The sequence below is a fragment of the Cervus elaphus genome, chromosome 5, assembly GCF_910594005.1.
Source record: "Cervus elaphus chromosome 5, mCerEla1.1, whole genome shotgun sequence".
Classification (NCBI taxonomy): Eukaryota; Metazoa; Chordata; class Mammalia; order Artiodactyla; family Cervidae; genus Cervus; species Cervus elaphus.
Genome location: NC_057819.1, coordinates 116319702 through 116380649, shown reverse-complemented (window position 1 = coordinate 116380649; position 60948 = coordinate 116319702). Strand labels below are relative to the sequence as shown.

Below are 60948 nucleotides of genomic sequence, written 5' to 3'. Positions count from 1 at the left end.
TTAGGAAAAGATTAAGCTGTGAACCTTGAATAGCAGCCAAACCCTCTCTTCCCACCGCCATTGTAATTGGATGGCCCCAGACAATTTATCTTGATCCAGCAAAGCATTTGGCATTTATCCTTATAAACAAGACAGAAATGTGACCTGGATGATAGAGATGCGGATTTAAAATTGAACAATTTTGATAAAGCAGAGGCAATCTCTGTGGGGGCGTCCTAAAGCTCCATCCTTGGGCTACCTGGTATTGTCATGAGTCCTGTGAATGCAGGCAGCAAAGCTGCTTTCACCCTGCAGATGGCTGCTAGCTGAGAGGCAGCTCCAATACAATGGGTGATGAAGCAGATTCAAGGCAGCCTTGACAGATTGTAAAGTTGGGTTGAAACCAACAAGATGAAATTCACCAGGAATGAGTGCTAAATCCTGTGTTGAGGTTGTGGGGGGAAAAAAATGGTTACATAAGAATTAGACGGGGGATATATGAATAGATGGAAATTTGTGAGAAAGAAAGAAAAAGGGATAGAGGGAGGAAGGAAGGGAGAATGAGAGAGAGAGGAAGGGAAGGAGGGAGGGAAAGAGAGAAAGAATCAATCAGGTGGTTTTGTTCACAAGCTTGTCAGGAGACCCAACAGAGGCACCTAACCAGGAAAAAAGCTTGACTTCCGAGGGATGGGAGTTCCTTGCCCAAAGTGTCCAGGCCCCTTCAGGGCACCATATTGTGAGAAAGAGAAGGTGACAAGCAAGAGAAAACCAGAAGAGGGATACAGATTAGATGAGGATTTGACCAAGTCGAATGATAAGGATGACCAGAAACTGGAAAGAAGGAGAGATTGGTGGGTGCCAGGGCAAGCTTCCAGTGTGGAATTCAAACGTGGGGTTCTAAGCATTCGGTTTGCCCAGGGATGAATATACTACTGGGCAGCGGTGAGCCTCACCCTGAGGGTGAACCTCACCCTGAGCCATCAGCAACATCTGTTGCACTCCAGTAAAGCACCCTTTACATCATTATCTCTTTTAATCCTTACAATAATCCCACAAGGCAGAGATTACCACAACGCTCATCTTAAAGGAAGGCCGTGGAGCAGAAGGCTAAGGAACTTGCTTAGAACTCAAGAGGACGAAGAAGCTAGACAAGAACCCGGACCCGGGTTGTTCTCAACGGGACTGCGCCCTACCTTCCCAACACCGCGCAGGTTGTTTGTGCGGAGAGGACTGCGCAGTTCTTGACAGTTTTTGGAGACACTTGTGTTGTAAGCAACAGCAGTTCTCCCTGCCCAAATTTTGCACCCAATTTTGAGGGCTCTGGAACTCCGAGAACCCCAGTAGTCGGACCCTATTCGCTACACTCCCTTGCAGCCGGGGGTCTGAGCGCGCAGCAGGGGCTGCGGAGTGGGCTGCGGGCATCGAGGGGGCGGCGCCCGGAGGCCCGCAGGGTGGGGCGCCGCCTGCAGGGGGCGCTGGCGGCGGCTCCGGGCGGAGACAATCGCGCTGAGCGGCCACCGCAGCCAGAGCGGGAGCCCGAGCCGCGCGGCGCGGCGCTGAGCTGGGGCTGAGCGGGGCCGGCCGAGCGGGGCCGGGCGGGAGCCATGGGCCGCTAGGGCCGGGCCGAGCCCCGCGATGCCGCCGCCGAGTGGCCCCAGCTTCCTCGCGCGGCTGCTGCCGCTGCTGGGGCTGCTGCTCGGTGGCGCCTCCCGAGCTCCCGGCAAGTCGCCGCCGGAGCCCCCCAGCCCGCAGGGTGAGTCTTGGCCGGGAGGGGCACTGATCCTGGGCCTGCATACCCCCCCTACCCCAGATCGGGACCCGCCCGCCAGCCCCTTCTTCGCGGCGCTTGTGAATTGAGGGGTATTCTATTCCCTGGATTTGGGTGGGGGGAGCTAGGCGACCTGGGGTCGTCGCTTACGGGGGAGAGGGGGGAGGGAGAGGGAGACCGCCGGACGGGGGTCTCGGGGAGGCACAATGGGGAGGGCCGGGGTCCTCAGGCTCCGCGCCACCGCCCCCTCCAGCCTTGTTTTTCTCCCTCCTGGTCCGCGAGGCGCTGCTGCCTGAGCCATTGTCTATCGGAGACACCCGCCCAGGGGCGGGCTGGGGCGGGCGCCCGCTCCGCAGCCCCCAGCGGGTTCCTCGCTCCCGACCCCCGCTGGGTTGGGGGCGCAGGCAGCGGCTGCCACCCTGGGCCCAAACAGGGGCTGGGCGCCTGGAGCTGGGTTTGAAGGGGGGAGGGGAGAAGGGGGAGTGGGTGAGGCGGTGGGCGGATTGGCTGCTCGAATGGGGTTCTTCGCCCTGGAGCCTGACAGCCCCCCGCCGGCCCCCCAGGTTCAGAATTTGGGGTGCACCAAAGAAACGCCGATTGGCCCGTGATGGAGGAGGGGCTGCAGTTGGGGGGCTGTCTGGGAAAAGGGGTACGTTGATTCCCAGCTCGAGGCGCATGGCAGGGCTGTGGTTGGTGGAGGAGCCATGCTGAGCTGGCTAACTGGCTGTGGGCAGTGTCGGCTGGAAGGGCAGGTGCCTGGGTCCCCGTCCGGCAAGCCTCCAGCCACTCCTGTCCCAGCCCGCCCCCAGCTTACCCCCTCCTCCTCTTACCTCTCCAACGCAGTGAAGGAGACCCTCCCAGCGCCTCACGGGCCCAGGTGGGTGTGTGAGGTGGGGGCGGGGTTGGCTTCTGCCGCGGGAGAGCTAGACCATGACTCCCTACCGATGCCACGGTTCTCAGGGGCGTCCACCCCACCCTAGCCCTGCGTCTGCCTCCCAGCCCCTGACCCCACCACCCCAGCCACTGTCCCCCTGACTCCTGCCTCTGAGTCCCATCCCTGCCTGACATGGTGCTCTCTACTCTTCGCCTTTCCACCAAGGAGCTGGCAGGAAAAGCAGGGGGGGGTGGGTGGTGTCTGGATGAGGGAAGTAAGGTCCGGATGAAGGGAGGGGGTCGGATTTCCTCCTGGAATGAGGCAGGGCTGAAGCCTGGACAGGCGGATCCTGGGTGGAATGTCAAGCTTTGAGGAATGGGGAAGGATCTCCCCGGCCTCAGTCTCCCCTGCTCTCTGCAGGGGTGGAGGCTTTGATGGGTAGGAAGGGGCCCTGTTTTTTCAGGAAGCCTCTTCCTCAAGAGCTGCAGGCCTCGGGAGGGAGCCCAGGGAATTGTCTGGAAATGAGCCAGAAGAGGGGGTTCTCCCAGGTTGCTGGCTAGGGGCCCAGGTTGAGGAGAAAGGGGGACTCTGCTCGGCACCTGCCCACCCCCTCCCCAGCTTGGCACTGATGCCTCCTCAGGCCTTACCTGCCCACCCCTGTCTTATTCCCTAGGATCCCTCCCCTTTTCTGAGGCTCTGGCCCTTGAACCCAAGGCATTCCTTCAAATGACCATATTCCAGACTCCCAGGTCCCTTCTTCCCAGCTGTTCCATCCAGCTGTTCCTAGCCCGGGGTAGGGGTGGGGAGCCCGCAGGCCCCTCTAGCTTCTCAGAATTCCTGCAGGGTGGTGATGGGGAGAGGGGGAGTGTGGACAGGCTGTCAGTACCCTGGAGAACCAGAAAGCAGGAAAGGGTCGAGTGCATGCACACCCACCCTCTGAGTTGGGCTCTGGTCTGGGAGGCGAGAGGGAGGTGGGCTCAGGCGAACAGCTGGACGGGATGCCAAGGGCAGGCGTGGCGCTGGCCCTGGGGTTGGCTGAAAGCCTGAGACGAGACACCTGTCGCTGCTGAGTGTCAGGCTCCACCCGTGAGGCCCCATGACCTCCTCGTGCCCTGCTGCCCTCAGTTCCGGCCTCGTCCTTCTGTACCTGGACTCTCCGAGGTTTGTGTCCAGCACCCCGCCCACTCCCCCGGGGCCCCCACACTGAGGCCGCTGTACCTTTTCAGGCAGGACACCTACTCCCATTCTTAGCAACAAGAGAGGGGTGAGGATGTTCTTGAGGAAGAACTGCGCTGAGTAGGAAGGGGTAGTTAGCGCTGTGAGTCAGAGAAGAAGCTGTAGAATCTATGAGAACTCTGGCCTGGTCCCTCCTCTGTCAGCCCCTCTGAGCTCAGGACACCTGCATCCTGGACAGATCATCCTGGGGCCAGGGGCCCAGGTGGCTGGAAAGAAAGACTTCGACTTCGCTTCCCAGCCCCCTCCACACTGGTTACCCTTGGGCCTGTGTCGGCCCCCCCAGATCTCCTTCCCCTTGCCAGGGCCCCAGCTCACTGCCCATCTCCTGGGAGGAATGAGGGCGTTGCCATGGTGACTGACTGTAGCTGACCAGCTGGGAGGGGGCTGGCAGTCCATGTGAAGGGGAGGGGTCAGGGGGTACTTGTTGGAGCTCAGGGGTTGTGTGAGTCCCTAAATCTGAAGGGAGACAGGCTCATGCTCACGATTCTGGGAAGAGGGTGAATGATGGGAATGGCCAGCCTGCTGGTGTCCCTTTATCAGCTTTTTTCTTGAGGACCCAAACTCTGCCCGAAGCCCTGTTCCTCCCTTCCAAATGACTGACTCTTGACCACTCTCCTCTCCGCTCCACTTGCAGATCCCTGGTTCGCCGGTTACTCATCCTTTCTCAGCTCTCCTTCCCTCTCCTCTCCCTGACACCACCCCCATAGAGTCCAGTGGTTAGGGATCTGGGTCTAGAGACAGACTCCCAGGTTTGGATCCCAGATCTCCCACTTAACTGTAGGGCAAGAATCTAAACCCTTAGCGCCTCAGTTTCCTTACCTATAAAATGGGCTACAAGCATATTTTATTGGGTCTAATACATCACTGACTGTAAAATACACCATTATTTATTTCATGTGCCAGCGAAAAAGAAAAAAAAGCTGCCGATTATAATTATGACATCATGAATCCTAGGCACAGCCTGAGTTCAGAATGTTAAAATGTCAAAATGTGCATGTGTTAGACTTGATGATGAAATATGCTAATAGTACCGCCTACCTCACAGACTAATGTGAGGTTTACATGAGGGCTCTATAAATGCTGGCTCATAATACCTTGTCTAGCCTGGGTCCCAAAGCCACTCCCAACCACAGCCCCCTCTTCTGATTTTGAGCCTTCCCCCGGGCCTCTCATCCCCTCCTCCCTCCTCCTTACTCCCCTCACCCTGTCTTGCCCACAGAGATCCTGATCAAGGTGCAGGTGTATGTGAGCGGGGAGCTGGTGCCCTTGGCTCGGGCCTCAGTGGATGTGTTTGGAAACCGGATGCTGCTGGCGGCTGGCACCACGGACTCAGAGGGCGTGGCCACACTGCCCCTCAGCTACCGCCTGGGCACCTGGGTGCTGGTTACTGCTGCCCGCCCTGGCTTCCTCACCAACTCTGTGCCCTGGCGTGTTGACAAGCTGCCCTGTGAGTGCAGGGGCAGCTGGAGGGGTGGGGAGCAGCTGACCCCATCAGCCCCTTCCCAAAATAGCTCTTGGGGGCGGAGGGGCAGGCTTTCTAGCAGTTGCTGCCTGGGCTGGGGTACGCAGAAGGGGCTGAGGAAGGATGAAGTCACTGGGATTCAGATGGTGGGAGTGCCCAGCCTGGGGGAGGGGGGCTTTCTCTGAAGCTGACAGGACACCCCTTCTGCAGTGTATGCGTCAGTCAGCCTCTACCTGCTCCCTGAGCGGCCGGCCACCCTCATCCTCTATGAGGACCTGGTTCACATCCTCTTGGGCTCTCCTGGTAAGACTCTCCCTTCTCCAGTTCCCTCCTCTCCACCCATTCCAGCCTCCCTTCCCTCTCCCTGACCTGGGTACAGAGTGCTCCCCTCTTCCACAGTTTGGCTGGGTGCCCTTGGGCAAGTCACTTAACCTCTCTGAGCCTCAGTTAGTTCCTCAGTAAGATGTGAATATTGATAGTATCCATGTTGTCAAATTGAGGTAAGGATTAAATGGCATCAGGCAGGCGAACAACAGCACAGAAGGTGGTCAATAAATGCTTGCTGTTTTGGGGGCTTCTTATGGTTTCTGTTCTCCCTCTTCTCCTACCATTAGAAATTCCACTTCCTGCCACCTTGTCTTCAGTGGATCTACAAGCATTTCTTGTGCACCTCCTGGGTGCCTATGTTCGATACTAGGGTCACTCCACAGACATAGAACACCTATCAAGTGCGAGGCCTGGAGCAATCCCGCAGTGGACCTTGTCCACCCTTAGACTTTCGGTCTCACCCAGCTGATACTTCCTGCAACCCTGTGCCGTGCCAGCTACTGTGTCTGGTGCTGGGGGATAACGGTGAGGAAGAGCAGACTGGCTCCGCGCCTTGTGGAGTTCACTGACAAACAGACAGAACACTGCCAACCCAGAAATAACTACAGAGTAGGCAGGGCAGTGGAGTGGAGGGCAGGTGCATTCAATACTGAGAGGACCCTCACGTGGGACAGCAGCAGGGTGAGAGGATGGGCAAGGGAGCTGTGGGACAAGTGGGCTCATGAGGGGGCAGCAAAGGCACCTTCACTGAAGAGGAATCAAGATTCAGGGGCAGGGACTTCCCTGGTGGTCCAGTGGTTGAGAATCTACCGTCAGTGCAGGGGATGTGGGTTCGATCCCTGGTCTGGGAACTAAGATTCCACATGCCATGGGGCAACTAAGCCCACGCGCTCTAGAGCCTGCATCCTGAAACTAGAGAAAGTCCACACGCTGAAATGAAGAACCCATGAGCCACAACAAGACCCAGGACAGCGCCCCCCCCACCCCTCCAAAAAATAGGTGCAGGGGCAGAAAGGGACTGTAAGTGTGTTCTGGTCTGGCTGTACAGGAGAGGTGCCTGGTGTAGACTGGTTGACGCAGCCAGGCAGAGGGTAGCTTCCATCTGGCTAGCACTGGGGAGCCAACGTGGGTTCTGGATGGGGTGCCTCTCCTCCCCAATTTATATTCTTAGCTTGAATCCTTGTCCCCACATTACTCTTCTTGTTTGCTCATCTCTTTCTCTCTGATCCTGAACCAGAGGCTTCTAAAATGTCTTTGGAGGTTTCTAAAATGCCAGAGGAGCCCTATATTGCCCCCTAGCTGAAAGCCCTCCCACGGCTCCCAATGCTTTCAGTAGAAAGCCTAGACTGGTTCACAAAGCTGGCAGCACCCTCCCAGAGCCTGTGCGCCGCCAGCTGCCTTGCTTGCCTCCCTATCCAGTTATCTGTCTTCCCCCAACCAGCCAGCCGCCTCATGCCCCAGGCCTTCCTCCTGTCAATCCTCTGAGAAGTCCCTTCCCACTTTCTTTCCTGCCGGAGTCTTACTCACCCTGCAGGGCTCCACAGAATATTCCCAAGATGGGCAGGGCAAGCTCCCCTTGCACCCTGCTATTTCTAGAGGGAGGCAGGATGTAATGGTGAGTGAGGGGAGGGGCCCTGGTACCTGACTGCCAGGGCTTCCATCAGGCTCCAGTGACCTTGGGGAAGTTACTGAACCTTTCCTGCCTCTAATCCTGCATCTTTAAACTGGGGCTGATAATAAAGGCACCTACCTCAGGGGCTGTTGTGCTAATTACAGGGGTTAATGTAAGTAACCTGCTTAGAGCAGTGGCCAGCATATCTTAAAGCTTAGTAAATGTTAGCTATTACCATATTATATTGGAATATTATTTATACATTCCCTCTGCTTCAAGACAGACAGACAGACACACATCCAAAACCTAAGTTGTCAAATGCAGGAGCCACATGTAGCTATTTAAATTTGAATAAATTAAAAATTCATTAAACTTTTTAGAGGTAAAAATAAATGCAGTTCCCTAGTCCCACTAGCTACATGTCGAGTGTTTAACAGCCCTGTGTGTCTAGTAGTTACTGGAGCAGATTTCAGGTCCCTGCCCCTTCAAAGTTACCATTCTAAGGCTGCCCAGTTCTCTCCCCAAGTTACCACTCTCCCTGGCCTTCCCACGTGTTCTGACCCATTGGTTCCCCTTCTCCTTAGATCAGTGATTTGCAACCTTTCTGGCACCAGGGACTGGGTTTGTGGAAGACAGCTTTTCCACAGACGGGGCTTGGGGGTGATTTCAGGATAATTCAAGCACATTACGTTTATTGTGCACTTTCTTCCTAATCTAACCCTACTGCTGATCTGATAGGAGGTACTGTCCGTGGCCCAGAGGTTGGGGACCCCTGCCTCAGATACTGGTGTCTGGGCAGCTTGTCCCTGGCCAGGCCACTGCAGCCCTTCTCTCCATCCAGGTGCCCGCTCCCAGCCCTGGGTACAGTTCCAGCGCCGGGCTGCCCGCCTGCCGGTCAGTTCTACCTATAGCCAACTCTGGGCCTCGCTCACACCTGCCAGCACCCAGCAGGAAATGCGGGCTTTCCCTGCCTTCCTGGGCACGGAGGCCTCCAGCTCAGGTATGCTGGGTGCCAGGCACGGAAGGGATTCCCACCCCCTGCGCCCCGCCGCCACCAGGACTTAGCCCTCAGCCCTTGTTTCCCCTTCCTGCAGGCAACGGCTCCTGGCTGGAGCTGATGCCCGTGGCCGCTGTGAGCGTGCACCTGCTGGCAGGTAACGGGACAGAGGTGCCGCTCTCGGGCCCCATTCACCTGTCCCTGCCAGTGCCCTCGGAACCTCGTGCCCTCGCCGTGGGCACCAGCATTCCAGCCTGGAGGTTCGACCCCAAGAGTGGTGAGTGCCTGGTGGGGGGGGTGCAGGTGCTGGAGTTTGGGGAAAGAAAGTGGGACTTAAGCTGGGGACACTGAGTTTACTGAAAGCCCTGCCTCTCCCAGGGCTGTGGGTACGCAACGGCACGGGTGTGATCCGCAAGGAAGGCCGGCAGCTCTACTGGACCTTCATCTCCCCTCAGCTGGGGTACTGGGCAGCCGCCATGGCCTCCCCCACAGCTGGTGAGAGTTGGGGGGGGCAGCAGGGAACAGGGGCGGTGGTAGAAGGGGAGGCGGGGAGAGTGGACTCCTTCTGAATGGCAGGAGGGACAGCCACCCCTGGGAACACTAAGCCCTCTTCTGGCACAGGGCTGGTCACCATCACATCGGGCATCCAGGACATCGGCACCTACCACACCATCTTCCTGCTCACCATCCTGGCAGCCCTGGCCCTGCTCGTGCTCATTCTGTTGTGTCTGCTCGTCTACTACTGTCGGTGAGTGCCCCCCACCCGCTTCCACTGCCTCCCGATGCCCAAGCCTCCTTATTCCAGCCATGGCCTGAGGCCTGCTCCATGCCTGGTCTTGAGCCAGGTGCTGGGGCCCCAGAGATGCATAAAACACCATTGGGATTCTTAAAAGCACTGCCAGGAAAGCACTCATATGCATAGGCATAGATAAAGCCGGAAACACTGGTGGCTTCAGAGAAGTTGGGGGAGAGGAGGCAGGAGCTGCAGGCCAGGCCCCGGCAGAGACCATCTGCAGCTGCTTCTACCACCCCGGCCCCCACTTCCAGGGAACCTGAGGCCACACAGGCCCCTGGTTGGCCTAGGTTCCTTCCTGGCTCTCACTGCACCTGCCATGAACCACGGAGTGCGGTTTACCCCGAGGGGGGACCCAGATGGATACTGCTGCCTGCTGGACCTCCCATAGACACTCCAACTCTGTCCACAAACCTCTCCCAGGACCCACCTGAGCTCCCCAACCTCTCTCCTGAGTCCCAAGCATTGTTAGGACCCCTCCAACTATACCCAACCCCATCTTCCAACTTCGGGGTCAGGGACCCCCACCCTTTCCTGACACCCCGATCTGCCCCCGTGTCTCCAGGAGGCGCTGCCTGAAGCCGAGGCAACAGCACCGCAAGCTGCAGCTCTCCGGCCCCTCTGACGGTAACAAACGAGACCAGGCCACCTCGATGTCCCAGCTCCACCTCATCTGTGGGGGACCCCTGGAGCCCGCGCCGTCGGGGGATCCCGAGGCTCCACCTCCAGGGCCCCTCCACTCCGCCTTCTCCAGCTCCCGGGACTTGACTGCCTCCCGGGACGACTTCTTCCGTGCCAAGCCGCGCTCCACCAGCCGCCCGGCCGCCGAGCCTGCGGGTGCCCGCGGGGGCGAGGCCGCCGGGCTCAAGGGTGCCCGCTCCGTCGAGGGTCCCGCCGGGCTGGAGCCAGGCCTGGAGGAGTATCGGCGGGGGCCCCCGGGGACCCCGGCCTTTCTGCAGGAGCCTCCCTCGCCGCCGCCGCCCTTCGAGCACTACCTGGGCCACAAGGGGGCGGCCGAGAGCAAGACCCCCGACTTCCTGCTGTCGCAGTCTGTGGACCAGCTGGCACGGCCGCCGTCGCTCAGCCAGGCCGGGCAGCTCATCTTCTGCGGCTCCATCGACCACCTTAAGGACAGCGTCTACCGCAACGTCATGCCCACCCTGGTGATCCCCGCGCACTATGTGCGCCTAGGCGGCGAGGCGGGCGCAACGGGGTCAGGCGAGGAGTCGGCCCCACCCGAGGGCGCGGCCCCCGGCCCCGCACGCCCTTTTCCCCAGCCCGACCCCCAGCGCCCTCTGATGCCGGGCCACTCGGGCGCGGGGGGCGAGGGCGGCGGGGGTGGCGGTGGCGAGGGCTGGGGGAGTGGGCGCTCGGCGCCGGTCAGCGGCTCGGTCACCATCCCGGTGCTGTTCAACGAGTCGACGATGGCACAGCTCAACGGGGAGCTGCAGGCCCTGACCGAGAAGAAGCTGCTCGAACTGGGCGTGAAGCCTCACCCGCGCGCCTGGTTCGTATCCCTCGACGGGCGCTCCAACTCGCAAGTGCGCCACTCCTACATCGACCTGCAGGCGGGCGGCGGCGGCCGCAGCACGGACGCCAGCCTGGACTCGGGCGTCGACGTGCACGAGGCGCGGCCGGCGCGCCGGCGGCCCCTGCGGGAGGAGCGGGAGCGCACCCCGGCGGCAGCCCCGCCGCCCCCGCCGCCGCCCCCCGCCGGCGCCCCCGCGCCTGGCGCTCAGCGAGGACACGGAGCCAAGCAGCAGCGAGAGCCGCACGGGCCTCTGCTCTCCGGAGGACAACTCGCTGACGCCGCTGCTGGACGAGGTGGCGGCGCCCGAGGGCCGGGCGGCCACGGTACCCCGGGGGCGGGGCCGCAGCCGCGGGGACAGTTCTCGCAGCAGCGCCAGCGAATTGCGGCGCGATTCGCTCACCAGCCCGGAGGACGAGCTGGGGGCGGAGGTGGGCGACGAGGCGGGCGACAAGAAGAGCCCGTGGCAGCGGCGGGAGGAGCGGCCGCTCATGGTGTTCAACGTCAAGTAGCGCCCGGCTTGGCGCCGCCTCCAGGCCGGCCCCCGCCCCCTCCGCCCGGGCCCGCCCCCAGGGTACGCGCTCCGGGGGACCGCGGGGGCCCTCGCCCTTAGCTCCCAGCCCCGGCCTGGAAAGGGGCCCGGGGCCCTGCGGAGCTGTCCGGTGGTTTGTGCTGGGTAATGTCTTGGGAGGGACCCGTGTCTGCCTCTGAGAGGGAGGTGAGGGAGGGGGGACCAGACCCCCGATGGGAGGTGCTGGGGAGGAGGGCTGGGTGGGGGGAAGCAGTGCCTGTATAAACGTGGCTGTACATAGAAAGCTCTATCGTGGGAAAGCAGGAGGGGCAACGAGGCCTCAGCGGCTAGCCTGAGGGCCGGGAAGGGAGGGGGCGTCCTAGCGGACCCCTGGGAGGGGAGGGGGTGCTGCTTGCTGACTAGCCCACTTCTGGGCTGCGATGTCACAGGGCTGGAGGCTGGGGCGGCTCCGGGGACTAGGGAGTAATGTGATGGGATCGCTGTGGGCAACAGCAAATATAAAACTGGTGAGATGAACTGCTGTGTGTCTTTCTGTGGGGGTGGGGGAATGTGGACACTGGGTGAGGACCCTGGCTCAGAGGCCCCCTGGGGGAGGGCAGGCAGAGTGGCCAAATCAGACACTGTTAAGAAAGTGTACAAACTTTATTGCAGCACGCACACGCACGCACACATACACACGCACCCACACCCGTGGATAGGAAGAGCACCTGGCCACAGGGTTGACAGAAATTGGGGGAGGGTATGGCAGCTTGAAACGTGGCTTTTGCCACAGCCCCGCCTCCACCTTGGCATAGGGGAGGCCTTAGATTGAGGCCCCACCTCCCAGGGCGATGGGGGACTCAGAAGAGGGTCTGGGAGAATGTGGTGGGGGAGAGGTGCTGGAGAGGCCTGAGCAGTGGGGACCCTCTGAGCAGGGTCCTGAGGGCTGCCAAGTCAATCCTCAGGCCCCCTCACAGCAGCTGTCTTGGCCTCGGGTCCCTCCAAGGAGCGTCCCAGCGCAGGGCCTCCTGACGTAAACACTTGGTCCCCCTGGCTCCGCAGCGGAATCCACTGGGGCAGCAGTGACGTCTGTCCGCACAACAGGTGCCCTTGATGGTCAGAGTAGGGGGCGAGAGTTGGACGTGGCAGGACCCGGCCCGGGCCCTTACCCAGCCCCAGGGTGGGGGGTATCACTGACCTGGCGGTAGGGGCAGCAGGCCCAGCCCCCTCGGCTGTCCACGCAGCAGGTCTGGTTATCGCGGCAGAAGTGCCCCGCCCCACACGCCACGTTCCCCATGCCCACGAGAGGGCCGCCGGCCAGGTGGAGGGCAGGGTGTGCAGAGCCCACCTCCTTCTCACAGGATCGAGCCTTCACGTTGCAGGTGTAGCCAGCCGGGCAGCAGTGCTGGCGGTCCTCACAGCACACGGCCTGCGGGGGACAAAGGGGCCTCGAACTCTCACCCCCGCTAACGTCCCCTCCCACCTGAGACCGGGCCCCCCTGTCCTGACCAGGAGTGGGCAGGTGGGCACTCACGTGCGGCAGCTGGCAACAGGCCCAGGCCCCCCTCAGGCTTGGGCAGCAGGTCTGCCCTACGGGGCAGCTGGTGTGCTGGTCACAGCCCGTGTCTCTGGGGTGGGACGGGGAAGCCTGGCGGGCAGGCACCTTGTCCAGTCCGGTCACCACCTGGTTCCCCCTCTTACAGTGCCCTCCGGCCACACACGTGTAGTCCTTGGGGCAGCAATGCTGGTGGTCCGAGCAGCAGACAGCCTGGGGAGGTGGCAGGAAAGGGTGGTCTAGGCCAGAGCGCTGAGCCTCTGCAGCCCCCACCCTGCCTCTCCTGCTGGGCTCCTCCAGCTGGGCATGACTGTGACTGAGCTGGTGTCCCCCATGGGCTGGGTAGAAGGCAACAGGAGCCTGGCCATGTGCCCAGGCCAAGACTCTGCCCCTCTCCCCAAAACTATCCCCCCGCTTCAGGCACCTCTGGGGCAGGACAGCAGCCCCACTCCCCAGACGTGAGTCGACAGCAGGTGGTGGAGGAAGGACAGCTGGTGACGTTATCACAGGGGACGTCACTCTCCACAGCTCCGTGGTCCGGCAGGCTGAGGTGGGCTGGGACTTTCTCCATCCACGGCACCCGGCGGGTCCCCTCTTCACACACACCCTTCTCTGTGTCACACCGAAACCCAGACGGGCAGCAGTGCACGTGGTCCTCACAGCACACAGCCTAGGGCGGAGGGAGAGGGGACGGTGGGCCTTGGGGGGGACTGGCTGGCGGCCGCCCTCTGCTCATCCCGGGCCACTCCCCACTCCTCGGTACCTGCACAAAAGGGCAGCAGCCCCAGGCCCCGGACTGTAGGCGGCAGCAGGTGTAGTCGTCTGGGCAGCTCACCTCCATGTCGCACTTGACATCCTGCACTGTGAGACAGGTGAGGCAGCGGGTCAGCAGGGGCACTGGGGACCCTTGGGGGTGCCCTCCCTCTGCCAGCTCCACAGTGAGAACCAGATGCGGAGGAGGGAGGGTACGGCTCAGGCCACCCCAGCAGTGACCCTAGGCGAGGCCCAGTGGGGACGGAAGGGGACTATCCCTGCTTTCAGCCCCTCCGTGCATGCGGCCGTCAGTCTCCACCCCCGTATCTGTTCACTCCCCGTGGTGTAGGTAGAATGGGGTCTGCAGTCTCCCCCGGTACCTGTGTGTGCGGGCAGCTTGGTGAGGAGGTCCGTAGCATTCTCCTTGGAGAGGCACTTACTGTGGGTCAGGTCACACACAGTGTTCTGCGGGCAACAGTGCAGGTGGTCGGAGCAGCAGATGGCCTGGGTGAGGGCAGGGTGGGTCTTTGGGATTTCCAGTCTCCCTGGTTCAGGGAGCAGCCAGGCCGACAGCAGGCACTACCCCAAGTCTACCACTAGGGGGTGGCATGAGTCCTGAGCAGTCAGGTTCCCAGCTGCCAGCCAGCCAGCCCCACCCCCTGGAGGCACTGCCAGGTAGGTAGGTGGGTACCCAGGCCAGGTGAATGCGGGCACACAGTCCAGCTGACTATAGCCCCTCACTTACATTGGGCATCGGGCAGCAGCCATACTTTCCAGTGGGCAGCTCGCAGCAGGTAGAACCATCGGGGCACTGGGACCGTCCATCTGGGCATAAGATCACTGGAAGGGGAGAGAAAGGTGAGGGGCAGCCAGGGTGGAGGGGACAGTCTCTCCAGCTCTCTCCAGCAGGAGTTAGAAAAGGCCTCTCTTCACCCCAGACTCATACCTCCTTACCTGAACTTTTAGTCTTGTGTGCAGGCATCTTCTTAGCCAGGGGGTGGGTGCCTATGGCCGAGAGACAGCGGCCATGAGCCAGGTCACAGGACGTGCCATGGGGGCAGCAGTGTATCTTGTCTTCACAGCAAGAGGCCTGAGAAGAGATGGCCCTGTCTCTGTCTTTGCTCCCTCCATCCCTTCCTCTGCCCACACTGCCTTCCCTCGCCACCCTCCGTCTTCCCGTAGTTGTACCTGGGGCATGGGGCAGCATCCCCAGGAGCCATCAGGCATGGTGCAGCATGTGGAGGAGTTGGGGCACTGGAACTGTTTGTCGGGGCACTGGACGGCATCCAGGGGCTTGGTATCTGTAGACGGGATGACCCAGGACTCCGCCCAGTCAGGGACGGTCATTCCCCCCATCACTCAAGGAGCTGCTGGCACCAGCGCCTTCCAGCCCAGCTACAGAAGGATTCAGGGGCTGGCACTAGGGCTCAGGGCTCCCCCGGCTCTCTTAATCCACTCTCCCCCAGGCCAGTCCTTGTACCAGCAATATGCCACAGGGCAAGGGCATCCACTGACTGGGTAGGCATTAAACCAGTGCAGCTTTTGGGACTTCCTTGGCATCCAGTGATTAGGACTTCACCTTGCAATGCAAGGGGTTTGGGTTGATCCCTGGTCAGGGGGCTAAGATCCCACTTGCCTCAAGCCAAGCAAAAACAACAATATAAATCAGAAGCAATATTGTAGCAAATTCAATAAAGACTTTTAAAATGGTCCACATCAAAAAAATCTTTAAAAAAAAAAACAAAAAACATTTCAGCTTGTCCTGTCCTCACCCCCACAGTGCTTGGTCCAGGGCCTGGGGTCTTGCATTCTCTTCTGACCCCTCCTCACCCCTCTGTCCAAAGCAGGGTGTGTGTGTGGGGGGGTGTTGCTTAGTACAGATGTCAAACAAATGAGGGCACAAAGGCAGGAATCAAGGTCACTCTGCTGGCTGGGCTCCTGGATGCTCCAAATTCTTCTGCTCCCACCTCCCTGCCCTCCGCCTCCACCTCTGCCGCACCTGATCTTTGGAAGCAGGACCGCCCATCAGCGCTGCAGTGGAAGCCCCGGGGGCAACAGTGGCGGCCATCCCCGCATGACACAGCCTATGGGACACAGAAGCACCTTGGTTACTGAGGCCCATTTCCCTGGGGGGGTGGGAGAGTGCAGGAAAAGTGTAAATGCAGACCCAAGCTTCTCTGTAGACCTAATGACACTCTCACCTCTGGGAACGGGCAGCAGCTGGAGGTCCCCGAGACAGTGAGGATGCAGGAGTAGCCAGGAGCGCAGTGGCCGTTGGCCTGGCAGGGTCGGCCCAGACGCTGGCTCAGCACGGACGGCTGCTGGTCCTGGGAAGCGAGATGAGGAGATAAATCGAAGGACCCGAGCGAGCCTGGCCCACTCCTCTGGCCAATCCAAGAGGCCCGATCCCAGGCTTCCAGCTCTTTGCCTGGGCCGTAGGGCACTCACCGGAACGGGATTGCAGCAGCTGTAGGTGGCTCCATTCGAGTCCAGGCAGCAGGCCACAGGGCAGAGCTGACCGTCTGGGCATTGCGTTCCAGCCACCAGCCCTGTCACTAAGGCCACCCAGCTCACCAAGGTCCACATGGTCCACCTGCAAAGTCCCAAGAGGCATTTGGCAACTGGCTTAAGCTGAGGCCACCCTTGATTCTGGGACCAGTCACTCCCACCTGCCGAGGGTCAGGACCACCTGAGCCTCCACAACAACAGCCTGTCCGGGCAGGAAGAAAGATGCAGGGCTTGAGGCTCAGCTTCCTACGTGTGTCCTGTGTGGGGGTCACACATGCACCAGCGAGTGTACACCTATACGCATGAATGCTCACATGAGTGTGTGAATCTGTGTCCCCAATATGTGGCCTAACTGTTGAATCTCTGTGGCTGAGTGTGTGCAGATGTGGGTATGTGAGAGTCCGGAAGATTTGTGGGTTTTGTGGGCCTGAACTGTGGGGATGTGAGCCACCTCCATGGGGGTGGGAAAGACATCAGTTGCCCAGAAGACAGAACTGAAGTCTCCCCCTTGAAGAAAAGCCAGGGTTTCACTTCCCGAGCCAGCTCCTCCAGTTGCCTCCTCACCCAATGCTATGTTCATACCTGCCCTCTGCTAAGGCCTGTTGGCAGGGGAGGGGAGGTCACATGACGACATGAGCAACCACGGGGTTGAGAAAGTTGTGAAAAAGGAAGTATGATGTTGACGGAGTCTGGGCTGCCTTCCCCAAAGGTCAGCCACCACCTGCCTGCTGACTGTCCCCTCCCCATCCAAAGGAGGCACACAGGCTTGGTCAACCTTTGGGACACCTGTGTTCCATGGGCCCCCAATACCACCAGGCCCTTTCTTTGTTTAATTTTTTTTTTTTAATTAAAAAAACTGGGAGGCATGCCCATGCAACATGTTGGTTCTTAGTTCCCTGATCAAGGATTGAACCCATGCCCCCTACATTGGGAGCTCTAAGTCTTAACCACCAGACTGCCAGGGAAGTCCTACACCAGGCCCTTTCAGGATCCTCAAACATACCCACCACACTTCCCCTCTTCCTCTCCCTATCCTGGAGCAGAAACCCAGCTGCATGTAGAGAGCCCATGTGTGCCCACCAGGCTGCCATTTGCATCAGCAGAAGGAAGCAAGTTTCGTTCTCTGAAGGGGAGTGGCCTCTCACTTCCTGAACAACTCTTCCCCCAAGCTCAGCCAGCCCTGCTAGTTCAATGGGGCAGGCCCAGGAGATCTTACCCTGTCTAGAAGGGCCAAACAGTCATGTGTGCTGAACCTTTTAGGAGCCAGTGACAACATTCTATGTTATTCTTTTTTTTCCTGTAACAACCATCCAAAATAGGAATTATTACCTTTAATTTTCTAAGGAGGAAACTGAGGCTCAGAGATAGGAAGTAACCTGCCCATGTCATATATCAAGACATAGAGATGACAGTCTCTGATGGCTCCAGAGTATATTGGACCTGGGTTCACAAGTGGTACCATGGACAGTGCCTGGGAATGGACCCCCCCAAACCCAAGGAGGATAGAGCCCTGGTGTCCAAGCAGAGAAGAGGGATAGAAATGTTTCTCTGAGCAGGTGGACAGGACCAAGACAGAAATGTGGGGTACAGGGGCTGCCTGGATACTGCACATGAGTGCTAGAATGAAGGCCTCAAAAGTTGCTTCCTGTCTCTGGGCCTCAGTTCTCAGTGAGTCTATGTGTGGACACTGCACACTTTGTGTGTTAGGGAATAGCACACACAGGGTCACTCACATCCTCTCTCCCTCACCTGGCTTTCCTCACTGCCCTGTCCCCAACTCAAAGACCATCCCCAGGAGGCTATCTCCTGTACAGGTGAGGCTGAAGAAGACTGGTCCTGGACCTCAGCCCCTTTCACTCTCTTCCCCAATGCCCACAGCTCCCTGGAAAGGGAGCTGGCCGCCCTGCTTTCTAGGAGTCCAACCATAACCCTCCTCAGGCTCGCTGGGCTGCCCTGGCCAGAAGGAATGCCTGTCCGCACACATCTCTGACTACTCAGCACCCTAGGGATTCATTTAGGTACATCCTTCTTCCTGGGTATCCTGAGGTTCGAAAGTAGTGTACGCGTCTACTGAATACACATGCACGCGCGCGCACACACACTCAGGACCAGAATGGGGAAGAGGGAACCCAATTCATCTCAGTAGGGTTCCAAGAGGTGACCTCTCACCCCCACGGACACTGCCACTACACAGAGGGAGGACAGGACCCTCTTCAAGCCCCCAGCTCCGTCATCTTCCACTAGGTGGCAGCCCCCCACTTCGAGTGCCAGAGAGAGATTTCCCAAAAGGTGAGCCAACCCAGCAGCGGAGAGAGCAGGAAAAAGTGGCCGGGGGAGACGGAAGTTAGCTCGTCCCACCCCTCCACGAGAGGAAGTTAGAGTGAGACACAACCCAGGGGTTCAGTCACCACTCCCAAGTCCCTACTGTCTTTGAGGAGGCCAGGGTCTCAAGCCCCACTCCCAGCTCTCTGAGATCGGGAGCCAGGGGCGGGCGCCTAGCTTGCTCCCAGCCGCCGCGGGGACTGCCCACCAGCACCACTACCAGCACCTGCCGATGGGGGCGGAGTCGACACAAGAACAGAGTGATCTCTGCTTTGGGAGAAGGGGCTGCAGCTTCCAGGGGTGCTGGAGAGAGAGAGCCCCTTCTAATGGGGGTCACTGCAATTACTGTTTACTCCCACCACCCATAAAACTCCCTCCAGTGCCTCGGAGTTTCTATAAGGGAATCTTTTTTTGTATCCCCGCTGAAACTCCAGAGGAGCCCCATCTCCCACGTCCCCCAGGCTGGGCCCCTGGGAAGGAGCAAGCGAGGTCCCCCCTCCTTACCTGCGTCGGGGTCCGCGATCGCTGGTTAGCAGCAGTCAGGCAGCTCATCCACTTGGGCCACTCGGCTCGATGGCCCACCCACCTCAATTTCCATTGGTCAGGTGTCCGGGATGTCGCACTCCCATTGGCTACTTGTCGATGTAAAGGCGGGGCCAACCTGGAATCCTGTGTGTCTTTTCCTATTCAATTCACTCCCCTCCCTCCTTCCTCTCTCTCCCCAACCCCCCATTTCTAGGAATCATGTGATTGGGGAATCATGTGACGCCCTGGGACGGCTCAGCTTGTTTGCGGGTGCCCGCCGCCTTCTGTTGACCCATGCCGAGGGTCAGTTCCTTTCCGGGGACATTGAGAGCCAAGAGATCTGCCCCTTAGTGGGTGCGTTCAAGAGCGTTTAAGGGGTGTCTCCTGGATTTAGAACATTTGTCTGTATTCTATCCATCCCATGCAGATTTAACGCTCGGCAGCCGGGCCCCAAAGGGGACTGAAGGAGAGTTGTGAGGGCAAAGATAAACAGACCTCAGGCCCTTTCCTCAAGGTGCTCACAGCAGGGGGTGGGGTGGGGGTTGGAGAATCGTGTTCCAGGTGCTCCGGGTGTGTGTAGAGAAGAGGTATTAGTTAGATCTGAGCATGAAAAAAAGATTTAATTCCACTTTGGGGGCACTTTTTGGAGCTGAGTCTGGGAGGATCTTAAGTGGCAAGTGGGGAGGGGTTGGAGAAGTGGCTAGGCGGGGTGTGTAGGGAAAAACATTAGAAAACCAGATGGGAAGGGCAGCCTTGGGCAGGGATCGAATGCCAGGTTCAGTGGAGTGCACGTGTGGAGTAGCTGGGTGTGTGGCACCAGGCTGGGCTGACTGGGTGTGGGTGCATACCGGAAGTAGCTCCTTAGTTTCAGTCAAGCCCTGCCTTTCAGGAATTGACTTGATGTGCGCAAGCGTTGTGTATTCAGTCATATCCGACTCTGCAACCCCATGAAGTCTCCTCTGTCCATGAAATTTTCCCGGCAAGAATTTTGGAGTGGATTGCCATTCCCTTATCCAGGGATCAAACCGCAGTCTCCTGCATTGCAAGCAGATTCTTTACCACTGAGCCACCAAGGAAGCCCAAAAGTGAAAGTGTTTGTCGCTCAGTTGTGTCCGACTTTTTGCGACTCCATGGACTGTAGCTTTCTAGGCTCTTCTGTCCATGTAATTCTCCAGGAAAAAATACTGGAGTGGGTAGCTATTCCCTTCTCTAGGGGATCTTCCCAACCCAGGGATCAAACTGGTGTCTTGCACATTGCAGGCAGATTCTTTACCATCTGAGCCACCAGGGAAGCCAGTGAGGGAGAGAAAATATACCACACAGAACAGATTCACCAGTAGCAGGAGCTAGACTGCTCGGTGCCCTTTACAGGGCCTGGCCCAGGCAGAGATGGGTGATGGGAGATGTACCAGGAGATACTGGAGGAAGCCTGATGCCGGATCTTGGAGGAAGGGCAGTGTTTGGTTGCCAAGTGGATGGGAAGCACTGTAGGTTAAGCAGAGAGCTTGGGATGGGGGTGAGGCTGGGATTGGGGACAAATAGGCAAACTCAGGGGTGGTGGGAGTCTGTGTAGGGAGGAAGTGGCAGAGTTGAGGAACTGTGTGACAGCGGTCCTCAGCCTGGGCCTGCAGAGGGTCCAAAAGGTGGATTAGGCCCCTGCTGAGAATCAGGACTGTTCTGTATACTGGTTACTCTATGCTTATTCCCTGTCTCATATATCCTTATGCTTCTATGGACACAGCAAGCACAGATACACAGATACCATGCAATGTTTGGCAAATCAATAAATGAACCTATAATCATGACTACACGGAACCCGAAAAAAATTACACAAAGAGGAAAAAAAAAAAAACCAACCTAGAATGACTGAAACAAATATCACAAAATCCATAATAGAGTGATTTGCCCACTAGGGACATTAGGCAGTGTTTGCAGACATTCTAAATTGTCACAGTTGTGGGGCGATGCTACTGGCATCTAGGGGCAGGAGACAGGGATGTTGCTGAACAGCCTACAAGCACAGGATGGCCCCCACAACAAAGACTGAAAGTGTTAGTCGCTCAGTTGTGTCCGACTCTTTGTGACCCCATGGACTGTAGCCCCTCAGGCTCCTCTGTCCAAGGGATTTTTCAGGCAAGAATACTGGAGTGGGTTGCCATGCCCTTCTCCAGCGGATCTTCCCGACCCAGGGATTGAACCCAGGTCTCCTGCATTGCAGACAGATTCTTTACCATCTAAGCCACCAGGGGAGAACAACAAAGATTATTCTGCCCAAAATTTCAGGTGTGCTGAGGCTAAGAAACCCTCTCTGAAGGATCATATATGTTCTCCATGAAAGCACTAGGTGACCCTCATGCAGTGCCTCTTTTATTTTATATATTTTTAATAAATGCTGTCACCTGACTTCCCAGCATCGGTAGATACCGAAAAATCAGGGGATTTATGCGTTGAAGTTTTTTAGAAGCAATCACTTCAGTTTAGCAAGGATTAAAAGCATTCAATAGGAAAATTTACAAAAAGCAGACTGAAGAACTTAGAAGCCAAATGTCCTGGGGACATTGAGTTTAGGGACAAACTGTCCTGGACAACTCAATGGATCTTAACTGCTGCTCTTAAAGAACAGTAATTAATAGTTAAGGTACGAGCCTGAGCTCGTACGAGTTAAGAAGATTTTAATCATGTGCAGTTACTTTGATTACTGTGGCAAAGGAATGTAAGATATTTACTAAAAGTCTTGTCAAAATGGATGCAACGAACCTCCACTTCCCCCAAAGACTGAAAAAAATCTCTCCCACATTCCTCAACAAACATGCATGTCCTTAAACCTCCCAAGTCAGGAATCTCTCTCCTTCTGCTTTTTGCTTTTAAGAAGGAAGCATCATTTTGTGAACAGGGTAGACTGAGAAGAAGCAATCCAGAGTCACAGAAAGATTTGATATCAAAAGGTCCATCCCTTTTTGCCTTATTCCCTGACTCTTCCCAGGCTCCTTTGGTCAGGCCTTTTGATTTTTTATTTTGATAGAATCAGCTGGCTGTAAATATGAGGAATGGACTCTAGACAATCAGTTCTATTGTATTGATGTATATGTCCATCCTTAAGGTCAGTATTACACTGTCTTAATTACTATAGCTTTGTAGCTAATTTTAAAATGAGGAGAAGTAGGAGTCCTCTAACTTATTTTTCAAGATTGTCTTGGCTATTCTAAGTTCCCTGAATTTCTATGTGGATTTTAGAATCTGTTTCTGCAAAGACAACTGAGATTTTGACAGAGAATGCACTGTGTTTGGGGTTTATTACCATCTTAACAATTTAAGTTATTAAGTCTTCCTGCCCATGAACATGGAATGTCTTTTGACTTTTTTATCAGTTTCCTTCTGACAATTGCCAAGTATTCCACACTATAGGTGTTAGATGTTTATTTAACTAGTCTCTTTTTTTTTAATTTTTTTGGCCATGCCATGTGGCTTGTGGGAACATAGTTTCCCAATCAGGGATCAAACCCATGCTCCCTGCAGTGGAAACACAGAGTCCTAACCACTGGACTACCAAGGAATTCCTTTAACCAGTGTCATTGTAGCCTTTTATGTGTTTCCAATTTTTGCTGTTACAAATAATTATACAATGAATATTTATGAACTTGTGTCTGAGTACGTATATGGGGGTTAAATTCCTGAAACTAACATTTTTAGGAATGTTAACTTGTTAACGTTGCTGGTTACCTGAGTATGCACATTTGAAATGTTTATGCCCAACTGCCTTAACATTTTTCCAGTTTACACTCCCAGGCTCAGTATTTGGGGGAACTTTTTCCCCATTTACTCACTAACATTGGACGTGCGTGTGTGCATGCTAAGTCACTTCTGTCATGTCCTTCTCTTTGAGACCTCAAGGACTGTAGCCCGAAAGGCTCCTCTGTCCATGGGATTCTCCAGGCAAGAATACTGGAGTGGGTTGCCATCCCCTCCTTCAGGGGATCTTCCCGACCCAGGAAATCTAAAAATTTTTGCCAATCTAATGATGGAAGATATTTCATGATTGTTTTATCTACGTGTCCTTGATCTCTAGGGAAATTGAGCATTTTTATGTATGTTTATTCTGCATGTGTATTTCTTCTGTGAAATACTTGTTCTTATCCATGTTAGTCAGGGTTCTCCAAAGAAACAGAACCAGTTGATGCGTGTATAGAAAAAGATTTATTAAAAGGAACTGGCTTACATGGTTCAGGAAACTAGTGACTCCAGAATCCGCAATGTAAACCAGCAGACTGCAGATTCAGAAGAGCCGATGGAGCAGAGGAAGTCTGAAGACAGTTGCTGGAGAAATTCCGCTTGCCAGGAGGGGCCAGTCTTTTTGTTCAATTCAGGCCTTTACCTGATTGGATGAGACCCACCCACATTATGGAGGGCAATTTGCTAAAGCCAAAATTCAGTGATTTAGATGTTGAAGTGAAAGTGAAAGTCGCTCAGTCATGTCCAACTTTTTATGACCCCTTGTACTATACAGTCCCTGAAATTGTCCAGGCCAGAATATGGGAGTGGGTAGCCTTTCCCTTCTCCAGGGGATCTGCCCAACCCAGGGATTGAACCCAGGTCTCCCACATTGCAGGCAGATTCTTTACCAACTGAGCCACATGGGAAGCTCAGTTTAGATGTTAATCTCATCCAAAACACCTGCCATGTTGACACATAAAACTAATCGTCATACAATGGATTCACAGATATACAGAACAACCTAGTGGTTATCAGTGGGGAGAGGAAAAGGGAAAGGACAATATAGGGAATTACGAGGTACAAACTACTAGATGTAAAATAATCTACAAGGATATATTGTACAACACAGGAAATATAGCCAAAATTTTAAAAAATACTTTATTTATTTTGGGCTGTGCTAGGTCTGCAGGTTACAGAGATCAGGGACTATTCTCTAGTTACAGTGCGCAGGCTTCTCATTCTGGTGGCTTCTCTTCTTGCGGATCAAGGCTCTTGGGCACACGGGCTTCAGTGGTTGTAGCGCGTGAGCTTTGTAGTTGCGGCTCCAGGGCTCCAGAGCAGAGACTCAGTAGTTGCAGCCCATAGACTTAGTTGCTCCACCGCACGTGGGATCTTCCCAGTTCAGGGATCAAACTCGTGTCCAAATTGTATACCACTGAGCCACCTGGAAGGCCCCCGAATATTTCATAATAACTATAAATGAAGTATAACCTTCCAAAACTGTGAATCACTACATTGTATACCTGTAACTTAGATGATATTGTACATCAACTGTAGTTCAATAGTAAATAAAAAAACGAACCATCACATTATCCTTTATTCAGTTTTCTCCTATGTTTCTCTTTTGCTCACTGAACTGTGGGAGTTTCGTATATAATCTGGATATTATATGCGTTGCACACATCTCCTCCCAATCTGTCATTTGTCTTTTATCTTTGTTTTTGGTGCCTTTTGTGGTCAGAAGTTATGTTGTTATGTCACCTGAAATCTAGCAATCGATCTTTTCCTTTGTGGCTTCTCCCTCCCCCCCCCCCCCACTTGCTTAGGAAGTTAGAAATACGTTCTTCCTGCTGTGGTCCCACCTTGAATGCCAGCCCTGCCCTGGACTGTGGCACCACAGGGACAGGAGATTCCTGTGGTCAGACACAAAGAGAACCCTGGATGTGACTCCGGCTCAGAAGTCCCTCCGGCTCAGCCCCAAGGCTGCTTGCAGAGGTGCTTGTCTGGATACAGGGTCGGATAGCATCCCTTTCTCTCCCTCCTTTTGCTACTCTCAGCCTCTCTCCAATTCTGTCCATCACCCCTTCAGGATTTTCTTCATTCAGACTTCCAGTTCTGCCCTCATAGAAGAGTCACAGGTGCCCCAGGGCAGGGGCCTTTCCCCGCAAGATCTATTTTTTTTTATTTATTAATTTATTTATCTTTGGCTGTGCTGAGTCTTTGTTACTCCTCAGATGTTTCTCTAGTTGTGGTGAGCCGGGGCTAGTCTTTAGTTGTCATCTGTAGGTTTCTCATTACAGTGGCTTCTCTTACTGCAGAGCATGGGCTCAAGGCCGCGCGGGCTTCAGCATTTGTGGCTCCCGGGTCCAGGATACAGGCTCAATAGTTGTGGTGCACTGTTGTAATTGCTCCACGCCACGTGGGATCTTCCCGGATCAGGGGTCAAACCTGCATCTCCCACGTTAGCAAGCAGATTCTTTACCACTGAGCCACCAGGGAAGCCCCCCACCAAGATCTTGAGCTGTGCAATAAAACATCAGAGGCCTCGTTAAATTTGAATTTCAGATTAAAGACACATTTTTTAAGCATAAGTATGTCCCATGCAATATTTGACACACATGTGTGTGTATTAGCTGCTCAGTTGTGTCTGACTCTTTGCAAGACCATGGACTGTAGCTCACTAGGCTCCTCTATCCATGGGATTCTCCAGGCAAGAATACTGGAATGGGTTGCCATTCCCTTCTCCAGGGGATCTTCCTGACCCAAGGATCGAACCCAGGTCTCCCACATTGCTGGCAGATTCTTTAACGTCTGAGCCATCAGGGAAGTCTTATTCGACACATACTTACACTTAAAATCTTCCCTTGGGAGTTCTCTGGGTTCAATCCCTGGTCAGGGAGCTGAGATCCCACAGATTGTGTGGGGGTGTGGCTAAAAAACATTTTATCCCTTGTGTTTCTGAAATGCAAATTTGACTGGGCATCTTATACTTTTATTTCCTAAATCTGGCAGCCCTGAACAGTGAGGCCTGGGTGAGGGCATAGAAATGGCGTCTGCCTCACACACACCTACTCCTTCCTTCCCTCTCCTGCCTGAGTCACTTAGAGTGAGCAATTGTTGCCCAGTTCCTGCGGCGACGGCCCTCGTCACGGGGCACCTGACTGGTGTCTGCGGGGCTCAGCTTGGCCCTGCAGCCTAGCTGGGTAGGTGTGGGGGAGGGGAGGCAGGAACTGGCCAGCGCCCAGGCCCAAGTCTGTGGCGGGATATTTGGCAATAGAGGCGCCAGATCTGGACTCCTGCCCGAGCAGGGGCCCTGAACTTGCCCAGGGCCACTGGGCAGGGTGCTTCCCTTGTTGTTTTTTAATCAATGACTATTTCTTAACAAAGTAAAACATGCAGATAAATTATAGTCAAGTTATAACACAAAGCAGCACTCTTTTTTCTTTTTTGGCTGTGCTTCACACCTGCGAGATCTTAGTCCCCTAACCCAGGCTGCCTGCAGTGGAAGCTCAGAGTCCTAACCACTAGACCACTAGGCAAGGCCCCACACAAAACAGCATTGCTATCCTCTCTTTTCCCACACCAGACTTCCACTTTCAAATCCTCTAGCAGTTTCTTCCGTGACTTGCCCCTGTGAGCTTGTATGTGAGTTCTTATTTTTCTTTGGCCTCAATGTGTTCATCTGGGCAGTGAGTGAGCATTGTCCTGCCCTCTGTCAGGAGATTCAGAGTCTACACAGTGTGGTGGCTGCTCCACCTGGCCCTGGGATGGGGGTGGGGGGGTAGGACCACCCCTCTGTGCAGGCAGACTGATACTGGACGGTACCTTTAAATCCAGCTCTCGGGGTGCAGGATGCAGGGTGGGGATACAGAGAGAGAGAGAAGGGAAAGAAGCAGGAAAGGAAGGCAGCTACGGGAAGTTGATTACTTGGCTTTGCAGAGGCCCTGGATGGAGGGAGCTTCAGGGATCCTCTGGCCCAGGGTTCGCAGCTCGAGTGCCTATCACTCACCTGGGGAGCTTCAGCAGCAGCAGGGGGCTGAGGTGCAGGTCTGAGAGCCCCTCATCTTGCCTGACCCCCTTTCTATGCAATGAAGAACCAAGGAGGACATTCCCTTCTAGTCCCATTTCCTCTTATAAGCTGTGTGACTTGGCTTAACCTCTCTGCCTCAGTGTCATGGTCTGTACATTGAGGACATCGACCACTTCCCTCCAGATGAGGTATTGTCCAAGGAGCCCTCAGCGTGGGGCCTGAGCCATGAATATGCTCAGTTCACGAAGCTGCCATTGTAATGGAGACACTTCCCGTTGGACCCTCTCAGGACTCCCCCCCAACACACACACACCTTAGCATGGGCAGCTGCCCACCCTTCCTTCAGCCCACCTCACCCTCTCCTTCCATGTATCTTCCTTCCCAGAAATTCAGCTGGATCCCCCACATGCCTGGCTGTACCCCATGGCATCCACTTGGTCCAGGGTCCAGGACCCTGTCTGGTGGGACTCTTTGCATCTTGTCCATTTCAGACTCCTGAGAAGGGCACCCCTCAGGCTGAAACCATCAGGATCTCTCAGCCAGACCAGGGTGGAGGGAGCAGAGGAAGCATCAACCCCTCAGGGATGGGGTCCGGGCAGAGAGACACGGGGTAGGGTGAGCTGGGCTGACTTCTCCCATCAGAACGTGGAGTCAGCACCCAGCTTCTTGGGGGGAGGAGGACACCTTCCCAGGTAAAGTTTGTTTCTAACGTGTTGAGAGCAGGGGGGTGACCTGGAGAAGAACTTCCTGGTTGAGGCAAGGACTGACCCCCGTGACTCTCCAGGAGGCCAGAGTGGTGTCCAGGAGAGGAAGGGGCCTGGTGCCAGAACATGGGAATTAGCTTTTTTGGGAAATGGGCGGTGGCCTAGGATAAGGGCAGCAAGACCTCATCTTTACCTCTTGATATCAAGTTCCAGCTCAGCCTCTTGCCAGCTGGGTGACTTTGGCTTATTTATTTGACCCCAAATGCCTTCATCTGTGAAATGGAGTAATCGTAATTACCTGGCAAGGCTTTGGGAGAATGGAACGTGCTCACAGACCTATGAAAATTTCCAAGCTCACAGTCGTCCTTTATAAGCTGTCATCTCCTTCTCCACAACTCCTATGCTTGAGAGAATTCTGACTAAAGCACATTTATTCAGGACTAAAATTTGCTTTCCAAATAAAATGTACAAAATCACGGAATTCCCTGGCGGTCCAGTGGTTAGGACTCCATGCTTTTACTGCTGAGGGCCCAGGTTCGATCCCTGGTCAGGGAACTATGATCCCATCAGCTCCTCAGCATGACCCAAACAAGAAACAAACAAAAATTACAAAATCAACGATGTAAAAATATGATGCCACTCAAGTGAAAAAGAAAACATCCATAAAAATAAATGAAAAAAAAAAAAAGAAAAGAAAACATCCAGCCAAACCCAAGACAGAAGCTAAGGTTCCACCAAACCCTTCCGAAGCTCCTTCAGGGTGACTGCCCTGCACCCACATCTAAGGACACCCCGCCCCGCCCCCCCAGAAGGCTTGGGAAAGGCTGGGCAACAATGGTGGTCTGGCCAGAGTTATGCCTCCCTGTGGGTACAGGGAGAAAGTTTCCCCACCTGGTGCCTTTTTCTGAACTTGAGAATGCCCTGGGGGCAGCTTCATTGAGGCCCTGAGTGGTTGCTTCATTGCCCGTGGACTCCCAGACTTGGTGCCTAGCTGTTGTCAAGGGGGGCAGGTGGATAGATTGGGTCACGGAAGTGAAAGGACAACTTGTGTTGTGGGACGGCTGACTAATTGACAACTAGGGCTGGAATGTTCATGAAGTTGGGTGGGGGGAGTGGAGGGAAGAATCAGGACCACGTTTTGCCCGGCTCAACTCTTCAACATCACTGAGTCCTTCTAACAACACCGCAGAGTATTAGCTCCATCTCACGGATGTATGAGACACTAAGGGTCTTGTCCAGGGTCATCCAGCTGCTGAGCAGTGGTGACGGTATCTGAGTTCAAGCTGATCAGACCTCAGAGCTTTTGCCAGCATCTCCAGGCTCTCCTGGATGCTGACGTCAGTTCAACCAGGTCCTCCCCCCACTCCCTGAGCCCTTCCAGCCCACCTGAGTTCTCTGTCCCTTCTCTAGGCAGTCCCCCTGGGCGTCAGGAGATACCCGCTCCAAGTCACCTGGACAGGTCACTTCACTCCTCCAAGACTGTTTCCTCATCTGTAAGCTGGGTGCACAGTAACCCCCACATGCTTTCTTACACAGTCACGAGTGGTTCACGTGGGATGATGGCTGTTAAGAAACCTTGTAAAGCAGCGCAGTAAATGGGAGGAGGAATTCTTTTTAGGACATCAAAGAGGTTCCTCTTGTTAATCTAATCATCTGCCTCTGAAGCATAGGGCCAGGGCTTCAGTAAGGAAAACCGCCTTCGCCAGAAAACTCAGGGAGGTCAGGTCATGTCCAGGAGCCCGAGGAGGAACAGAGAGGAGGCAGGACAGGAGGGAACTCCCCCCTCCTCAACCCCGGGTCACCCTTTCCGGGTCACAAACCTCCTTCACACGCCTCATCTGTCTTCTCAAACCTCTCAGCAGTCCTGAAAGGGAAGTACGGCTGAGAGAATTATTGTTTCCATTTCAAAAATGACGAAAATGAAGCCCAGAAAAGAGACAAATTTCCCCAAGTTAGCAGAAATTTGTGCTCACATACACATCAGAGGACTTGATAATTCAATTTCTTACGTTAGGATGGTTACTGGTACACTGGATTTCCTGTTTTTAAAAAGTAGTTCTGGCTAATGTTTATGGAGACTTACAATGTGTAAGGTTCCGTACTAAGCTCTCCTTTAATCTTTAACACAGTCTTGCGAGGGAGGTACAATTATCATTCCCATCTTACGATGAAAGGAGAAAGACTCAGAGAGGTTAAGCAACTTTCCTGGGGCTCTGTAGTTGGGAAGGGGTGAAACCAGAAACTGGACCCAGGTCTGGTCCGGAGCCTGTGTTTGTAACCATCATAGCTGTTCTTTCAGTGTAAGTTACTAAGACATCTGATCCCTCATCCAAGCACTCCCCTTCACCCCAGCCTGCCCTGCTCTCCCTTGGCCTTCACCATGGGTTGATCTCCATCGATGTTCCCTGACCCCCTCCCTACTTCTGCCTTTTCCTAGGCCATCGCAGGGCCTCTCCATTACATTACATGTTTCAGCGCCTTCACTAAATTACAGATGTTCTCCTGGTCTGCAGTTGTCTTATTTACTTGTTTGTGTGTGTCTCCTGCATTAGAACTATGAGCAGGGACCCCAAGTGGCTTGTTCCCTGCTATATCTCAGGGCTTACAGCAGTACACTCAAACTTTTTTTTTTTTTTTTTTTAGGGGCACTCTGAGGCGTATGGGATCTTGGTTCCCCAATCAGGAATCAAACTGACACTCCCTGTCTTGGAAGTGTGGAGTATTAAACACTGGGAAGTCCCAAATATTTTTAAAGAGAGAAAAAGACAAACACTGAAAAATATCAAAGAGAGAGAGGGGGAGAGAGATGAATACAGGTCAAGACTTTGGTCCGGGCCCAGCTGGGACGGCACTTCCTCTGTTTGGGTCGCTGAGACATGGGCTCAGCCCTGCCATGCCCACCCTGTTCTGGAGGCTGACATATTCCCGGCAGACTCGGTCACAGTGGGAAGCAGAGCCTGCAGCTCCCAGAAGGCAATGACACTACATGCCTAACACCAGTGCCTGGTTAGCTCCTGGTCCTTTCTGAGGTTCTCAACAGAGTCAGATCCAAAGTCTTCTTCTGGTAATATAGTTTTAAGTCTCCTGCAATACATTTTCAGAAGCGAAATGTACAGATAGTATAATTTCCTATGCACATTTTTAAAAAATCTGTATGAAATGCAAACTGTAATAGAGAGGAAAAATAAAATAAAGTAATTTAGAATAAAATAATATGTATTTTCTGTGCGTGAAAGCTCAGGCTTGACTCCATGTAAGAAGAGAAAGTTGCAGACGCCCATGAATCTCTGGTGATGGAGAACCGGAAATGGAGGCTGGGCTGGAGTATTGTGTCAGCTTCTCAGCTCACACCAGCCAGGTGGCCAACCAGACCAGACATTCTGAATGGTCAGTGATCTTCAGTAAAGTTCTAACGGAGACAAAGACATGTCTTCCTGGAGATTGCAAGATCATTTTATTCCTGGGAAATTCAATATATTATAAAATCATTTAAGAAGATGTGGGTGAGGTGGCGCTAATGGTAAAGAACCTGCCTGCCAATGAAGGTTAGATGTAAGACATGCCAGTTCGATCCCTGGGTCTGGAAGATCCCCTGGAGAAGAGAATGGCAATCAACTCCAGTATTCTTGCCTGGAGAATCTCACGGACAGAGGAGCCCGGTGGGCTACAGTTCATAGAGTCGCATGGAGTTGGACATGACTGAAGCGACTTAGCACTTCACGGCATGGGTGAAATAGAGCTGGCTTCCAGGTCGGATAATGACCAATGGATTTTTTGAATCCACAGAGGTGAAACCCGCAGATACAAAGGGCCGGCTGTATCCACTCTCCTAGGCCATTTTATATAAGGAACTCGAGCATTCCTGGATTTTGGTATCTGCAGGGGCTCTTGGGACCCGTCCTCCATGAACACCGAGGGAAGAATGTATGCGGTTGTCCAGAAAGACAGAGGAAAGCTGAGAGGTGTATGGGGATAAAATCTTGTGATGTCAGTCTGTCCTATACTTTACAGGACATTCAGCATCCCTGCCCTGCGCTCTATCAAAATGCCAGGGCCTCGGGAACTTGTGAAAACCATAGACGGCCCCTTAAATTCCCCAAATTTCCCCTAGGGGGCGGTAGAGCTCCGATCGAGAACAACTGCCCGCCTTTCAATTTAACACTTACCTTTGAGGTTGTTTTACACTCGGAGGTGGAGATCAGCATCCCTTGCAGGGTGGTGTTTGTTATACGGGAATATTGTCAGGCAGTCCCTTTCCACCGCTTCCTGCTGTTACACACAGGGCTACGATCAAGGAGAGTTGCTACGCACAGCAGCAAGCCAATCAGCAGAGGAATGCTCACAAGTGGCCTGGCTGAGTCCATGGGATCCTCCAGGCAAGAATACCTGAGTGGATTGCCATTCCCCTCTCCAGAGGATCTTCCCCATCTTCTAACCTGCATTGGCAGGCAGATTCTCGACCTTTAGCGCCAGGCTTGGGTATGTGGAATTTCGATAGTTATGGCTCAAAACTGCCCTCCTCCGAGGTAGATTAATCCACATTCCTCCAGCAGAGTATAGAGAGCCTGTCCTGAGTTCCCAGCAGGATGGGGGAAGGCAATTTTACAGTCTTAGCCAGGACTATTCCCCTCCAGAGGCCACTGCCTCAGACCACACCCAGGTCCCCCTATTCAAGCCTTGGGTGTCCAGAAATTCCCCAGCCCACCTTCTCAGGCCAGGGAGGTCTGGGGTGGGGGGTGGGGAGGTCAGATAGAGGACTCTCCACAGGTGGGCTGATTCTAGCTATTACATTTATTTCTTATTTTTTTAAACTTCAAAAAATGAAAGACAGTTTTGTTGGTTTTTGTTTTTTCTTATGCACAGTTCCACTAACGGGGATTGAACCCAAGCCCTCCTCAGTGAGAGCAGAGTCCTAACCTCTGGACCTCCAGGGAATTCCCAACTTCGTCGCCTTCTGATTGTGTACATGTGTGCTAAGTCCCTTCAATCATGTCTGACTCTTTGCGACCCTACGGAGAGTCCCTACGGTAGCCCGCCAGGCTCCTCTGTCCATGGGATTCTCCAGGCAAGAAAACTGGAATTGGCTGCCATTTCCTTCTCCAGGTGATCTTCCCGACCCAGGATCAAACCCAGGTCTCTTATGTTTACCTGCATTGGGAGGTGGGTTCTTAACCACTAGCACTATATATACATACATATATATATATATATATATATATATATATATACACACATATACCATACATATATCTTTCAGAGGGAGAAATCCTTTTCCCCACCAGCTTTTAATTTTGAAAATTTTTAAAACTTCAGAAAAATTTTGAGAATGGTACAGTGAGCAGCACATACCCTTTACTTTGATCCACAGTTGTTCACATTTTGGCACATTGGCCTTATCTCTTTCTTTTTGCTGAATCATTTGAGACTAAGTTGCAGATATTTACCCCTCAGCACTCCTAAGAACATTTCCTGAGAACAAGGACGTGCTCCTACAAATCCTCTGTATGGTTATCACACTCAAGAAATTTAATGTTGATAAAATAATATTGACCATACAGGCCTTCTTCAGTTTTCTCCAGTTGTCACAATAAAGTCCTCTCTAACTTCCCCGGGCCTCCCTGGTGGCTCAGTAGTAAAGAATCCTCCTGCCAATGTAGGAGACGTGGGTTCAATCCTTGGGTAGGGAAGATTCCCTAGAGAAGGAAATGTCCAGTATTCTTGCCTGGGAAATCCCAAGGACAGAGGAGCCTGGTGGGCTACAGTTCATGGGGTTACAAAAGAGTCAGGTTTGACTAAACAATACACAATACAATACTAACTTCCCCACCCCTCCCTGCCCACTGGGCTCAATCAAAGCTCTGACTTGGCATTTAGCTGGGGGCCTAAAACTCGGCAGAGGAGCCAGGTGGGCTACAGTCCATGGAGTCACAAGAGTCAGAACATCTTAGCAGCTAAGCCACCACCACCAGAGTTTGGATCTCTCTTCTCTGGTTCTGTGATCCTGCAGCCTGGGGACTGGCCTCCAGCAAGGCACTTTTAGGTGGGAACAGTTCTGGCTCTAAACTCAGAGGTGCTGGTAGAATCCCTGGGAGGGACCTGAGCCCTACTTCAGGGCCCTAAATGTCTTCCTAGGCCCTAGGGGTGCAAGCTGGGGCTTGCCCTGGAAGAACTGAGCCTCACAATAAACACTCTTCTGTTTATATCCCTTCCCCAATGCCAGGCAAGGACTTGTCCATCAGTCCCTGAGATAACCCCTGGCAGTGGTACTGTTTTCTCCCCTTTTACAGTTGAAAGGAGTATCTGTTTTTTCCATCTGATGAAGAGGCTAGTGATGGCCACATGGGGCCACATGCTGCCTCTAGAAGGACCTTTGGGTGCCTGGTCAGTGTGAACCATGGCTGAGTCAGCCAGGACAGTGGCCATCTCCTCCTCAGGACTCTAGGCTTGCTTCTCAGGGCAGGCCAGTCCAGCCAGGGCCCCACAGTTATGAGCATCTCAAGCTGTGGCTCCACCCTGAAGTTGCTCTGATTGCCCTTGGATGGCACCTCCATCAGCTCCAGTGGTAGATAACTTCTCCCAGCTACCCACACTGCTGCCAGTGTGCTGACCTTCGGTGCCCAAGGTTTTCCCAGCCTCAAAGCATTTACTTGTAGGGTATGGCAGGGGCTGTGATCTGCTCAGCTCTGGGCGGAGCCACAGAACTATTTGTCGGCTCTTTACTTAGCTTTTTACAGACCTGTCTTTAGCTAAGAGTCTGTAAATCAGCAGGCAGGTGACCTCATCTTTATTTTCAGTTGAGGAAACTGAGGGTAGTGACAAACCTCAAAGGCATCCTTTTGCAAGAAGAAACTCAGAAATGCAAGGAGTGCAAGCCCCTCCTTCTATTGTGAAGGAAACTGAGGCTCAGAGATCACCAGGTTTGATTCCTGGTTGAGCTACGTTGCTCTGGGGAAGAAGGCATGTGAGGAGTCATCACTATCTGTGCCTGCATTTAGAGGCAGAAGTAGGATCAGAATCCTGGTTGCTCTAAAGACCCTTTCCAGAAATATCTGTGCCAAGGGGGAGGGGGCAATGAATAATAATAGTGCTTTTCCCAGGTGGCTCAGTGGTAAAGAATTCACCCGCTAATGCAGGAGACACAGGTTTGCTTCCTGTGTCAGGAAGATCTCCTGGAGAAGGACATCGCAACCCGCTCCAGTATTCTTGCTGGGAAAATCCCATGGACAGAGGAGCCTGGCAGGCTACAGTCCATGGGGTTGCAAAGAGTCAGACAGGACTTAGCAACTAAACAACAACAGTAATAGGTAACAGTCACTGACTGCTTGCCAAGTGCCAGAAAGGGCTCTATGTACTTTAGAGCTATTAACTCATTACATACAAAATTCCTGGGAGCTGCAGGTATTTTGATCCCCATCAGCTCATTTTATAAATGGCTTAAAGACCCCTAGATATTTGCTAGATGTCCCACAGCTGCTGCAGGAGGCAGCTCAGACTGGAACTAGGTCCTGGCCTCCCAGAACTCTGATCTTGAGGCAGGTAAGTGGTGCGGGCCCGCACATGCTGTATCTTAGAGTTCTTGCGACCTAAGGCCTGAGTAAACCTTTGCAGGGAGCAGAGAGCCCTGGTGGAGAATGGGCTGGGGTGGGAGGTCCTCTGGACAGAGGAAGGTGGGGGTTTGAACTCTAGCTCTTACATTCATGTGATTTTGATGCAACTTGACCTCTAGGGTCCTCATTTTCTCACCGTAAAATGGGAAGAGTGCATAGGAGAAGTCTGGGTTCTACTCGACACCAGGAGTCATTACACACAAGGACTTGAGTTTCCTCCTCTGTAAAATGGGAAGCGATATCTCTTGGTTGATGGCTGTGAAACTGTTTTTAAGTCATGTCTTTAAGGCGGTAAAGGACCTTAATTGGGGCTGAACTCCCTCCCTGACAGTTTTTAAAATGATTTTTTGTCGTTTCAAAATTCACTTATATAAGAAGGGAATGTAAATGGCTCCTTCTCTCGGGGCCCTTTAGACCAGCAGCACTTCACCGGTGACTCCCCGCCCCCCACTTCGGGCTTCCTAGCCTTGGAGAGCCGCAAAGCCTTTTCTCAGGGAAAGCGCATGGTTGGCCCCATGGAATCCACGTGCTAATCCGGCGTGCACCGGCTGGTGGGGTTACTCCCTGCCGGGAAGCAACCGTTCTCGGGGTGAGGGGCGGAGAAACAAATGACATCAGAGTCACGGCCTACCCTTCTTAAAGGCGCAGGCTCATAGCCAGTGTTCATTTTTCTGTTAGAACAAATAATCAGCGAACGAAAAGTTTTAAAGGCGAGGCAGTTGGTGGGGTCTCGGCTAACGGGGCTGGCCCGGGAGAAAAATGAGTCTCCTGAGAAGCGGGATCGGAGACGTCGTTACAGGATTTACGCCAACCTGTCACCCTGGGGAGGCAATTTGAGGGGAGGGGTTTGGTATTTGTCCAGTTCGAATTCCGGGTTCTTAACTATGACCCTCAGTTTCGTCTTCCGTAAAATGGGGAAGGCGAATAATAATCTACTTCTAAAACTGTTGAGACGTAGAAATAGGTTTTGTGAGAGTAACCAACACAGAAATGTCGGTCCCCACAAGGAGGTGGGACGAAGCCCAGGTGTAAACCCAGATCTCCCGGGGGCTCCCGGGCCAGCCGTTCCTCGGGCCAGTCTGTCTGGCTTCAGTTGCTTACTCGTTAGCTCCATCGCCCACACCCGCGTGTTACCCCGCAGTTTGTCAAGTGGTTTTGGCGTTGCAACCTCGGTGGACTGTCTGTTAAACGGGGACGACCCTATTTGATACGGCCATCATGAAGTTGTAAAAAACTCAACAAAGAGCCATGATGTTTGCCATCACTGTCTGACCGCCCTCGCGATTCTGGAAGAATTGATTCAAATCTTTCCGGCCCGCGAATGAAAAAGACGGGGAGAGTGCGTTACCCATGCTCGTCTGGATAGTTTGTGGGAACAGCGCTCTGCCCGAGTACTGGTGGGGTGGTGTTGGGAAGAATAAGTTGTCAAGTACAGCGCTGCCGCCAGGTCGAGCGCGGCGTGGAAACACGCGACCTTGGCGCGCTGGCGGAACTGGGCATCGGCCGCGCGGGTTCGGGCTAGCGCGGGACGGGGAGGAGGCCGCGAGTGGGCGGGCCGGCGTCACTCCGGGCAAACGGTCGGTCGGCCCGCGGGGGCGGGGCCTCACAGGGCCAACCGGGGGCGGGGCGAGCTCGGCCGCTTTCCGAGTCGGCCTCGGTGCCGAGTGAGCGCGCGCGGAGCCCGCACCGGCGGCGGAGCCGCTATGGGCCCGCCCGGCCCCGGGCACCGCGCCGCTCGAGCACCGGCCTAGAGCCAGGTGGGCGGGACTGGACCAAGGCTGAGGGCCAAGCGGGAGGCAGAGGCGGGAGTTGGGTCTCTAGGGGTCCGAGGGAGCCTGAGCCGGGCGGGCCTGGGCTGGGGGCCGGGAGTCGCGGGCCGACACAGTCGGCCCCACCGGGCGCTCCCTGCGCGAGGAGTCGGAACAGAATGTCTCTGAGGGGTGAACAGCGATCTTGTCGTCCTATCCCTACTTCAAGCATTTTCGGCCTAGCCTACCGCCCCTCCTGCCCCCGCCACCGCCCCCGCTCGCGAGAGAGAGCAGATAAATTTGTCTTTACCCTTCGGGCCTCGAGAGGACGGGTGCGGGGGAGGTCTGGGAGTCCTCACTTTCAGTCCCAGGAAAGGGGGTGGGCCCTTCTCCGCCCTCAGATTTGTTCCCTTTTCCTCACTACCCGGCCTCACCTATCCACGCTGTGTGACTCGAGGCTCGCATGCACCCATCTCGGGCCTTGGGCGCTGGAGTGGGGGCCGTAGGGGGGGCGGCTCAGGCGCTTTGATCGTTGGTCCCCAGGCCTTCCAGGGCACCTGCACTGAACTGGATCACAGTATGCCGGTGTGGCGAGAGAGAGGGAATGGCGGTAGGCCGTTATTGTCCATTAACTGATGGGTGACTCTCCCAGTTTCCTTGCTGACTACTCCCAGTGTGACCTTGGGCCGGTCAACTCACCTCTCTGAGCATGTTCCCCACCCCCACGCCCCCAGCAAGGTGAAGCTGAGAATAACTGCTTTAGAAAGTGGTTGTGAGAAACTCATACTCAGTGAGTGAATGGGGTGAGAGTCTCCATAGTGTCCCTAGGCACCCCTGCCTCCTTTCTTCTCCTTCCTGACTCTGGTTTTTGCTCCAGTTGACACTTGCTTTTCAGAACTGAAGCTACAAGATGGCTGACCAGGACCCAGGGGGCATTAGCCCCCTCCAACAAATGGTGGCATCCGGTGCGGGGGCTGTGGTCACCTCCCTCTTCAGTAAGACCTGGGGAGGTGGGGTGGGAGCAGCTGGGGGCTGGGGCAGACCAGATGCTGACAAGTGACTTGGCTGTGGATGAGGGGTCAGGGAGGGGTCCTGAAGGAGCCTCCAGTCCTGCCCTCCTCCCCTAGTGACCCCCCTGGATGTGGTGAAGGTACGCTTGCAGTCCCAGCGCCCCTCAGTGGCCAGTGGTGAGTGCCTGACCTTGGAGCCAATGGGGGTGCAGGGTTCCCCAGGGATGGGGTGCCTGGGGGCAGGTGGGGGCCACTTCTGATTTGAGGTACCATCTTGTCTTTTAGAGCTGATGCCTCCCTCCAGACTCTGGAGCCTCTCCTACGCCAAATGTGAGTGCCCCGCATCACGGGGAACCTGTAAGGGTTCAGGGGAGGGAGTGTCCCAGTCTCTCAGGGCACATGGGGGGTCCCACAGCCATGGACTGGCACACACTTCTAGATCTCATCAGCCAGCCCTCTGTCCTACACTAGAACGTCCACCCAGGGACCCAAGCCTCCGCTGGCCCTCCAGGGATGGGAGCTCACCACCTCCCTGTGAGGTCCCAAGGCCCTGTCTTTCTGACGCCCCCACCCCTTCCCCAGTGCCCTCCTCTCTCCGGTCCACAGGGAAGTGCCTCCTGTACTGCAATGGTGTCCTAGAGCCCCTCTACCTGTGCCCAAATGGTGCCCGCTGTGCCACCTGGTTTCAGGACCCCACTCGCTTCACTGGTACCATGGTGAGGAGCAGCTGTGCCCTGGATGGGTCTGTAGGCATTTGGAGGGATACAGATTGGTAGGGCAGTAGATCCAGAAAACAGTGGGTAGCCTAAAGCACATAGAGATGGCCAGTTCATTTTGGGAAGGGCTCCCCGAGGGGGCATGGTCTTCACAAGGTTTTGAAAGGTGATTAGGAGTCCCTCCTGTTCCATGCTCAGTCGTGTCCGACTCCTTGAGACCCCATGGACTGTGGCCCACCAGGCTCCTCTGCCCATGGAATATTCCAGGCACCAGTATTGGAGTGGATTGCTCTTTCCTGTTCCAGGTTATCTTCCCAACCCTGGGCTCAAATCCATGTCTCGTGTCTCCTGCGTTGGCAGGCATATTCTTATCACTAGTGCTACCTGGGAAGCCTGAATAGGAGTCTGTTTGGTGTCAAATAGGGAGTTACATGTGTGGAGGCCTGAGGGGCTCCTGGGGTAGAAGCGAGGGCGTCAGGCGAGGACCCAGCCTGGGAGAGCCCTGCCACAAGCTTTGTTCATTTCATCCTTCCTCCTTCTGGGCTGGTGTCTGCGTGACCAGGATGCTTTTGTGAAGATTGTGCGTCATGAGGGCACCAGGACCCTGTGGAGCGGCCTCCCAGCCACCCTGTGAGCACCCCAGTTCTGCGGCTTGCCTCCCCCGATCCCCCCCATTCCAACCTCTTATTCCCAGTGTTGGCTGGCTGAGTGGGGCCAGGGAACCTTGGGAAGTTTGGGAGCTTTGGAGAGTCTTGGCTAACCTATACACACCCCCAGGGTGATGACTGTGCCAGCCACTGCCGTCTACTTCACCGCCTACGACCAACTCAAGGCCTTCCTGTGTGATCGAGCCCTGACCTCTGACCTCTACGCTCCCATGGTGGCTGGCGCACTGGCCCGCCGTGAGCACAGCCCTGGGCCCGCCGTCACCCTTTGACCATCCCCCCAGTGCAGGAGCCCAGTCCGACTCCCAACCTCTGCCAGCCTTGGGGTGGAGGGATGTTTAAGGCCCCTGGACTCTGGGACGGCTGCCTCTGGGACCTGTGAGCTGACCCATCCTCCCGTTCCCCACAGTGGGCACCGTGACTGTGATCAGTCCCCTGGAGCTGGTGCGGACAAAGCTGCAGGCTCAGCACCTGTCATACCGGGAGCTGGGCACCTGTGTCCGAGCGGCTGTGGCTCAGGGTGGCTGGCGCTCACTCTGGCTGGGCTGGGGTCCCACTGCCCTTCGGGATGTGCCCTTCTCAGGTAGGCACCCGCAGGGCAGGGGTTGAGGTGAGGGGCCCCAGGAGGTCTACAGCTAAGCCCCAGTTTTGCTACTACTAATCTATAAGTCATGTAACTTCTCTGAGCTGTGAGTATCCATCTCACATGTGAAGTGGGCCCCATGTTTTCATGAGACACTTCCTGCCCTGGGCCTGTGAAATCCACTGGCACATAGCATGCAGGCTTCATAATTGGGAGGGAGTGGTTGTGATGTAGGTCCGTGGGAGATGGGACGTCTGGGCCTACCCCACTGCCCTCCCAGTCTCTCATGAGTGCACCCCCGTGCCCCCAAGCTCTGTACTGGTTCAACTATGAGCTGGTGAAGAGCTGGCTGAGCAGGCTCAGGCCAAAGGACCAGACCTCCGTGGGCATCAGCTTTGTCGCTGGCGGCATCTCAGGGATGGTGAGTCGATCATGGTGGGAGTGAGGCCATTGACGTGTCCCTGAGGTGACCAGAGGGTTGTTGGAGATGCTCTGGAAAAGAATCTTTGTGTGCCTTTCCATGGGTACACACACTCCATTCCCCTAGTGATGTTCTAGCTAAGGCCAGGAGGCCCAGGTTGGATGCAAGGGATGGGGGTCCTGGGAATGGAGACAAGTCTGTTCCCACCCCACCAGGTGGCGGCCACCCTGACTCTACCCTTCGACGTGGTGAAGACTCAACGCCAGGTCGCACTAGGAGCGGTGGAGGCTGTGAGAGGTGAGGAACCCTGGCTTGTGTGGGGCAGGGTAGGCAGGGTTGGGGGTGCCCAGCGGGGTCTTATTGGGCCGCACCTGGATTTGCAGTGATGCCCCCGCACGCCGACTCTACTTGGCTGCTGCTACGGAGGATCCTGGCCGAGTCAGGCACCAGGGGCCTCTTTGCAGGTGGGCATCTTTATGTGTGTGTCCACACCCTGGTGAAGTTGGTGCTCCCTGGGGCTCGACCTCTGACCCTAGCCTCCCCCTCCCACTACAGGCTTCCTCCCGAGGATCATCAAGGCCGCCCCTTCCTGCGCCATCATGATCAGCACTTATGAGTTTGGCAAAAGCTTCTTCCAGAGGCTCAACAGGGAACAGCTTCTGAGCCCTTGAAAGCGAGGGGACAAGGACCCCACCTCTTCCGTGGACAGGGTGGGGCAGGAGGAGACTGAGCCAAGTGCCTTTTCCTTCAGCACTGAGGGGAGGGGCCTCATTTCTCTTTCCTCCCCACTCAGCCCTAGGGGTGGGGGGAATGCCCCTCTGCACCCACCCAGAGCCCCCTCCCCCCAAACCCCCTGACTACTTCCTGCTGTTCCCCATTCCCCAGCCCTGAGAATCATCACTCTTTTCCCTCAAGTTCAAGACCAAATCTGCTCACTTCTCCCCTCATTTCCCTGTGGGTTTGCTGTAAGTGAGCCTGTCTCTAGGAGCCACAAAACCCTGGGCCTGGCATAGTCTGTATCCACCCCTGTTAATTTGTTGAGTCTAAAGACGATAAACCTCTTTCCAGTGCTTGTAACTGCAGGAGGTGTCTGGGGTGGGTGGGAAAGCAGGGCTTGATGAGCGATTTGCACAGAAGAGGCCTGGAAGGGACCTTGACGTTGGCTTCGGCTGCCCGGGTGGCATCCCTGTAGAGGAGCCCTCCCGCAATGTCATGAGAGCCACCGGGGGTGAGATCTTTACCCAAGGGCACACTTAAGTGACAACCCAGGAAGGAAGGTGGCTTCAGTGCCAGGCCTTGGCCTAATGGAAGAGTCTGGACCTGTAGACTGAAGCTGAATTGCTCAGTAATGGATGGGAAATGGGGCCCTGCCAGGGCTTGCCTTCTCCATCTCTGCCCCACCCCCCAACTCCCTGCCCAGGATGTCCAGCATCGTCTCTGCCTGGGGTAGATGAGCCATCCAAGGGGCCCTTAACACACTTTGGTGTTTCCCTGGGCTGACCTACTATTTCAGACACTTCATACCAAAGCCACCCACTCCCTGAATTACTCCAACCAGTCTGTTCCCAGGTTTTAGCAGGTCCAGCATCACCTGGTTATGGGCCCAGCACTAACTCCACCACATTCTGCCAACCTCAGGACCGGGCCCCCTGTCCCAGCCCCTCCACAGACAAGGCTGCCCTCAGTCCTCTGGTTTTTATTTGCCTGATACCCTCATAGCTGGCCCCCACCCCCAGCCAGGGGGCTGAGGAGGGAGTGACTCCAGGGTATACACAGGGGCAGACAGAAGAGGCATGGGACGTGGGGCTGCTGAGGCTGGGCCGCCAGCCCCTGAGGAGGGTGGGGTGATGAGCGAAGGAGAGTCCCGCTGGGAGCTAACCAGGCATCGGGGTCACCGGAAGAAGCAGCTTCCTGAGGGTCCCCGTGGCCTCGGTGCCCCTGCCTCGGCCCCAGCGGCCTCTCTTGGCAGCTCCAGCCTCAGTGGGCAAGAAGCTGAACTGGGCTAGAAGCAAAGGGTGTCTCCAGAGAGACTCCTGGCTGAGTGGGCAGCGTTCTCTGGAGGGTGGCCTGGGCTGGGGAGGCTCTGAGGGAGGGCGGCAGGTGGGGCTGGTGCTGCCCACGCCGCTCCTCAGCTGGGGCTCAGTGCCGGGCTGCCCTCGGGACTGTCGCTCACCAGGCACTCGTTGGATTTGAAGCTCGCCAGGGACTTGCAGCTGGGGATGGAGGCCAGGGAGCCGCAGAGGCCCAGCATGGAGGGCGTGGGGTCCTTCCCTGGGGAGAGAGGGCTGGTGAGGCCATGCCGACAGGCCTCCGTGAGTGAGTGGTGGGCGGTGCTCGGGTGCAGGCAGTGAAAGAGCCCTCGGGTCACCCGCCAGGAGACCCTCCTCATTCCTGGAGCGCCGGCCTTTTGCAGCGAAACCGGGGAAGAGCACCTGCGGCTGTCATGCAGAGAGCTGGGGACAGACACTGTATTGTAATCGTCAGTTTATGTCTCTGTCTCCCCCCGAGGGTTCATCCTCTCTTTGTCCGTTTATTAAACACGTGGTGAGCACTTGTTCGGTTCCAAGCGCGGGGGATACAGAGAGCGGACAAGACACGGTCCCTGCCCTCACGGAGCTCACAGTCTGGTGGGGAGACAGACACACGGACAATCACAGACACAGTGTGGCGGGGTTCCACGGTCCATAGCCTGCCTCGTCTCAGAGAAGTTCTAGGGTCATCCAGTGCGGTGTGGATTTTAGAAAGAAAAGACAGGTGGTCCAGGCACCAGGGAAACTAGGGTGGGAAAGCCAGGTGAAGCCAGGGAGGGAGGGCAACACAAAATGCATGCGTTGAAGTCCTGGACATTCGCTTGAAGGGAGCCACTAATTTGGTTCTGAGCTTCCTGGCAGCCAAAGAGAAGGGGGAAACAACGGTCAGGCAACTGGTTCATAGAGCGCAAGAAATAAGAGCAAAATAGTTAGGCAAAGAACTCCCAAAGGATCTGTGGGGCCTTTGAGGATGTCACGGAGCCCTCACCATTTGCCAACACTGGTGACTGTTCTAATCAGCACCCCCATTTTACAGATGAGAAGGGTTCAGCAAGGTGGACTCAATGACCAAGCTCCCACAACCAGAGAAGGCGCGGCTGAGATTTGTGCCAGGGTCTGCCTGACACCCCAAACCAAGCTCTCAGTTGCTGTGCTAAGCTCCTAGGCAGGGTTGATTGAACGAGGGACGTGGCCAGGGCCTGACTACAAGCCCCAAGGCCTGGCCTCAGCCCTTCTGTAGTGGGTACTGGGTGCTGGATTGGGGGGCTCACCGATGGGACCCCAGGGCTCCTCGTCCCGCTTGCCCTCTCCCAGGCGCTGGGAGTCCGAGCTTAGACTGGCTTCAGCAGACAGGGGCTCCGTGCTCATGAAACTGTGTCTGTGGCAAAGCAGAGAGAGCCAGTGGGTGGACAGAGGCCCACAGCCCCTAGCGCCCCTCTTCCGTAGGAGAGCAGGGGCCAGCACTGGGGCCAGGCTGTCTGGCTGGGGCTTACCTCCGGTAGAGCTTGGGGTTGTTGGCACCCTCGGCCCCACTGAGCGTGCCCAGTGATGGCCATTGGTTGACCAGGCGTGTGGTGAGGTCCTTGGAACCCTGGGCCAGGGGAGCGTGGTCACCAGGGATCAGACCTGTCCTGGGATGGGGAGGGGGGGTCAGGCCTGGCTGGAAGAGGGAGCAGAAGTGGGGAAGAGGGGCTCAGAGAGAGGTGGGGGGAGGGGCTAGGATTGAAACCTGGGTGGCAGAAACGGTATGAATGTTGAGAGTCAGTGGAGTGTGCTGGGGGGGTCACAGGGGTGATAGGAATTAGTGCAATTATGTTGGGGTTTAGCGCAATAATGAGATGTCAGGGGAGTCAGGGTGGTGGGCAGGTCGGTGCAGAGCAATGTGGGGTTCATGAAGAGTAATGGGGTGTCAGGGGGTCATGCTGGGAGGCCTCAGGGTAATGAAAACGTTTAAAGAGGAACTGTTAGAAGGATGGGCAGAGGTGAGGTCAGGGGTCACTGTGGGTGATGATGCTCAGTGGGCCTACGTTCAGATGTGTTGAACAGAGGGAATGATGCAATCATGTTGAAGGGCGTTGAATACTATTAATTAGAGTTGCTTGTGAGTAATATTGGGGCTCCTGTAGTGCCGGAATCCCAGGAGTACTGTTGAGTGGCCATTCTAGCTGGTGTCGGGTAGCTGAGGATGAAGTGGGGAGCCAGCTTGGGGCGGGGGTAGAGGTGGGGGGGTGGTGCGGGTTTTATGTTGAGAATAAAGTTAGGTCGCCCGGGGAGGGGGATCTCAGGGTGGCGGTACCGGGCTCAGTGGTCTGATGGTGGTGGTTGGTATCAGGAAAGGTGATGTTAGAGTCAGCGGGGGCGATGTGGTCGGGGTGGCGGGGGATCAGGGTCAGGGCCGCGGCGGCGGCACTCACAGCTGCTCCTGCAGCTCCAGGATCACGCCTTCCAGCTCCCGCTTCTCCCGCTGGTTCTGCGCCGCCGCCTCCTCCAGCTGCAGTTGCAGCCGCCGGTTCTCCGCCTCCAGATCCTTCAGCTGCGATTCGCGCAGACGCACCAGCTCCTCCAGGTAGCCCTGCGGGGCGCCGGCTCAGCCCGGGCGGCGAGAGGAGGTGGTCCCCGCGGCCGCCCGCCCCGCCTCCTGCCGGGCTCGCCCCGCCCACGCCCCGCCCACGCCGCGCGCCGCTCACCTTCTGCGCGTAGACAATGCGGAACTTCTGTTCCATCTTGTGCCACTTGCTGTACCAGCTGTCCTCGTCGGTGACGAGCGGCAGGTACGGGTGCTCGGGAGAGTTGTCCTCGCTCGTGCTGCTCTCGGCGCTGTGCCGCTCCTCCTCGTCCGTCAAGTAGTCGTAGCTTGAGGGAGGGAGCAGTTACACAGCCAAGGTTACACAGTTACACAGACAAGCCTCTTGGGCCGGGGGGGGGGGGGGGGGGCGGCATGATGCCCAGACCGCTTGCCTCCCGCCCGCCATCCCCACCCCTCTGGGCGGTCGTCTGTCCGCACCCACCCACCTCCGCAACAATCGAGCTGCTCACCTCTGAGTGAACTTTAGGTAGGGCGTGTAGTCGATGACCACGGGGGTCTTCCCGTCCAGCACTTCGCCCTTTAGGCAGAAGCTGGGGGCAGAAGAGCCACAGGGTGGGGGGCAGGTATGAGAGGATGGGAGTGTGGACGGACTTTCGCAGAGAAACAACCCCAATCCCACCGTCACGGAGACCGCCACCGCCACCCAGACCCCACCTGAAGTCTATGGCGCTCAGTCCGATCAGCATCCCAGTGAGGACCGTGGCTTCCTCCCGCATCATGATGGCTCCTGAGTCGTAGAAGCGTCTGTGGGAGGGGGGAGGTACCGGCAATGTAGTCTTCCCAGGGGGCCCCACACCTCAGGGCTTCTCCTGTTGGCTTATCACAAACCTTGCCTGGAGGAAGGAGGTACCTTTTTTCCTGCTCACCCCTCACTGTGGATCTTGTCTCCCCCTCAGACTGGGGCCCACTGGGGATAGCGCCTGTGTCTCCCACCTATTAAAACGCGTGTCCCCTGAGATTCGACCTCCAACCCTCTGAACTACCCCTTCTCCACTAAGTACAGGGTCACCCAGATCCTTAAAATCAGGAAACAAGTCCTAAACAGTGCTTGGCATATAAATGTTAGTCTCTCAGTCCTGTCCAACTCTTTGCAACCCCATGAACTGTAGCCCACCAGGCCCCTCTGTCTATGCGATTTTCCAGGCAAGAATACTGGAGTGGGTTGCCATTCCCTTCTCCAGGGGATCTTCCCGACCCAGGAATAGAACCCAAGTTTTCTGCATTGTAGGCAGATTCTCTACCGTCTGAGCTACCAGGGAAGTATTTTGGCATACAGTCGATTTTTAAAAATATATGTTAATGTGAATCCTGAAATGTGAGGACATACCAGAGATACAGTGCAACCAAAAACATCAGTTTGGGTGTGACCACGTGAGTGGGGTAGCGAGGCACATGTCCCTACTGTACTCATTTTCCCCTCTGGCACATCTTGCCTGTGACCCTGCCTCCCGGACCCAATATCTCTGCAGACCCACGATGTACAGACTGAAACTCTGTCCCCTAGGACTCTGTAGTCCATGGGTAGCAAGTACAGACTGCTGCTGTTGTTTGCAGAGCAGGTAGAGCTGTGTGCTATAGGTCATGGAACAAGGCCAACAAGTCAAATAATACATAGTTGAGGCTTGTCCAGAGCTATGTGCATGAGACCAGCACTGGGGGTCATGGGGGTCAATGAATTTGACTTGGAAGAGATGGTGGTGGCGCTAAAAGTGTGTTCTGGGACTGGCTGGCCCAGCTGACTGGTGGATGGTCTGGGAGGGGAAAGCTAGCAGTGCATGCTGGTAGTTGTAGTCCAGATACTGAAGGTTGCAGCCACAACTTAAGGATCAAGTATGTTTAGGCAATGAATGTACATCCTGGGATTTGTGGTCCACACTGATTGAGGGGGTCTGACCTGGTGGTCCGAGTGTCCCGCAGGGCTGTGGTGATGTATTCCGACATGCGCTTCTCCATCAGTGCCACCCGGATCCATGCCCGGCCCTGGAAAGCACGTTCACTTTTACTGGCTGCCCCAGAGGGACCTGTGTGTGTGCCCCTGGGTCTGGACCTCCTGTGGCCCTTCTCCCCAGTGCCTGTGGGCTGGGGTGAGGACCAAGGAGCAAGCAGCCCCTCTGTATCCAGAGGAGGGAGCAGCTGCCCTGGCCCTGCCCGCTGCAGGCCCCTCACCTTGGCCCGGGCGGTACTGATGTTTTCCATGTTCTCGATGCTGCTCACACAGTTGTTGGGCACTTTGCTGCAGGCCAGGCGGATGTAGTCCCAAAAGCCTCGCTGCCCGTCTGAGCTGAACCAGCTCACCGGACCTGCTGGGGCACAGGCTGAGCCAGGGCAGGGAGCGGGCTCAGCAAGACCAGGGAGTTTGGAGAGGGTCCATGTAACGGGGCATGCACATGCATAAATAAAAGCAGCCATACACGTGCATCATGCCTACCCCAAACAGACATACCCACACATACATGTACACACGAGGCTCACTGCTGGGGCTTGTGGGTACCCCTTGTATTGTGCCCCCCCTTCCCAGCTCTGTGCTTGAGCTTCTGTGCATGATCTAGAATTGGGACCAGGGTCAATGATGGGGTTCAGACAGCCACAGAGTAGATCAGAAGGGGGTAGCTGGGAGCAATAGGGGACAGGAACCTGGACCCACCTTTGAAACGGTGGCTGAGGATCTGCTCTAAGATGGCTGCAAAATTCACAAACTCCTCGGATGAGTCATCGATGGGCTCCGTTGTGTACTTCTCCAGCAGGGTTTTCACGGAGAACCTGGGTGAGAGGGAGGGAGAAGGGGCAGTGGGGTGTCAGGTGAGAAGACGGGGTAATGGGGGTAAAAGGCAGGATAAGAAGAGATCACCAGGAGCATGGATGTGGTAGGAAGGCAGAGGGAAAGAGAGTGGGGGACAAGTGAGACTGTAGTGACCAGAGAGGGGCTGTGATGTGGGTGAGTAGGGTGGCAGATGGGAGATTGATTGACAGAGTGGGTGACGGAGAGGCAGAGAAGGGAAGCTTCAGGAACAAGTATGAGAGGGGATGAAACAACAGATAGAAGGATGAGGCACCTGGAGCCAGGGGGCCAGCCCAGAGCCTCTTGCTGATCACCCACCCTTTGGAGTTGCGTTCTGTCTGTCAGAGAAGGGTGGGGGTTGGCTCGGAGGTGGGAGCTGCTTTGTGCCCCTGTCCTGAGCTGCCTTCTGCTATTGCTAGAACATTCTCCAGTCCCTTCTGGGGTGGGGTCACCTGTGCCAGCGCATGTGAGTTGCACCAAGCACATGGAGCGTGGGCAGGCATGGGTGGCCAGGTGGACCCCCAGCACACGGATGCCCCCCTTCCCCCTTTTCCTTCCTAGCTCGGCCACCCACACACCAGCTGCCCAGAACCAGGCAGTGCAGAACTGGGCCGGGGGAGGTGCAGGGTGCGGGTCTGACACATACAGTGGGTGGGAGGGGGCATTGGCAGCAGATCTCTGGAAGGGGGCTTGAGGGCCCGGACACCTGGCCTCTCAGAGAGGAAGGAAGCCAGGGGAAGCCAGTGGGGCTGAGAGACTGGAGCCCAGCAGCCCCCACCCTCCCTCCAATCCACCCAGAGCCTGGGCTCCCTCTACAGTCCCTACGCCTGCAGTCTCCACCTGCCATCGCTGCAGCGGGGTGGGGCAGGGATGAGGACATGTTTCCCAGCATCCCATCATGGCCCCTCTGTGGGTGGTACAGCAGGGGGGATGTATCCAGGGATATGGGGGCTGCTTGGAACCATCCTTCTTTCTCTAAGCTCATCCAGTCCTGTAATGTGCCCAGCGCTATACTCTGTATGTGTCATCTCATCTATCCTGACAGCCTTGGGAGGAAGGTCCTCTTAGTATCACCATTACCCCGATTTTACAGATAAGATAACTGAGGGTCTAAGAGATTGACTGGTCTGTTCGAAGTCACACTGCTTGTGAGGCGTCAACAGGTATGTCTGATCCCAATGCCCTTGCTCTTTCTGGGGCCTCCTGGTGGATGTCAGGATCACTGAGGCCCCAAGCAGCCCCTGTCTCCTCCATACTTTGTCCTCCGCTCTGTTCTCCAGCCCTCGAACACTGGCCTCCAAGGCTCTAGGCCAATGGCACAACTAAGCCCACAGACCTCACTCCCTTCCCTTTGAGTTGGTCTGGACTGAGATAAGAGTCAGGTCAGTGCTGGGGTTGTACCAAGGGAGGCAGCCTGGGTGGACTCAAATCCTGTATCCTTGTGGTACCTTTGTGGCCTGGGACAAGTCACTTAATCTCTCCAAGGCCCATCTTCACCAGGTGCAAACAAGAATAATAGTACCTGTCTCATCAAATTTTGGTTCAAATTCCAGGAAAAATCTGGGAGAAGGTGAGTGAGCAAGCCATGGGGCAGGGGTGGTAAGGAACTGGGCCATTAATGGCATGGCCAGAAGGAGTCTATGTTTAGGGCATTATCTGGACTTTATTATACAGTCCTGCTCCTGTGATGTCTTCTGGTCATTTGGGTCAGACCTCAGTGGGGGCCTGTGGCTGATTTCAGCATAGCAGCCATCTGCCATCTGTCCTCAGGGGTGCTATGGAGCTGGTCATCGCCCCCGGGAGCCCCATGGTGTGTTCCCTGCTCAGAGGTGCAGTAGCTGCTGCAGGTTACCATGGAGACAGGGCAGCCAGGGCCCAGGGGAGCCCTCGGCCTGCTAAAGGGAACTGTTCCCGGAGCTGGAGGCGAACCACGTGACTGTGATGAGGCAGCAGGGGCCGGAGGGGTTTCTGAGCCTCTGTCATGCTCCCAATCCCCCCCCAACTCTATCCCTCACATTCCAGCTCTAACCCCACTTCCAGTCCCCCAGAACGTCTGCTTCTGCAGCTGAGGCCCAGGGGCATTCGTCCCTTCCCTACACTTTCAGCAGTCCCAGCTGTCCTGGCAGGCAAGAGAAGGAAGAAGAACCTAGGAGGTCAAGAGAGATGAGAGGGACAGGAAGGATGGCATCGGACGGGCTGTTTTCATGTGCCAGGCACTGGACTAGGCTCCAACATGCATCATATCATTACCATTCCTTGGTGTGGCTATTACATCTACAATGGACATAGTAAGACACCCAAGGCCCAGAGTGGTTAGGAGACTCCCCCAAAGTGGTACAGCTAATAACTGAAGAAGAGCCTGAACCTAGGACCATCTGTGTTTTACACCACACTGGCAGGGCCTGAGAGGTGAGCATGGAGGCAGAGGCCTGCATTTGGACTGGGCCACTGCCGCACTCATTCCTATCTAATGTTCCAGGCATTTTAAAGAGGTCACGGGTGCACAGCACCATGCTAGGCACTGGGGATGTAATGGTATGAGACAGACGTAGTAGGGCAGGGTGTGCACCCAGGAACCTGGAAGAGTTGTAGGAGACAGACCCAGAGCATCAGGGGGGCACTGATTCCTGGGGGAGGGAGCAGGACCAAGACTGGTATGCAGGCAGGTGGGGCTGGCAAGGGAAGACAGCTGAGCCCTCAGAGGTGGCGTGGGGCCGAGGGGAGATTGCAGGTGGAGAAGACAGCTGGCAGGGGCTCCGAGGGGGAGAGATGAGTGCAGGTGGGGGCTGAGGACTGGTCATTCCTGGCTTCAGGGCAGGGAGAGTGAGCCACTGCGGGGCTGGGGAGTGGGAAGGTTCACTTTCTGGGCCCCAAGAAAGCGGGCAAGTCTTCCCAACACTGCGACAACCCCACCCTTGGGAACCAAGGGCTTGGCCCTCCCAATCTCCTCCCCTTGAGCCCAGGAGAACCCAGCTTCTGCGGTCAGGCCCTCAGTCCTTCCCACCACAGGGGCAGTGCTGTGTCTTCACTGGATGGATTCAGGGACTTCACCTACATGCCCGGTTGACCCTGCCATGGGCTGTAACTGCCCAGAGATGGAGGAGGGCACCACCCCTGCTCCAGGATTTGAGCATTGGGAAATCTCCCAGAAAAACCCTACCCCAGAGAGGCCAGGTTGGCAGGGGTGGGCGTGAGGACATGCTTGGAGGGCGTTCATTCCCCTCTCCCATCAGTTCTCTGCCCACCCAGCTCCCGCCCCCAGCAAGGGAGCCAGCCCTCCCCACCCCTCCCCCTCACAGACAATGTCACTTCCTGGTTCTCACAGGAAGCTGCAGTGCCAATTAAACACCCCTCACCCTCCAGGCCCCAGGCTGGGCACCGGCCTGGCCTAGCCTGGCCTAGAAGGAAGGGTAGGGACCAGACCTCCAGACCCTCTCCAAGCCTGGGTCTGAGGATAGCGGACGCGCGCTGCTCTTAACCCGGTGCTGCCTCCCTTTTCTTCGCGTCTGCTGTGCATCCTCGCATCCAGCCGGCCCCGCCGCCTCTCCTTGACCACCCCACCCCCGCCCGCCGGCGGTGCCCACCTGCACACGGTGATCAGGTTCCTGCGCTCCACGGCCACATTGCGGGAAGACGCTTTCTTGGAGGACAGCCCCAGAGCCATGGTGGTCTGGACAAAGCTCGCTTCCATCCAGATGTGTGGCCACTGCTGCCGCCGCCAGCTGCCCCTCACCCTGCCCGGCGCCCCGGCCCCCCACCGCCGGATCACCGCTGGGCCCTCTGCCCGCCGGGGCACGTCGACCCCTCCACGGCCATCCTCCAGCCGCTGCGCGTGTTGCCCGGCCCCCTGGCTCCCTCCCCCGGCGGCGATTCCGAAGCAAAACAAGGCCGGGGAGGGAACTCTCCGAGGTGCTGAGCCGGGGCCCGTCACCCCCTCCCCTAGCCGCCCGCCCCCCTCGGCCGGTGACGTCAAAGCCCTCGAGCCCCGCCCCCCGGCAGGCCAGGGACCAATCCGCAGAGGGTGCAGGATTTGGGGGGGAGGGGAGAGGGCAGGGGCCTCAGGGAGCGCCGGGAGGGTCCCAGGGAGAGGCAGCGATTGGAAGGAAGAAAGGGGGCTTCTGGCTTGCCCTCCACCCCCAGGCTCAGAGCCCAGGACCCCACGTCTCGCGTCTCTGCGTCCCGACGCCTCTACTCCCTTGTTTCTGCCCCCTGATCAGTGGTGTCTTATCTCAGAAGTCTTCTCATTTCTCCTCACCTTTATCCCGGCCCCCTCCTCCCACCCGTTGTCTATCGGCATTCCCAGAGAGGCCAGGCCAGGTCTTCGTCCAGAGAACGCAGGTGGCCCTACGCTATCGACCCTGGAGACCAAGGAGCAGTCGGAAACCGTATCTGTCTGCCCCCGGGCTTGGTTGGTCTGCGCCAGCCGGCGGAGTCCAGCGCTGTAGGGTGGGGGATGGGAATCCAGAATAAGCCGTAGGAGCCCTGCGCCTGGAACCCCTCGGGACAGAGTGGAGAGTAGACTGGCAGCTGAAGGCCTGGGCTCTGTGGAGGTTCCTAGCAGTAGAGCTGATGCCCATAGTGGTGCCAAGTAACTGCTTCTGAGTCCTACCTCCTCACACCACCCCAGAGGCAGCTGGTTTGAGGATTAACCCCTTGGCTGCCCGAATTGCTGCAGGGTACCATCAACCCTCTCTTCAAGGCCAGAAAAGCTGGCTGCATCCATTTTCCGTGTTTGTTTTTTTCAAATTGGACTATAGTTGATTTACAGTACTGGTTGCATCTTTTAGGTGGTTGCATCTTTTAGGGAAGGTGGGGGAACAGAGGGAGAGTCTGGCTTCCATACTACCCGTTGCTCTCTCACATCACTGCTCCCACATGCTCCATTCCTCTATTTAGCCTGTTCTCTTTCAACCACTGAAATCCCCAGCTCCCACAGAAAGGCTTTCTGTCTTGATCACAAGAGCTTCACCCAGTTTCTCCATCTGGCCTCAGGAATGTCCATTCTCCAACTCTGCCCACTCTCTGGGTTGACTCTGCTTGATAGTGGCTGGTCAGTGTCTCCACACTGATCCAGATGGGCACCCACATCTGAAAATGACCAGCAGGCAGGGACCCTCCATTAGCACAAACAGAGGAGGGAGAGATGAAAGACCTGTAGAAATTCCCAATCTTGGTCTGACTCCCTGGGGACTGGGGAGGTCCTGACTCCAGCACAGATCTCCTGCTCACTCAGCCTCAGCCTCAGTTCTTGGCTTCTGGGTCCTCAGACTTAGTCTTTTCAGCCAGTCCTCTCTGCTTTTTCCCTCTTGCCTCACCTTCATCTTCCTTCCTCCAGACTCATTGCCAGGGGCAATCATGATGTTTGTTCTTTTGTTTTTCAATTGCAAGATACATCAGATGCATGAAAGAGCACCTAAATCACATATGTGCAGCTTAAAGAATATTTACAAAGCACACAACTATGTCATAGCCTCAGTGATCAAGAAATAGGACATCACCAGCCCCACACGACCTCTCATAATGCTTTTCCCAGATCTCATCTTCATCCATCCCTGTGAGATAACCACTATCCAGACTTTTGCAGTGAGCATTTTCTTGCTTTTCTTTATAGTTTTACCACCTACACATCCATCAGTAAAAAAATACAGTTCAATATTGCCAGTGTTTAGACTTAGAAGAAATGGAGTCACACTGTTTGGATTCAGTTGTAATTTGCTTCTTTCAGTACCACATTAGGGAGATTCATTTCCCCAGTATACTATTCCAGTGTATATCTCTATCGCAATTTATCTGTTTTACCATCGAGGGTCACTTTGTGCACCAGACAAGGCCAGGTCAGAAAAACAGAAGCCATATGATGTATTTGAAATAGATGAGATTTGGTCATACTGGAAGAATAAAAAAGCGAAAAGAGAAAGCACAGACAACATGGAAGTAGTGGAACTCGCAACTAGAGAAAGCAGCAGGGCTGAGAGAACACGAGGGAAGAGGTGGGAGCCCAGGCAGGGCTCAGACTCAGCCAGAGCCACTGGTGGGCTGCCGCTGGTTCCATCCACAAAAAGAGCCATCTAGAACGCTGGTTCTCAGAACACAGAAAAAAGCTGAAGGCTGGAGCCAACTTCCAATGACAGAGTGACCCTGAACAAAACCCCTCAAACAGGAAGATGTCCCTTCTCTTCTCCTCCTGCCTTCCATCTCCCTCTATGCCTCCTATTAGAACCTAATGGGAAGTCAGTTAGTAATGAAGTCTGGGAAACAAATTTGCAGAGTTTTTCTCTCCCCTACCAGCATCAGTGAAAAGAGAGTCATGAAGAATGAATTTGGAGCAGAAGTGTTAGTGTTAGTCACTCAGTCGTGTCTGACTCTTTACAAGTCCATGATTTGTAGCCTGCCAGGCTCCTCTGTCCATGGAATTCCTTAGGCAAGAATACTGGAATTGCCATTCCCTTCTCCAAGGGATCTTCCCAACCCAGGGATCCAACCTGGGTCTCCCACATTGCAGGCAGATTCTTTACTGACTGAGCCATCAAGGAAAGCAAGAAGTAAATAACCTGCACAGAGAAAGCAGGGACCTTCTGCTCAGCATGTACACACATCTTTTCTATACATGTTTGAACAATAACAACTTCATGCCTTTGCCCATTAAGATGCAATTGTCCAAAAAAAAAAAAAAGATGTAATTTTTGTTGGTCGTTGGTACAAGGGTCTGTGCTCTAGCGCCCTCCCCACAAAGTGGAGTTGCAAAGTCTCTGCAGTAACAATATCCATCTCTGGGTGATGATAACACTTTTCTGAGTTCAGCCACATTTTCTCTTTTGCTGTTATTTAGTCGCTGTCATGTCTGACCCCTTTGAGACCCCATGGACTGTAGCCCACAGGGTTCGATGTCCATGGGATTTCCCAGGCAAGAATACTGGAGTGCGTTGCCAATTCCTTCTCCAGGGGACTCTTCCTGGCCAGGGATCAAACCCACGTCTCCTGCATTGGCAGGTAGATTCTTTACCACTGAGCCACCAGGGAAACACATTTTTCTCTAAAGGAACCTAAAGGCTAAATAATAAAGCTCACTACCAACAACAATCCTTTTATAAGATAATAAAGCAAAGGAAGGAAAAAATTATATACATATATACATATATGTATATATACACACGCACAGAGTATATAATATAAAACAAGCAAGCAAGAAAATACCCATAGCTTCCACAGTCCTTATTTCTGTAACTGGTTAGAAGTTGATATTTATAATTTCCTGTTCCATTACTCATTTCATTTTCACTTTGCCCTTAGCCAGCACCTCAGTTGGCTGTTTTTTAAACCATGTCAGGTGATCACTTCATTTGTGAATAATCAAGATCCTCCAAATTGGATTGCTGTCAGTTGAGTGGAACCATTGTTGTATCTAGTGAAAGGATTCCTCCCCTTGGTGTAGCAGATGTTATCAGCATCCCTTCCACACTCCCTAAGCACTGGGGTACAGTGGACAAACTTCCAGCTGCCAGAAAACTGCAACACTACCTGAGGGCTCTCTCTGGCCACTGAAGCTGCACTACTCAGATGCTAGGCAGGCAGAACATTCTCAGGAATTCTACTCCCATCTTCAGCAACCCTCAGGCAATAACTGATGGAGACTGGTGGATAAACACCCCAGTTCTCTCAGCCATCTGGTTGGATAATCCTGAGGCTTCATCATTACTGGCTTCCTGAGTCCCCAGCAGGACTAAGTTCCAGTCCACAAGCTTAATTTCTTTGATAGTGCAGCCTTTATCAGCCTTCTTCTCTTTTCTGTGTCACTTTCTCACTTACTTGGAGGTAGTTCCTCATGTGTGTGCATGCTGAGTCACTTCAGTCGTGTCTGACTCTTTGCAACCCTCTGGACCATAGCCCGCCAGACTCCTCTGTCCATGGGTTTCTCCAGGCAAGAATACTGGAATGGATTACCATGCCCTCCTCCAGGGGATCTTCCCAACCCAGGGATATTACCTCTCCTGCATTGGCAGGTGGGTTCTTTACCACTAGCATCAGTTCTTAAATATGGGAATTCCCTGGTAGTCTAGTGGTTAGGACTCTGAACTTCCACTGCAGAGAACTTGGGTTCTATCCCTCATCGGGGAACTAAATTTTTTACATGCCTCATGGCGTGGCCAAAACAAGATGAAAAAAAAAAACCTCAAAAAATGTACATGCCTTCAAATCTTCAATTGAGGTTTTATTCCTAGGGGAACCTCCCTCCCCTGCCAAACCCAGTTGGTATCTGAAGTCATCCTAGGAAGCAGATCCCCTGCATGGGATTCTGGAATTGGATCACTCACGATCCAAATGACAACAAGAATTCCGTGGTTGGGGTAAGTAGGGTGCTGATACCCAGAGCACCAGCACGATTACTAAAACTCTAACCCTGGTGAATACAGGGACACACCACCTGTGCATATCTCTAGTAATTGTGATATGGGAGGGAGATGGGAATTAAAAGGATTGTGGAGTCAGTAATTCATTGGTAAATGCCATCGAATTGCTAAAAGAAAAAAATACAACAGACTCACAATGGCTATTAACTCAGGATACAGTGTAAAACCCAGGAGTCTTCTAGGGCAGCACTCAAGGGAGTTCTCATCTGTAGCCAGTGTGGCTACACTGTGCTGAAAACCAATCCCATAATGCTGTGAAAGTAGCAGGAGGGAGGGAAGGAGTGGGACACTGAGATCTGGTATGGAAACATCTGTTCTAGAATCCCCTTATTATCCTGAACCAATAGGGCCAGTAGACGTGGCGTTTCTCCCTTGATGGAAGAGAGCAGTGTCTCCTTGCCAGATAAGATGCAAAGTCCTCACCTGAGGCAGATGCCTCACAAGATGATACTTGTTCTCTTCAAGATCTGGCCCTGATCCCACTCCAGGATTCTAGAGACATGACCATGGGCAAGTCTCAACCTGGAACAAGTGGCGAAGTACTATCTTAGCTAAGGGGAGAGAGGGATTATTCACCAAAAAGTGCTGCAGGATCTGGCTAAAGTAGCAGCAGAAATTGGGAGAATATGCTTGAGAACAGTTCTTGAGGGTGTTGGCCTAGGGTCATGGAGTATAATAAAAGGCTGGAGAGCGGAGAGTTTATATTGATCTGGGATACTCTACCATGACTAAGCATTTAATATTTTAAAGCCCTAGCAAGGACATCTGAAGCCAGTTGCAATATGCGACTGTGATAGAGCGTCAAAGTTTGGAGGAAACCATGTGTTACAGCAAATGAGGTGGAGATGCTAGCATTTCCATGACAGAGTACTGGGGAAAGGTCAAGAGGTTCAGAAAGATGAGATCAGCAGAATGAAATTATTATCATTATGTAAGACCAGAGAAACCTCCAGCTTCCTGTGTTCCTCATGAGGACCCAAAGATACTCCCTTAAATAAGTGAGAAGACATATGCTTTATTGGAACTTTCCTAGTGGTCCAAATGGTTAAGAATCTGCCTGTCAATGCAGGGTACACTGGTTCAATCCCTGGTCCAGGAAGATTCCACATGCAGTGGGGCAATTAAGCCCATGAGCCACAACTACTGAGTCCTTGTGCTGCAACTACTGAAGCCCAAGAGCCTAGAGCCCATGCTCTGAAACAAGGAAAGCCACGGCAAGGAGAAGTCCATGCCCCACAACTAGAGAGTGGCCCCTGCTCACCGCACCTAGAGAAAGCCCACACACAGCAATGAAGGGCCTGTGTGCCACATCAAAGACCCAGTGCAGTCAATAATAAAATTTAACCAAAAAAAAAGAAATGTGCCAGCTGCTGGAGAGACACCAGCATCATTTGCCACTCAGTAGGGGCTATTCTCTGCAGGCCAAAGTTGATAGTAGTGGACATGGCTATGGAACAGCCATATTCATAAAGTCAATGGGTATGACAGGAACCCAGAACAGAGGCCAGGTGATGGCACTTAGTCATCAGAGTCAAGGTGGATGTAATTATCTTATGTGCAAAAAGACCAAAATGGAAAACTGTAATCTACTGTGATGGCTAATGGTCTTCACATGGAAGACCATGGTCTTTCTAGGTAGGTGGACAGCTAATGAGGGTATTTCTGGATTTATATAACCAAAAATAAGTTGAGATTTCTATGGTGGTCCAGTGGGTAAGACTCCTTACTCCCAATGCAGGGGCCCTGGATTCAGTCCCTGGTCAGGGAACTAAATTCCACATGCCGTAATTTAGAGTTTGCATGTGTTAACTAGAGATTGCACATGCCTCAGTGAAGATTGCTGATCCCGTGTGCCTCATCTGAGACCTGGCACAGCCAAATAAATAATTTTTTTTTATATAAACAGCAAGAATGTGTAAACAGAAGGCTGATGTCAGCCACTGTGAAGGAAAAAATCATAATCCATCACCTAGTTTCCATACCCTAGCCATTTTTCAGCTACAGAATTCATTAATCAAAGGAGAGGACAGTGCCCTTCAGGAAGAATCTTGGAATGCCACAACAAGCTTATATCATAGTAATTATCTCACTCTTCCTCCAAAGCCATTTCTCAGGGCGAAAGACTCAGCTCTTTCAAGGCTTTTGGGTACAAGATCTGAGCTGACAGATATAAGGGGGATCAAAATGCCATCATGGGCATGTATTAGAGTGGGGGCATCCAGAGGCCAAGTGATAAAAGGAGACCCATCATTCCCACAGTGGGTCCAATAGGCCAGGTGGTTAGTGTCTTGGTCCCTGAATACATAATTGAAATAGATGTACTTGGCAGAAGGCAGAACCCCTATATTGGTTTCCTGAAACAAGAACCGTCAAAGTAGAAAGTACCCCCTACCCCTGCCAAGAAATCAGAAGCACTACCACATCCCAGCTGTAATGACAATGATTATAGTCAGCCACAAAGGATGCACTGTGGCACCAGCCACAGTGAAAGATCCCGCATGATGCAATAAAATCTCGCTTGCAGCAACCCAACGCAACCAAATAAATATTTATTTTTTTAAAGAGAAGTCTTTCTTATTTTGAGGTTATGATAGTTTTTTTTTTAAATTATCTTACAAGAGTTTTGTAGTGTTGTTTTACTTCAAAGTCTGTAATTTACCTGAAGTACATTTTGTGTATGGTGTGAGGTGAGGATCCAATTTCAGTTTGATCCAGCTCCATTCATGATTTTTTTTTTTTTTTTTTTAGTTGGAGGCTAATCACTTCACAACATTTCAGTGGGTTTTGTCATACATTGATATGAATCAGCCATAGAGTTACACGTATTCCCTAGTACAGCCACTATGGAAAACAGTGTGGAGATTTCTTAAAAAACTGGAAATAGAACTGCCATATGACCCAGCAATCCCACTTCTGGGCATACACACTGAGGAAATCAGATCTGAAAGAGACACGTGCAACCCAATGTTCATGATTTTTTTTAAAGTACTTTCCCCACTGCTTTTCTGGCTCTAATCAAGTATCTGTACATGGGTGGGTCTGTTTCTCAGCTCTGTGATCTACTTTAGTGGTCTCTTTGTCTATCCTTGCACCAAATTATAATGTCTTACTTATTAAAACTTTATAATAAGTCTTGAGGAATGGTAGGGCAAGTCCGCCACCTTATTTATTCTTCTTTAAGTGTGTCTTGTTTTTTCTTGGCCACTTGTGTTTCTCTTGTGTTTTGGTGCAACAAAAACAAGCTTTATAGAGATAGGACTGACAAATTAAAAATTATGGATTAAAAACTAAACTTAATAGGATATATATTGGGATTGTGATTATATTGAATCTGTAGCTTAATTTGTATAAAACTGACATCTGTATAATTCTGAGTCTTCCAATCATTGGATACAGTATATTTCTCTTTTTACTTAGTTCAGCTTAAAAATTTATCAATAAAATTTTCTCATTTTCTTCAAAGAAGCCTTCTACATACTTTGTTAGGTTTATTCTAGGTTATTCATAAGTTTTATGCTATTTTGAAAGGTACTTGGTTAAAATTTCATTTTTGAATTCTTGCTGGTATAGATAAGCAGTTGATGGTTTTTTTAATTGTGCTAAAATATATATATAACATGAAAGGTGCCATTTTAACTATTTTTCAGTGTACAATTCAGTGGCATTAATTATACTCACAATGTTATGCAAACCATCGCCACTATCTATTTCCAAAATATTTCCATCACCCTTCATCAGGCTGCTATGAACATTTGGGTACAAGTATCTGTTTGAGTCCCTGTTTTCAATTCTTTTCAATTGCTGTGTCATATGGTAATTCTATGTTTAACTTTTTGAGGAGCAGCCAAATTGTTTCCACTGTGGCTGAACCATTTTGCATTCCCAGTAACACAGTCAGTCAGTCAGTTCAGTCGCTCAGTCGTGTCCGACTCTTTGCGACCCCGTGAATCGCAGCACGCCAGACCTCCCTGTCCATCACCAACTCCCAGAGTTTACTCAAACCCATGTCCATCGAGTTGGTGATGCCATCCAGCCATCTCATCCTCTGTCGTCCCCTTCTCCTCCTGCCCCCAATCCCTCCCAGCATCAGGATCTTTTCCAATGAGTCAACTCTTCGCATGAGGTGGCCAAAGTATTGGAGTTTCAGCTTCAGCACCAGTCCTTCCAATGAACACCCAGGACTGATCTCCTTTAGGATGGACTGGTTGGATCTTCTTGCAGTCCAAGGGACTCTCAAGAGTCTTCTCCAACACCACAGTTCAAAAGCATCAATTTTTCGGTGCTCAGCTTTCTTCACAGTCCAACTCTCACATCCATACATGATCACTGGAAAAACCACAGCCTTGACCAGACGAACCTTTGTTGGCAAAGTAATGTCTCTGCTTTTTAATATGCTATCTAGGTTGGTCATAACTTTCCTTCCAAGGAGTAAGCGTCTTTTAATTTCATGGCTGCAATCACCATCTGCAGTGATTTTGGAGCCCAAAAAATAGTCTGACATTGTTTCCACTGTCTCCCCATCTATTTGCCATGAAGTGATGGGACCAGATGCCATGATCTTAGTTTTCTGAATGTTAAGCTTTAAGCCAACTTTTTCACTCTCCTCTTTCACTTTCATCAAGAGGCTTTTTAGTTCTTCTTCACTTTCTGCCATAAGGGTGGTGTCATCTGCATATCTGAGGTTTTTTATATTTCTCCCAGCAATCTTGATACCCGCTTGAGCTTCTTCCAGCCCAGTGTTTCTCATGATGTACCCAGTAACATAGGAGGGTTCCAATTTCTCTACAGCCTCACCAATACTTACTATCTTTCATTTTTCATAATAGGCCTCCTAGAAGGTGTGAAGTGGTATCTCATTGTAGTTCAGATTTCTGTTTTCTTAATACCTAATGATGTTGAGAATCTTTTCATATTTATTGGCCACTTGTATATCTTCTTTGGAGAAATATCTATTTGTGTACCTTGACCATTTTTAAATTGGGTTGTTTGTGCAATTAATTTTTAAGTTGATTCTTTTAATTTATTAAGCATTCCTATAAATTGAAATAATTTATCTGTAACAATTTTTATTACTACATGATCAGATTTTTTGCAAATAATAGGTATTTTCTTTTATTTATTTATTTATTTAGGTATTTTCTTCCTCACCAAATAACAAGCATCTTTTCGTGCAGTTTCTGACCTCAGAGGGAAAGATTT

General features: G+C 53.9%; 4 protein-coding genes across 13 annotated transcripts; 2 read left to right on the top strand and 2 right to left on the bottom strand.

The window, feature by feature from the left end:
- Positions 1 to 1467: 1467 nt before the first annotated feature.
- On the top strand, positions 1468 to 11624 carry FAM171A2 (family with sequence similarity 171 member A2). The gene is given in 9 exon segments (XM_043904829.1): positions 1468 to 1732; positions 5077 to 5304; positions 5530 to 5622; positions 8100 to 8258; positions 8353 to 8532; positions 8634 to 8750; positions 8877 to 9003; positions 9614 to 10754; positions 10756 to 11624. Coding segments are annotated over 9 exon segments (2496 nt in total). The 5' UTR covers positions 1468 to 1614; the 3' UTR covers positions 11089 to 11624.
- A 107-nt stretch (positions 11625 to 11731) lies between these two features.
- Positions 11732 to 18878, bottom strand: GRN (granulin precursor). The gene is made up of 13 exons (XM_043904828.1): positions 18730 to 18878; positions 15844 to 15988; positions 15597 to 15722; positions 15395 to 15479; positions 14584 to 14696; positions 14350 to 14485; positions 14141 to 14235; positions 13776 to 13899; positions 13406 to 13503; positions 13067 to 13312; positions 12622 to 12855; positions 12286 to 12516; positions 11732 to 12196 (listed from the first exon to the last, which is right to left on the bottom strand). The coding sequence occupies exons 2-13, from the start codon at positions 15979 to 15981 to the stop codon at positions 12059 to 12061; spliced, it is 1764 nt and encodes a 587-aa protein (XP_043760763.1). The 5' UTR covers positions 15982 to 15988; positions 18730 to 18878; the 3' UTR covers positions 11732 to 12058.
- A 17533-nt stretch (positions 18879 to 36411) lies between these two features.
- Positions 36412 to 41015, top strand: SLC25A39 (solute carrier family 25 member 39). Of its 4 annotated transcripts, none has more exons than XM_043904820.1 (12): positions 36417 to 36559; positions 37446 to 37545; positions 37678 to 37737; positions 37846 to 37890; positions 38167 to 38276; positions 38839 to 38906; positions 39054 to 39178; positions 39351 to 39524; positions 39836 to 39945; positions 40161 to 40242; positions 40329 to 40409; positions 40501 to 41015. In XM_043904820.1, the coding sequence occupies exons 2-12, from the start codon at positions 37461 to 37463 to the stop codon at positions 40614 to 40616; spliced, it is 1056 nt and encodes a 351-aa protein (XP_043760755.1). In that variant the 5' UTR covers positions 36417 to 36559; positions 37446 to 37460; the 3' UTR covers positions 40617 to 41015. The 4 variants fall into 4 exon arrangements, with proteins under 4 accessions (XP_043760753.1, XP_043760752.1, XP_043760755.1 ...); XM_043904819.1 differs by having other exon boundaries at positions 38143 to 38276; XM_043904817.1 differs by having other exon boundaries at positions 36414 to 36559; positions 37846 to 38276.
- Positions 41016 to 41626: 611 nt separating this feature from the next.
- On the bottom strand, positions 41627 to 51307 carry RUNDC3A (RUN domain containing 3A). Of its 7 annotated transcripts, none has more exons than XM_043904826.1 (11): positions 50926 to 51307; positions 47207 to 47322; positions 46729 to 46877; positions 46457 to 46542; positions 45217 to 45306; positions 45012 to 45092; positions 44663 to 44828; positions 44390 to 44547; positions 43469 to 43606; positions 43247 to 43353; positions 41627 to 42216 (listed from the first exon to the last, which is right to left on the bottom strand). In XM_043904826.1, exons 1-11 carry the CDS (start codon positions 51030 to 51032, stop codon positions 42074 to 42076), a joined length of 1341 nt encoding a protein of 446 aa, XP_043760761.1. In that variant the 5' UTR covers positions 51033 to 51307; the 3' UTR covers positions 41627 to 42073. The 7 variants fall into 7 exon arrangements, with proteins under 7 accessions (XP_043760761.1, XP_043760756.1, XP_043760759.1 ...); XM_043904821.1 differs by having other exon boundaries at positions 46729 to 46862; positions 50926 to 51266; XM_043904822.1 differs by lacking the exon at positions 41627 to 42216 and adding an exon at positions 42434 to 42829 and having other exon boundaries at positions 50926 to 51292.
- Between the last annotated feature and the right edge of the window lie 9641 nt (positions 51308 to 60948).

Bases quoted from the DNA above. Each gene is read 5' to 3' on its own strand.
- GRN (XM_043904828.1), bottom strand. From the start codon at position 15,981: ATGTGGACCTTGGTGAGCTGGGTGGCCTTAGTGACAGGGCTGGTGGCT. The intron at 14,486-14,583 runs GTACAACTACGG...ATCTCTTCTCAG, and splicing joins GATGCTGCCCCATGCCCCAG to GCCTCTTGCTGTGAAGACAA. The intron at 13,313-13,405 runs GTACCGAGGAGT...CCTCCGCCCTAG, and splicing joins GCTGCTGCCCTTTTGTGCAG to GCTGTGTGCTGTGAGGACCA.
- SLC25A39 (XM_043904817.1), top strand. From the start codon at position 37,461: ATGGCTGACCAGGACCCAGGGGGCATTAGCCCCCTCCAACAAATGGTG. The intron at 37,546-37,677 runs GTAAGACCTGGG...CTCCTCCCCTAG, and splicing joins TGTGGTCACCTCCCTCTTCA to TGACCCCCCTGGATGTGGTG. The intron at 39,525-39,835 runs GTAGGCACCCGC...CGTGCCCCCAAG, and splicing joins TCGGGATGTGCCCTTCTCAG to CTCTGTACTGGTTCAACTAT.
- RUNDC3A (XM_043904826.1), bottom strand. From the start codon at position 51,032: ATGGAAGCGAGCTTTGTCCAGACCACCATGGCTCTGGGGCTGTCCTCC. The intron at 45,093-45,216 runs GTGGGGTCTGGG...TTCTGCCCCCAG, and splicing joins CTGAGCGCCATAGACTTCAG to CTTCTGCCTAAAGGGCGAAG. The intron at 44,548-44,662 runs GTGAGCGGCGCG...GGCGCCCCGCAG, and splicing joins GCATTGTCTACGCGCAGAAG to GGCTACCTGGAGGAGCTGGT.